The sequence below is a fragment of the Camelus ferus genome, chromosome 1 (assembly GCF_009834535.1).
Source record: "Camelus ferus isolate YT-003-E chromosome 1, BCGSAC_Cfer_1.0, whole genome shotgun sequence".
NCBI classification, from domain to species: Eukaryota; Metazoa; Chordata; class Mammalia; order Artiodactyla; family Camelidae; genus Camelus; species Camelus ferus.
This window is the reverse complement of record NC_045696.1, coordinates 109398496-109459304: the sequence shown is the minus strand read 5'-3', so window position 1 is coordinate 109459304 and position 60809 is coordinate 109398496. Positions and strand designations below refer to the sequence as shown.

The following is a 60809-nucleotide window of genomic DNA, read 5'->3' as shown; positions in this document are numbered from 1 at the left end:
CAAACTCACTGCTCTGGGGACCAGAGCATTTCCCTCCAGGGAAGGAAGGAGATATTTCCTCTGAGAAGAGCTGCACACCCGAATCAAGTTTGCGGGCACTCACTCGACTCGTCCTATTCGTGTGCCCGAGCTCCATCTTGTAACATTTATTTGCTGAACAGTCACTCCTCCCTGCAGTTGCTCTCACATGCCTGCTGTGGGCCAGGTGCTCTGTGAGGCCCCCCCATGTGTATTTTATTGCAAAATAAATCGTATTTTGGGAATGAGAAACTGGAGGCTTAAGGAGGTAAAACTAAGCAAAAAGTCAGCACCGGAGGGGTGCGCTGGACCCAGATAAGGACAACGCAGGAGCCATGTCTTCCCAGGGTACCCGCAACAAATGCGTTTATCCAATGAGTTGTTCATTAGGGTCCTGCTCTGTGTGGAGCACGGTTCAAGGTGTTTGGGATTCATCCGTTTACAAAGGAGTTTTCCAGAGGGAGACAGACAATGCAGATAATAAATAAGTAAATTGTGCTCGACATTGGAAAGTGGAAAAGAAAAAGAAATGCTGTGAGCTGGAAGGCGATCAGGAACACTGGGCTGGGCAGGGGCGCGTTGCAGTATTGAACCAAGTGCTCATGGAAGGCCCGCAGGAGCACAGACTCGAGAGGGAGAAGAAGTTAGACCATGAGGATGCCCGCAGAAGAGGGTTCCAGGCAGGAAGAACACGTACAAAGGCCCTGGGCCAGGAGGGCGCCTGCAGTGTTGTAGGGACAGCACGTTGGCCTGTGGTCAGGCTGGTGGGGAGGAGGATGGGGAGGGGAAATCGGAGTGCAACAAGGCCAGGCTGGGTCAGGCTCACAGGCCACTGCCAGGACCTGGGCTTGGCTCGCTGCTGCGAGGCCTCTGCAGGGCTCTGAGCCGAGGAAGGGGTATGGTTTGACCACACTCTCCTAGGCTCGCTGCTGCTGTGTTGAGAACAGATGGCCCAAGGAACAGAAAGGACGTAGACACCAGTTGAGAGGCTTCTGAAATCATCCAGACAGGGGCTGGGATTGGCGGTCCTGGTGCTGAAGGTGCCAGATTCTGTCTCTCTTGCTGCTGTTTCTCTCTCTCCCCATCCCCTCCTCCTCCTCCTTTTTTGGAAAGTCCGTGGAATGGGGCTAACTGCGTTCCAGTCCTGGTGTTCCCAGAGAAAGCTGCTCCAATGCTCACAGTATCAGTTTTCTCCTTTAGAAAACAGGGTAAAATGGGGTTACGATGCCAGCCTCATAGGGCAGTTGGAGAATCATCCGTGATTTAGCAGTTACAGATGCTCTGGCTCTGTCCAGGACCCTCTAACTCCAGGGCTTGAAACCTGCCTCAGATTAGGGGTCTGAGCCTTGTCCCTCCTGCCCCAAACGGAGGCAGGGACAGATCTTGCTGGGAAACTTCCAGATCAGATGTGCCTCAGGGCACAGGGACCTGAGCAGTCTTTCATTTCCAGGCGTGGGGCTCACCGATAGATGCAGGCCTCTGGGAGGACCCAAAGGCAGATCCCGTGGTCGCGGGGAACCAGATTAGAGAGGTCTGTAGACCCAGGGACAAGCTCCATATCTCAGTCCTCAGAGTTGGGGCCTGTCGGTGAGCACTAGATTAGGAGTCCAGCAACCTGCATTTCTCTATTTTAATTGAGATGTAATTGACATATGACAGTACATTAATTTCAAGAATACATCATAATATTTGTATATATTGCAAATGATCCCCACAATAAGTCTAGATTACAGCAACCTGCATTTCTGCATCAACTCTGCCATTTCCAACTCAGTGTACTTGAAAGTTGAATTCCCTCTGGGTCTCAGTTTCCCCATCCCATCTGTCAAATGTAAGTGTTGGCAACATCTGCGTGCTTCTCTCCAGATTTCCGGAGTTTTTCTGGGCTTGAGAGGAGTCCAGACAGTGTAGAGTCACGGAGTTACTCACTTCCTTATTTTCCTACATGACTTGGCCCTGTTCCCTGGCATCCACCTCTCCCAACCAATTTCTCTACTTGGTCTGAGCGACTCTTGCAAGGAGGGCTGGTGAGCTGAGCCAGGATCGGAAAGAGTGCAGGGACAAACCTGGGCCACACAGCCACAGCCCTTACCCTGGAGACTGGTGCTACCTTCAAGGGAGGTGCGTTCACAGCGGGAGGAGAGGGGCATGGTGGGCAGGAGGTTAGGTGGTCCAGCTGGAAGGACTCTTAGAGACGCCCATCTCATAGATGGGGAAGCTGAGGCTAAAAGAAGGGAAAGGGCTTGTCCAGGGTCTCACATGGGTCATGAGAAACATCTGTTTTTGTTTTTTTTTAAATAAACAACAAACTGCTTTATTAAAGTGTAAGTGACATCCATTAAACGCCACATGAAGTGTACAGTTGGACGAGCTCTGATGTGCATGTGCAGCCATCAACCCATCTCCACAATCAAGATCCTTAGCATTCTGCTGCCTCCAGAAGTTTCCTCGTGTCCCTTTGACCTGTCTCCCTCACTCCACACTCCAGGCCACCGCAGGTCTGCTTTCTGTCCGCTGTGGATTCGTTTGCCATCTATTTTAAGGTAGTGCTGGTGAGACTGGTTGGCAGATGGAGTGTGGGCTGTGGGGGTTGGGGTGGGGGACTTCAAGGTTTTGGCATGAGGACTAGAAGCCTGGAGCTGCTGTTGTTCGAGAGGGAGGGGAAAGCTTCCAGAGCGCAGCTTTGCACCTTGTGCGAGCTGCCCCATTGTCCCTGTGTGGGGAGGGGTTGGGGGCGGTCAGCCATAGGAGTCCAGACTTCCAGAGAGTCTGGGCTACAGAGCTGCCAAGAAGGGCAGGAAGCCAGGGACCAGCCAGACCTCCAAGGAGCAAGCGTAGGTGATGGCCGCCCCCAGCTCTCCCGCACTAAGAGATGGGTCAGGGCCGGCCCTCTAGAAAAGACCTGCTCCCCTCCAGGGGTCAGGCCTCCTGGAGCCCTGGAAGCAGCGGGGGTTCTCTGAGGGCTGAGCTGTATTGCTCCGTCTTTTGGTGCCTGCACAGTGCCTGGGGCCTGGGAAGAGCTTGGTACGTGTTTGTTGAACAATGGGGCTGGGAAGGCAAGGAAAACTCTCCTCACCTCTGCAACATCTGCAGGAACCTGTTTCTGCCTTCTTCCCAGAGCCGTGAGTCACAGGAGCAGGTCTGTGACCCTTTACTGTCCGCTGGAAGGCAAGTACCCAGACAGTGACGACCGCTCCCCGTGGGCCAGGAGGGCTCCCCACCCCCGGCTCTCACCTCTGGCCTGTGATTCGTGCAGAGAAGGAAAAAGCAAAATTACATTTGACTCACCTTTCATAAACATTCCTTCAGCTGACCTCCCAGTAACTCCATCAGTTAAGTCCTTCCTTTACAGATGAGGAACAAGGGACTCTGGGAGAAGATGGGACCAGATCTGAACCCACTGCCTCTGATTCCACTGCCACTTCCCCACAAGGAGAAAGTTCTCTTGCAAGGGTGGGACCCCTGGTGACCCTTCGTGGCCTGTAGGCTTGAGGGAATCTGCCTTTGGCTGTCCCCTGGCTGGGCACTGCCCCTTCCACAGGGCTGTCCTCTCTCTGTAAACCCATCACAAGCTATTTTGTACCATTTGGACCAGCTGCCTGGCCTCCCTGCCCAGCCCCACCCTTGGCAGGCCATCCTGGCCTGCCCTCAGAGTGAGCCCACACTCCCTTGCCCTGCCATGTCCTAACGGACCTTCTGTGGGCCAGGTGTGCTTCCTTGCACCTCAGGTGTGTGCAGAGCCTCAGAGCAGTACCTTCTGGAAACCCCGATCCTTCTAGAACATTCAGTAACACAATAAGCACAACTGGGCAGCCCCCACCGTGTCTTGCCTAGCACACAAGACATAGAACTGTCCCAGCCCTCCTGTGGCTGGAGCGGGGGGTCGGTGGGTCATCCTCAGTTCATTAACTCTGACCGTGCTCTGGAGGAAAAGGCCAGGGCATAGAACAGAGGAACCAGCCATCCCAGGGTCCATGAAGGCATTCCGGGGACAGGAGGGGAGGCCTGGGGCTGAAGGATGAGCAGGAGTCCTCAAGGGAAGATGGAGGAGAGATTGCTCCAGGCAGTGGAGGGAGCGAGCAGAGCTGTGAGGGCAGAGGGGGGGCCTGTGTGCCTCAAAGGGAGACACCGGCAGGGTGACTTGGGGTCCAGAGTGGGAGGCAGCACCAGAATTGGTGTGTCTTCTCCACCAATGGAGAAACGTGTCTTTCCCCCAGGCAGCTCAGTGGCTGGGGCCCAGGCCCTGGGAGGGAACAGGGCCTGGGGGCCTCATAGCATTCTCAGGGAGGGAGGCTCCGAGGTCAGCTCCTGCTCAGCAGAGGCCAAGGGGCTCCAAGAGCTTTGCCCTCCAGAGAGGGGGCTGCTGGAACCCACGCCCTGTGCACTGCTGGCTCCACGCAGCCCAGGAGGAGGCCCAGGCCTTCCGTCCGCTGTGAGTTTTCTGACTGAGGCGGAAAGGCCAAGCCCTGGAATGTGCTGACCTCTGCCTCCTGCAAGGTCCAGGGTCTAAGGCCCATTCTTTCCAGCACCAAAGCCCCTCTGAAGCCCAGGGTGGGCGTGGTGCAGCACAGGGAAGGGCCAGGCAGGAGCAACGCTTCCCCTAGGATGGTTCCCAGAAGGAGCTTGGCTCCCCAGAGCCTCCTTCACTCTCCCCAGCATCCTTCCCTAATGAGGAGAGGAAGGCCCCTGAGGTCAGGGTCAGTCCAGCACCCCGCCCGCCAGCGCCAGCTCAGTCCTTCCCAGGCAGGGTCTTGCCGGAGCCCTTGAAGCTGGCGGCCCGGGAGCGCCTTTCAGGAAATGTCACTCCTGCCGCACAGGAACAGAGTACACGCGGCCTGAGTTGGGAGGGAGGTTGCAGGGCAACTGGAAGGAGCGGGGAGGGCACCAAGCTCAGAGGAAGCCCACCCTGGCCCTCTCCAAGCCTCAGTGGCCTCACCTGAGAATGGAAACCGCAGCTGCTCTGCCAATGCCAGAGGAAGGGTCTGAGGTCACAGGAAGCTGCACGGCGCTTTCCAGATGTGAGGTGAGACTCTTATCAGGCTCCAGTCATCCTGGTGGAGGACCCTGAATTAAGCCAGTGGCAGCCTTCAATGCGGAGCAGAGAAGCTGCTAAGCTGGGGTTCTCTGCTGCCTGAGGGCACAGCGGGACCTAAAACAGAGAACAAACCTGACTCCATATTGAATCTGTCCCTTTGGCTCTAACCCTGGGCTCTGTTGCCTCTGCTTAGTCATGCTGGCTCTGCACCTTTCCCATAGCCTGAAATACACAGGACAGCCCATTCTCGAGGCTCTGACCTTTAAAGATATAACACTTGTCCATTCATAGAGCAGTAAAAAGTTGCAGGACAGAAAATAACAATTGTCTTATTGGAGGTTTGTAGGAACATTGTGACGAGACTTATGCGGACAGCTGCAGGATCAAAGGATTTCTGCACCAAGAAGTTTGCAACAACCAGCCAGACCTCCTCCTCTTTTAGTATAAAAGAAGCCTGAATTCTAACTTAGGCAAGATGATTCTTTGGGACACTAATCCACCATCTGCTTGGTCTGCTGGCTTTCCAAATAAAGTCGCTCTTCCTTGCCCCAACACCTTGTCTCTCAATTTATTGGCCTATCATGCAGTGAGCAGCATGAGCTTGGATTTGGTAACAGACCTACAGAAAGAAGAGTCAGGCAAGGTCTGAAGACTTTTTCAGCATCCTTGATTCTGAAATACAGTGCCCTGGGATTCTTCTCCCCCAGATAAACTCTGCTCTCAACGCCCCTGTCAGGCTAAGACTTGGGTTTGCATTTGGACTGGTGGTTCTTAATGGGAATCCTCTGAAAGTCTTCCACGGAAGGAGGGTGCACATGTGCATATTGTGGAAGTGCAGAGACTCCCTGGGGTGGGGGATGCACCAGGATCTGGAGTAAGGGTCTCTGGAGGCGGGCATGCAGGAGTTAGGATTAGGCTGGGAATTTAGAAGGAGGCAGGAGCCCTTCCCGGGCAGTTCCCACAGCCCTCGGCACTCATTTTATGTCTGCCTCTCAGCAGCCTTCCCGTGGTCAGTGAGTTCTTGAGGGCACGGACCATGCTTTATTCCCACCATGTGTGCTGCAGAGAAGGGCCTCTGTAAGTCTGTTGGGAAAGTTAACAGAACAAACTCTTGGTAACTCTCAATTCAAGTCTCCTCTGTCTTTGTCTGTAGCACCGTAGGCACCTGCATCCAACTGGTGCTCAATAAGTGTCTGCAGCCAACTGTTTGTTCCCCAAATAAACCCTGCCCCACAGTCAATATGGACTACTCAAACTTTCCCAAGCACACCTCCTGTTCTCCAGCTTCCCAGCCCTGTCTGCGGGGTCGTCTTCCCAGGCCCCTCTGCACCAGCTGACATTCTGAGCATCCTTTGTGGGCCTCCTTTCCTGGGACATCTTCTCTGACCAGCCTAACCCAAACCCAGCATAAACGCCAGTCAAAGACCTCCAAGGACTTTCCTCGGTTCCACATGAGACTGCCGGACTCTCAACACTCACCCACACCCCAGCCCCAACCTTCTTCGCAGCCCTTATCCTGATCCCAACACCAGACAGACTGTCTGTCCTGACAGGGGAACAGTCAGCCGTGTCCAAAGATGGTAGGTGTGTACCCGCCCTCCCGGCTGGGCCAGGGCGCACGCCTGCACGTGCTCCCTCACATGCTCGCCCTCTCTCAGGAGACACCACGCTGGATGGCTAAACAAGAAGCTGTGGACAAGCCACCCTCCCCCAACAGAAAGAAGTAGAGGTTTTAGAGAGCCCCGAGTGGGTGGTCAGGATGTCTGCACGGGTGACCTTGGAAAAGTCACCGCAGAGCCTCAGATTGCCCAGCTGTGAAATGAGGAGCAGGACCACACCATCTTTACCATCTCTCTCAGCGCCAGAGCCCTGACACATTGAAAGTGCCTGACTGGACCATAAGAACGAAATACTCCACAGTGTCTGGAGAAGGAGAAGGGGAGGAGATGCTTAGGGGGTCTGTGGCCCGCGCCTCTGCGCTCCAGGCCTGGGGCTCCCCTGTCCGCCCGGGCCAGCCTGCCTCCAAGAACTGCCCAGGAGCTGAGGACACGGCCAGCGGGTGGCTGTCGGGCCCCTGGTCGGGTTTGCCGCGCTGTGCTGTGTGGTGAGTCCTGGCCTGTGATCAGCTGTCCCGCTGCATTGGAGGCAGATTTCCCAGGAGTGAGCCCAGAAATTGGCTCCCAATTTCGGAGGAGGGAGAACAAATTGATTCCAGGGAAGGGTTATTTTTTCCAGAACATTAAAGCCAGCTGTTGTTTCTGCAGCCTGCGGGGCCCCCCACCCCGTCATCCCCAGGGTGGCCGGCAGCCCCCGTCCCCAAACCTGGGACCTGGGAAAGACGTTCTCCCCCGTCCTTTCATCCCCTTACCCGCCCCGGCTCCCTCTCACTTCCGACAAGCAGCACTTCCGCTGGGATTCTCCACCTTGGACTTGCTCCCGGGAAATTCTGGAAGCATCAAATAGTGCAGATTGTTATCATTATGATGATTCTGGGTTTAACCTCCTGGCCCTGCGTCACCAAGAATTGGGGGCTCTTTCTTAGAACCACATGGGGCGAGAGGCCTTTCTTCCGCTCACCCCCTAAATCGGTTTTACTTTTCTTCCCTCAACCTTGGATCCTCGTCCTCCGCCCGCCCTTCCCGCCTCCTGCAGGCTTTGTCTGAAGCCTTGGGTCTCAGGGAAGCACACAGGCCCAGGTGATCTTGCCCTCCCGCCTGACCTTCATGGTCATCAGATCCTGGCCTCTCTCTAGGGCTGCTTCCCAGCGTGAAGCCAGCGTCTTGGAACCTGCCTCCAAAAGGCTTAGGGGCTCTGCCAACGTTTGGTCTGAATGTTTTTAATACGAAGATTTCCCCTACTCTTCAAAATTGTAATGAAAACGACACGCCCACGTAAATGTGTTGCACACCAATCTTAGTACATCGACAGCTACTGACACATTAACTAAGGCCGCGGCAGGAACTTGCTTTTTGTGCAGACCTCAGAATAAAACTTTTATTGAATTCAAGGCGGACCCAGGAGCGTCAAGAGAGCTGACTTGAAAAAAAGAAGAATACTTTTAAACAACGGCAAGTACTTCTCTGTGTGAAACAGGATTTCTTGATCTCGTCCAATCAAAATAGATGGCAGTGGTTCTCAACAGGGGTGACTGACACCTGACAATGTCTGGAGACATTTTTGGTTTTCATACGTGAGGGGAGTGTTACTACCGACATCTAGTGGGTGGAGGCTAGGAATGCTGGTTAACATCCTGCAGTGCTCAGGACACCCCCAACAAAGAAGTCCCTGACCCCCAAATGTTAATGGTGCTGAGTGCAAGAACCTTGATATGTGGGAAGGCACTGGACGCCTAGGTTGGCTGTGAGAGTCTAACTGATTTCCATAACCCTGGATTTCAAGTGGTTATGTTGATCAAAACTGCCTGGTTGTTCTCACCAATCAGCTTAATAAGTAAACCTTACAGGGAGGAAGGCACCAAAAGAAAGTTATGCTTAATAAAACACTGTTTACATGGGGTTCCAGGTAAGAGTTTTTTAAAAACAAAAATCTGTAGCTATAAAAGTCCATGTCCAGCTGGGCCGGTGTCTGCTCATGGTGGTCCCGACACCCTGACTCTCTGGCTCCGGCCTGTCTCACTCAGCCACCCTCCTGGCTGCAGGAGAGACACAGCCCCTTCTGGGGTTCCCAGCCTGCAGGGAAGGGGGCTTATGGTGCTGGTGGAGTGTAGGCCCCACGGGAGCAGTGGTTGTGGTCCGCTTTGTGCCTGAGGCTAGTGAGTGCTCATTAAACACATTGAATGAAAGAGACACTTACGGCCAAGGTCTTCGGGGCCTGGAGGTTCTCCCCGACCCCTTCGGAGGGCAGGAAGGGGGGTTGGGCTGTGCCTGTCCTGCTGCTCTGGCCTAGCAGCCCACGTTGCTGCTGAGGGAGTCCTGAACACCCACTCCCAGAAGACTGGCTCCTTTGAAGGAGCCTCTGACATCACAGGCACACCTCCCTCCCCAAGTCCCGTGGTCGGAGTGTCTGTCTAGACACCACCCGGAGCAGCCCCAAGTCTTCCCTTTGATCTTTGAAGGCTCTTCCCAGCTTCCCATGCACTCCCTGGAGAGCCTCCCAGGGGGCGGAGGAGGCGGGGAACGGCTTTGGGCTGATGCTCAGGGCACGTTCATCTGCAGCTTCTACAGCTAAGAGGTATTTCCAAAGTGCCGTCCCTTCCCAGGGCACAGGAAAGGGCCCCGGGAGTCATGGACAGGGCCCACCTGTGCCTTCTGGAGCCTCACCTGGGTGAGCAGATGCCCCGGCCTGGGGTTCCAGTGCAGCAGCCTCTCCCTCTATGAGCCAAGCTCTTTTTTCACTGGAGCCTCCACCAGGCACCTGCCATGTGCCAGGCCCTCAATGGCACTCCCAGCTTGCCCCACTGAAGGTCACAATTCACCACTGTAGGGAAGAGCTTTGTAAGGTCCGAGTCCCAGAAGGCAGGTATCTCAGCCCAGAACTGTTAGCGTCCCAGCTGAGGTCACTTTACTCCTGTCCATGCAGGGGACACTATGGAATGACTTCTGGGCCAGGGTGGCGGTGTAACCCAGCAAGACCCTATTGTCATCGGTGACCATACGGTATTTGTAACTGCTTAACGTATGGTAGTGTATATGGCTTTTCTCACACTCCTGCCGACCAGGGTTGGGCTGGAGACGAGGGAGGCTTGGGTGGTCCACCCAGCCGCTGCGTGGTGCCGTGTGCAGGGATCACGCACAGCGCCCTGCTTTTGCTCCTGACACCACAGAAATGGCAGCTGGGTTTCTGCGCACATGCGCAGTTATTTTTAGTCCCTTGTGGTTTGTTTTTTTGTTGCTTGAGGTGCAGGTCCCAGCCTGTGCAAATACTGCAGCAAGAGGTCCCAGGCTTTAGCCTACCTAAAATGCTAGAAGCATTTATCAGTCTGACTTTTAAACTGCACAAAGTTTTCTCTAGAGCACTTTTCAGGCGCAAGAACATTAGGAGATTCCCAAGGCAGGAGGGAAACACCATATACCCAGCAGAGAAGGAAGGGGACCATTGCATATGCAAAAACAATATGCAACAATTTGTTACCCTGTACGTGATCTCTATGGAAACCAGCATCACCTCTTGAACTTTTCGTATAAAACCCCCTGCCTTCTTTCCCTGGGAGGCTCACAATCTTGGAGGCATTAGCCTATTGTGACCTCCTTTGCCTGGCAAAGAAATAAATCTGCCTTTTCTGCTTCATCCAAAACTCTGTCCTCAAGTCTCAGTTAGGTAATCGGGGTACAGAGGGCAAGTTTTGGCAACAGTGGGCTCAGCAGATGGTCTCAGCTCTGCTAGGTCACGAGTTCCCTGAGGGCAGGGACTTTGTCCTATTCATCCTTGAACCCCCAGAGCGGGCCTGTGAATGTTGGCAAGGCCCTGGGCTGTGGTGGCAGGATGGCAGATGCCCTACCCACCATGCCTGGACCGCCCTGCCCTGGCCAAGGGCCACCATCGCCAGGTGGGCTCTCTTGATGGGCCATGAAGGCTTCCACCCTGGCCCCACCACCTCCAGACTCTGTGACCTCAGGCAAATTGCCTAAGGTCACCAAAGTCTAGATCTCAGCTGTAAGATGGTACAGTAATACCACCTAGCTTGTTCGGCGGCTGTGAGCATGAGATGGTGTGATCCCTGCTGAGCGCTCGGACCCGTGTGGGCACGCAGTAAGCCCTCCATTCATGTTGGCCACCACCAGTATTATATCCCTGCAGAGACTGGCAGCCTGCAGGTCAGAACTGGCCGCTGGAGGACACCTGTTTTCCTCCTGACTCCTGGGTCCCTGTCTTGCTTCATAGTCCCGTCCTGATGTGGTTTCTTAAAGGAGGAGCAGGAAGCACCCCAACCACGCCTCCTGGAAGGCGCTGCTGTGTGGCCAGAACAAAGCCTCCAACAGGGTGTCCAGAGACTCAGACACCGGAGGATCTTTCTGGCCCCAGACTTACAGATGCAAAGACCTGCAAAGCAACCCCCTTCCCTGCCCCAACTTCCTCACTGAAAGCCTGGAGAATGGAGGGGCTCCAAGCTCAGCCTTGACCTCTAACTTCGGGGAAGGCGCTTCCTTGCAGAAGCTATTCAACTCGCAGAGACCTTGGGGGAGAGGAGGGGTGCGTGCCGGCCAGGACACCAAGGGAAAGGGCGTTGTTTACAGTTCTTCCGACTCTATTGTTTCCAAGGACACAGTGTGGCCATTTCCCACAACAATGGCGTGATGGGGTCAGAATTCCTCGCATCTGTTTGTTTATAACAGAAGTCACCATTTCACCAAAACTGTTTACTAAAAACTGTCTTCCGGTATCAAATTTGAAGATTTTGGTCTAAATGTGACTGGCGGGTTTACTTGCTACAGGGTTCCTGCAAAGCTGGGGCCAGGCTTGGCCAGGCTGCAGGAGTGGAAGGGGCGGCCCCGCAGACGCCCTGCCCCTGAAGAGCCTTGCAGGGCTGAGGAGCCTTGCAGAGCAGGCTGCCCTGCGCAGTGGGCCCAGAGGGAGCAAGACTTGGTCTTCCTCAAGCCTGCGTCTCTAAGCACTGCAAGTTATGGGCAGTGAGGAGAAGCTGAAGCCCATTGCGAGGTTTGTTTTGCTGAGTCGGATGGCGAGGTTGGGGGTATCCTGGGTCTTTCCTGGACAGCTCAGTGTCTGCTCCTCCCACCCCTTCCCCATCTCCACTCTCTGGGGTCTCAGGACAAAAAATGGCGCCTCTCCCTCCCACATCCCACTTCTCATCCATCAACAACCCCTGCTGGCCCTACCCTCAGTATCTGGACCACCTCCCATCACCTCCCCGGCGGCCGCCCCACCACAAGCACCATCTTCCACCTGGGTCATTGTCAGGACTTCCTTGCTGTTCTCCCTGCTTCTGCCTTCATGCCTCTACGGTCTGCTCTCTACATGGCTGCAGAGCAATCATTTCAAAGTTAGCCTGGTGTTTTCACTCTTCCAGAATATTTCAGAGTCCAGAGGACCCTTCCCAGCTCACATGGAGTCAAATCCAAAGTCCTTTCCAAGGCCGTACATCCATGTCCAGGTGGCCTGTGCCTTCCATGGCCTGTACAATCTACTCCCACCCACCCCACCCCCAGCACACTTACCTTGGGCCTCATCTCTTACCCCCGCCCCCTTGCTCACCCCTCCCAAGCACACACTGGGCCCTGGTTCTTCCCTGAACCCCCCAGCCCCCACAGCCCAGCTGTTCCCTCCTCTCCCACACAGCCTTCCTCGCTTCCTTGAGTCCCTGCTTGGGTACCTCTTCAACAGAGAGCCCTTCCCTGACCGTCCTGACAAACTGCCAGTGTCCACCCCACTGCACACCCTCGTCTTGTTCGCTACTTGCTTCACAGCATTGCTGACACCTTAGCTCTCTGTTTGTGGCTTCATTTATTCATCGTGAGCATCAACAGCTCCTCAAGGGCCAGATGTGGTGGTGTTCACAGCTCTATCCCCGCTGCCCAGCAGTCCACACCAGGACCTCCAATAAGACGTGTTGAGTAAGTGATGATTAGATGAGTAGATGCTGAGGGCAGCCCCAGACAGCCATGATTTCTCTCTTCCACTCACAGTTGATGGGGTCAGTTACCACCAACCCCCAGGCAGGCCAGCACCTAGCAGGTCAGGAGGAGAAAGCTCAGCCCTCATGCATGGTGGGAATTTGTGGGCCAACCCCACATCAGTCTCTAGTGCCCTCTTTCTCAGGAGTCTAGGGAGAAGATTAGCCAGGAGATAGCAAGAAAGAGAAGTTACCCACTGAGGGTCCCCAGCTGCAGAGACAGTGGCTTCCCACGGAAAGGCCACAGGTCCACAGATGAGGCCCCAGGCTGCCCCAGGCTGCCCCAGCCCTCTGCTTCCAGGTATTCAAGTGCCACTGGGAGCCATCAGGCCAGGAATGAAGAGCTGTTCCAGCCACACGTACAATATGGTGCTGCTAGTGTCGATGTTAGGATTGGGAGCAAGGTACGGGAGGGTTACTGTGCATGAGTAAGTCCTGTGTGGGACAGAGGACTGACTTCGGTGGCCTCTGGCTGGTCCAGCTGGTCGGGGAAAGCGCTCCAGAGAAGGAGGGCCAGAAAGCATGCTCACAACATCAACAGGCAATCATGAACTTGGGAGGGTATTCCAGGTAGAAGAAATTAAATACAATAAGAAACAACAAAATTGTTTACTGAGCAGGGGCTGAGAAACTGGAAAACAATCTTGCAGATTGGCTAAAGTGTAGGATTCACCCTGTGGAGACCAGAAAGAGATGATCAGATTTCTCCAGCACCTACTGTGCACCAGGCCCGGTGCTCAGTGCAGGAAGGTGAATCAGGCCTGATTTTCCCCACCCTATCACAGCCTGCACGGGGGAGTGATGCCAGAAATAGTGTGTAGCCAACACACATACACACACACACGGAGAAGACATACTTGGAATGAGAGCTTGCTTGATGGCCTTTGTCAAGCCTCTGAAACTATTTCTCCCAGAAGAAGACAGCAGCGATATAGGAAAATGAGGTCCAAGAGGATGGCCGTGTCTCAGGTCTCAGGCAAGTCCCTGGGACACGCCCTGCCAAGGGAGGCTTCACGCAGGAAAGAATTCAAGAGTGAGCCACAGTTGAGTAAAAGTTAATTTATTCAGAAATACACACTCCATATACGGGCCTTCTCAAAAGGCAAGAGAAAGGTCTAGGAGATACACGTTCCCTAGGCAGAGTGTAGGCCATCTTACTCAGAAGGGAGAGTGGTGGCCTCGGAGGATGGGGTTGGCTAGGAAAAGTGAGATTGACCACGAGGTAGTTAGTTTTTATGGGCTGGGTAACTTCATATGCTAACAAGTGGGAGGATTATTCCAACTCCTTTGGGGAAGAGGCTGGGATTCCCAGGACCTGGGCCATCATCCGCTTTTTGACCTTTCACGGTCAGCCTTGAAACTGTCCTGGCGCCTGTGGGAGTGTCATTCAGCAGCTATTGTATTTCAATAAGTGTACACTGAAGCGCAAGGTCCAGTGGGAGTTGAATCTTCCGTCATCTTGGTGCCAATTGTTGTGTCATTCTTTTCATGGCTGAGCCCTGCCCCCTTCCCTCTGGTCTCAGTAGCTCTGGAGGAGCCACAGGGCCACTCAGAGGCTGCCCCCAGCTCCTGTTCTGCAGGCCCCTGGAGACCAGCCTCCCACCTCGAAGCAAATTTCTTCAAGCCGCCCTTGTTCCTTCCAACAAAAGCACCAGTTAGGTCCTCCCATCAGAAACTAGCGACTCAATGGTGTCATTAGTGAGAAAAAGCAGAATGCAGAACAGCGTGTGAGTAGGTGAATTCCGTTTGTGATGTTAAAAGTCACCATACTAGTGGATATATATAGGTTAGCTTTCCGAGGGAACTAAGGATGCTGGCAGCATGGGGTGGGAAACAGGAGCGGGATAGAGATTTCGTTTTTACTGGGCTTTATTACACATTTTGCATTTTGCATCAGGTTTATGTATTACTTAATCAAAATAAGGAATTAATTTTTCACATTTTAAAAACTTCCTAAGCTCTAAGGAGCCAGACTGCTTCACAAGCAAGTCCCCAAGCAAGGTGGCCCCCAGGCCTTCCTCACCACTGGGTGCCAGCCAAGTGCTGTGGTCCCAGGCATGCCACGGGCTCCAGCCCACCCATCCTCAGAGCACCCACGCTGGAAGGCACGTGAGGGACTGTGGAGGCCCTGCAGGGCAGGGGTTCTGGAGCACCAGGCCAATTCTGAACCACTCCCGCAGCTGCAGTCTGAATCAAGGTCCCAGGAGAGGACACCCCATTGACCAGTCCTCAGTCTGGTGCCCACCCTTGGCAGCATCAGGGTGATAATGGGAGGCCTGAGGCTGGGAGGGGACATCCTGCCGGTGCCTGGGACCACCCCTGCCCGGGCTGCCCACAGCGGAGAAGCTTCACTTACTTCACTGGGTGCTGTTGGGTCCCAGACCACCCCACCTGACCGCACATCCTCCACGGGGAGCTGGAACGCAATGCACTTGAAAGGGCGGGGGGACAAGGCCTGGCGGATGGTGAGATCCAAGGAAGCAGGGGAGTGAGTAACCAGCCCGGAGACTGCGCGCGTTTCCCCCCACAGCGCCCTGCGAGAGAGACGAGGCTGGGTCTTGAAGAACTGATAAGCTCTTCTGAACACGAAGTTATAATTTCAGGGGCAATTAATGGGATTTGGTTGTATGACTCATGTTATAAACCCATCGGGACTAAACCTCCGAGCAGTCGGAGTGCCACACCCTGAGCCTGATTCTTGGCAGGAACTGGAGAGCTGAGCACCGGCATCGTCCCTGGGGATGCTCGGCCGCCCTAGGATGTCGGAGGTGGGTCTGGGGAGCCCAGCATGTCTCTGAACTCTCTGGCTGAGCGGCCTGCTTCTTGGCAATCTTGGGGTGCCCTGCAGTCTATGGAAGGACATTTTTCTTTTGCGAAAATATTGAAATAATTGGAGCTGAGTGACACAAGTCTGGCCTGAAAATCCCTGCCATGAGTCCTGAAGCTCAGGCTGCCAAACATCAGTGTTCTCACTAGCTTGGTCAATATTAAACAATGACTTCCGCTCGTGAGTAGCGCTGATTAAATACCGTTTTCTGAGATTGCTTTTTATTACATTAAAATGTGTAGTTTGGACTAGCTAATAGGGTAACCATACGCCTCACTATTGTTATCAATGTAATATCAACCATGCTGGGGCAGCCCAAGGGGTTTTCAGTTCTGGCTGATACCAAAAAGTCCAAGGCCTTAAGGAAAACTCTTCTCAGCTACAGACTCAGAGAAAGGATGGGGGCACCACACCCCCCGCCCCAGCCCCGATCTCCCTTGGCAGTCAGCCTTTCAAGATGGGGGCTCCGTTGTAACTTCAAAATATTTCTGGTCCCCTCTGTGAGAGCAGCTTGCTTTGTCCTGCTGTGTGACCATCTGAGAACGGGGCGGGGGTGGGGGTGCTGGGGGCTGGCAGGGGCTGTCTCCAACCTCTGGCAGAGGTCCCTGGGGCCCTCAACCCCAGCTTGTTTCCCCAAGAGGGGGACCAACTGTCTCAGTTTATGCAGGACTGAGGGGGTTCCTAGGGCATGGGACTTTCAGAGCTAAAGCCAGAAAAGTCCAGGGCAAACAGGGACAAGTTGCTCAACCTTCTCCCCTATCATTCACTCTGATTCACAGGGATGGGGAGGGGCAGTGTGGGCCTGGCAATAACAAGTCAAATTGTAATAATTTCTCCCGCAATGTGGTCCACCTGCTCCAGACTCTGTGCCAAGGGCTTTTCACGCATTATCTCATCACACACTTCCTACAAATGCTTTCCCCAGGTGTCCCAGAGGTTAAATGACTTGTCCAAGGTCACCCAGACAACAGATGGAGAGGCAGGAATGAGGACACAGGTCTACCTGGAGTCAAAGCCTCACCCTTCACCTTGGAACGACATGAATATAAACCAATCATTCTACAGTTTCCTATGCCACTTGTTTTTAAAGCTTTGCTTGGGAAACCCTAAAAGATTTTTGAAACCACTTTGGACTTTTAACTCTGAAGTATTTTATCATATGTCTAAATTGCTTGAAAATAATTTTTGACCTATTGTAAATATTAAATAAAACTGTCACGCCACTCTTTAAAATGTATGCAATGATGGAAATGCAAAATAGCACCATCTCTATGGAGGGGAATTTGGTAATATCTAGCAAAGTTACGTGAGTATTTCCCCCTTTTCTCAGCAGGCCTACTTCTAGGAACCTATCCCAAAGATACACTAGCAAAAAATACAAAACGACATGTTATAAGACCAAAGCGCAGTTTATAATAGCAAAAGTCTGGAAATCTGCATTTCCAGCAATCAGGGACTGGTATAATAAACCATAGCATGTCAATACAATGGTGCTCCATGCAGCTATGAAGCAGAATAAAGAAAATTATGAATACATTCTTGGTATTGCTGCCACAAAACCGGACTCTGTTCCCTAAAAACAGGTGGATGCTTGGAGGTAGAGTTTGGAAGCATGAGAAAAGAGCAGCTTTATTGCTTTGCCCGGCAAAGGGGAGTCACAGCAGGCTCGTGCCTCAGGGACTGTGGATCCATCTCGGGGTTGGGATCTTATGAGGTCTTACAGAAAACTGGATGGAACAGAAAAGGTGATAACAGTCAGGGCGTTTTACAAGGTGCTACATCCTTACATTCTTTTACGGAGGGGCTGTCCATTCTTCTGGGATTATTGGCCCATTACCTTCTTCCTGGTTAAAGCTATTGAATGTTTGTGGGTTGTTTAGCATAAAAAGTAGTAAGAGAGAGAAAGCAAATTGCAGGATTTCTTAGAAAAAAATCAGCAAACAGTTTTAGCACCAGGGAAGTTAGTTCATTTTCTACTCCTTCAGAATAATCTGCAGGGCATGTATTGTTCTATGGGGAAAAGGCAAGGTGTAGAATCATCTGGATAGTATACTAGTTTTTATATAAGTTCTGGGGGAATACATATAAATATATTTGTCTACATTTAAAGACAAAAACAACAACAGTTGAAGAGGAAATACAAATGGTTTCCTGTATGGAGAGGAAGTGTAAAGGGTGTAGGGGAAGAGAATGGAAGCCGAATTTCTCTAAATTTACTTTGACTTTGCAATCATGTAGATGTTTTAGAGAATAATTAAAGAAAATTAAATGAAATGAACCTAACTGGATATCAAGCTGATGGCTTAATCATGCAGAGAGTTACTATTACTGTATTTTATAACATTAAAATACAGTAATTTGGCTGAGTATTTCAAATAAGACATATGATAAAATAAACTGCAAGGAAATCTTAAATTGCTCAGTTGAATAATTATACTGTTGTGATAATATTAGTAATATTATTTTGAAATTATTATATATTAGGATAAAATAAATAATTATATTAGTGTTAGCAGGAATCAAAATTTTTGACATAAGAAAAAAGATACAGGGAGAGGGTGTTGCTCAGTGGTACAGTGTGTGCTTAGCATGCACAAGGTCTTCAATCTCTAGTACCTCCATTAAAAAATAATAAATAAATAAATAAACAGATGAATAAATAAATAAATAAATAAAATCTAATTGCCTCCCTCCCCAAAAAGAAATTTAAAAAAGAGAGAAAAGAGATATAAATACAAAAATTTTAAAGTTAAGTCAAATTCTGTAATCTTAAAGTTTAATTTGAAATATGAATATTGACTCAAGTTATTTTTATATTTAAAAACAAATACCTATTTCCTAGCTCTGTCCTCTGAAAAGACATAGAATTGATGACTTACCCAGTAGCAATGAGCACTCCAGCACCTAGATTATGGTCTCTAAATACCATATCCCAATAAAAGTCTTCTGGGAGAAATGTCCAGAGGCTGAAGCAAGAAATGTACAAGGTAAGCCTGCAAAACTTTGTTAAACTAGAAAGCAAGGATGCTACCTGAGACTACTGGGGTCATGTCAGAAGATCACAGGAGTCAAGTCCCACTTACCAGATACAGAATGATTTGAGCATCAAAATGAATAATGACTGCAATGAAATATTACATCAAATATACTTAAAAAACTGAATCCATGCATAATAATACAAAAACAAAAACACTGACTCAGGCCATGGGCACTGAGCACCCCTGCATGTCTTTTATGGATATGCAAAAGATGCAAGGCCCTGGCCACTCTTTGCTCAGGTCATTGATCAGGGTTATGTTAGCAGAGAGCAACCTTGGGGGATGATCAACATCTTCCTCCAGGACAAAGGTGACTCCTCATCCTCCAAGTTAAGTGTTTCTCACTGTGATGCAGGCCTATTACATGTATGACATCCATCTGGGCTGCTCCATGTCACCCCATGGGACCTGGGAGATAAGAGGACTGACACTAACACGAAGTGCATGTTGCTTGCTGTGATGCGAGAAAAAGGTCTCCGTCTCTGACCTAGGAGTTGCATGTCTTTGGCTGTGGTGGCTAACTTGGTAGCTCTTGGAAAGATAAGGTCCCAGACAGACAGACAGACAGACAGACACCCACATCACTGGTCACCTTTAGAAATTATTAGGACACAAAGATAAGGTCCCAGACAGACAGACAGACACCCACATCACTGGTCACCTTTAGAAATTATTAGGACACCAGCTTATTGTTTTGAAAATTGGTAAAAGGAAAGCATTTATTGCAATTCCTGCACAAACTATACATCAGGGTAACTAAATAGTTGATGTAGGAAAGTTCTTTGTAGATGAATGTTAGCTAATAAGTTCAAAAGGGGTGGACAGAATTTGAAAATCACCATTTTGCACAACCTAATGTAATAATTAATCTAGGAAATGTTCGTTAATGACTGTCCTTTAAAACCACTAGCTAGAATGTTGATGAAAAATTCTGCAGTGCATCACTCTACCATGAATAGCTCACAAAAACAGAGACAAGCATTTATGCAACTCTTGCTGCAAAAAATAAGAACCAAATTGCACCATCTATGAAATGTTCTTACAGAAAATTGCTCATGAATCTGATTAAACCTCCAGACCTAACTACCATTCACAGGAAAGCGGGAACAGAGAAACATGTGAATGACACCAAGAGGGTGCAGTCAACAAAGTCCAGAATATGGGAATCTCTGCAGGACAGATGACTTGGTTTCTTCAATAAATAAATGACTAGGGAACAAAATTAAAAAGAGAGAGGCAGAAATGCCGGATATTGCAGGAGACTTAAGTAATGCCCATCAAATTCAATCAATGTGTGAACTTTGTTTGGATGTTTTAAACAAACCATTTATTAAAAAGCCATTTCATGAAACAACTGAGGAATTTAAACATGATGGAATAAATATTCCATGATGGCATTAAGGAATAATTGTTAACTTTTAGGTGTCACAATAGCATGTGGTTATGTTTTTGAAGAAAGAGTCCTTACTTCTTAGGAACTAAAGTATGCACAGATGAAACGATCTGTCTGGAATTTACTTTGAATGAATCCAGTGCCTAGAGGCAGAGGAAGGAGTGGGAGTGGGGCTTGGAGATGAGACCAGATCCATCATATGCTAATTATTACAGCTGGTCCTGGACACATGGGGATTTGTTCTACTATTTTCTTTACTTTTATAATTGACGATTTCCATAATTTAAAAAAAAGTATTTCTAAGCAAAATGGTGCTATTCCTGGGCTTCTTAAATAATGCAACTAATGAAGTCCAAATATACACCAGTTGTGTATTTGATGGAATTAAAACAGTACACCAAATCTGAGAGGAAGGAATTAATCTATTGAAATGAAGCTGACTTTCTAAAAATGGTGAACATTCCATCCTAAAGAGCATTTGGGACCATTTTGTCCCACGCCCTTACCTAAGTAGACAGTTTGCTTTTAATTCACTTTCTGGAAATTACTAGCTTAAAGAGAAGGCAAAAACACTGTCAATCATGTGAAAGACATCAGGGTTTTGGTTACCAAAAGGGGATTGATATGCTTGAAAAGATTGGAACTCGCTGGGCTGGGGGTAAGTGGAGTGCACCCCTCGGGATGCTGCCCTGACTTCCTCTGCCCTGTCCCAGAATCCACTAGGCACCTTCTCTCTGTACTGGGAGCCTGCCATCGGGCCCTCCGGGGTCAAGCTCGCTCAGGCTGATCCTCCCCTCTTCCTTCTCTTTGCCCATCTCTCTCCAGCTCCTGTGTCTGGACCTGCAGCCACATGTGATACAGAATGGGAAGCAGCAGACGCCTGGCCCTGCCATAAATCTGCCCTCGGGGAGTGAGGCCCATCCTCTCTTTGACCCTCTCCTCCTCATAGACCCTTCCCTCCATCCTCACTATTCATCCCCTGGGTTTCCAGACAGGCCTTCCTTCACCATCCCCATCAGGGAAGGCAGCCTCCTGTGTGCTCCCCAGGGCCCAGTGGCAGACCCGCATCCTCTCCTGCGAAGTGCTGGCCTCCTGGGGAAGCTGGCCAGCCTGGAGCCTCTCGAGCCCTCCCAGTCCTTTGCAGGCCGCTACCCATGATGGGAAATGAATGAGGAGGTGCTCGTGGAATGAGAAGACAGAGTAGAGGCACAGGGCAGCGTGTGGTGAAAGGGAAAGGACGGGCTTAAATGCCCCCCAAGAGGGCACAGTGTGCAGTGCTCAAAGAAGGAAAAGGTGAGTGCAGGCAACGATGAGCAGATGGTCAGCAGACACTCCTGGGGTGGGTGGGGTGGAGTGTGGAATCCTGGGCTAATGAGGAGGAGGGACAGCCAGAGGGAAGTGGGCCAGTCAGTTACTGATTCATTCATTCTGAAAATGGATGTTGTGAGAGCCTCCGGCAGAGCTGCAGTGTCTGAAACCGGGTCCTACGGCAGAAGAATCCCTATTCAGAAGGTGTTACAGAGCTTACTGCCTGATGGACCACTGTCAGATCTCAGGTCCTGGGGGACCCTCATCAGGGCTCGGAGCCTGGGGGACCCGCATCAGAGCTCCAGGCTTCTCAGGGCTGGCCCTAATGCCTCATGGCTTGCAAGAAGCTACCTGGCAGTGTTTCAGGGTTTCTACACCTTCTTGATAACAGGGCTCTCTCCAAACACTCAGCTCCTATGGGGAAAGTTGGGCTGGAAGTACAGTGAGATTGGGTCAGGTGAGAAGAAAGGAAGGGGTTCCCGGGGACTCTGGCCTGTGGCAGGCGGCTGGGCCAGTGTGTCCCTGCAGGGAGGAGGAGTCATCAAACAGGAAGTCCCTCCAGACGAGGAGCTCTGCCTGGAGGGGCTCTGATGCCCCGACCCTCCTCAGTGCCCCACCAACACGCGGGGAGGCGGCGGCACAGGCAGGGAGGCTGCGGTCTGAGGAGCATCAGGTGCCCAAGAAGGAGCCCCCGTGAGTTCAGCTGCCCCAACGCCCCTTGCTCAGAGGCACTGTGAACCCCATGAGAACTCCTGCCACAGCTCAGACCCCTCACTTCTGGTTTCTCTAGGGCAGAGTGAGACGTAGGCCGGGAGTCAGCCCAGAAGATGGGCTGGCCAAAAGCAAGAACATATGATTGGACAGGCAAATGTGCACAGCCCTGTCCCACACTGGCCCTGCCAGAGCGCACCCACCCCGCTGCATCCTCCGCACCCTCTGTCATGGCCACTCAGCTGTCTGTCATCCATGAGGGTGTGTCGCCTGTGTCTCCTTATCAGCTCCCTGACTCAACAGCCGCGGGGGGCTTGCCCAAGAGGAGTGGCTGACAGAAGCTGAATGAACAGAGGAAGAAAGGAAGAGAAGATGCCTGTCGCCTTGGGAGCCCCCGGGGAGTGTCCCACTCATTTGGCCCTTGGCTCCGTGGCTGCAAAAGGGGATGGCACTCAGCCAAGCCCAGAGGACTATAAAGTCAGACTTCCAAGGAAAAAAGTTAGAGCACCGAAATCCTGAGGAAGAGGCGAGCCGGGAACTGGGATCCATCCTTCCAGGATATGCCCAGCCCTGTCCAGACGTGTGAAGAGTCTGGCTCTCCAAAGGGCCCAGCCAGCCCCATTGGGCATCGGGGGTCCACTCAGCAGAGGCCCCACAGCTCAGGCCCCTCCACCACCACTGGGTTCCAGTTCAGAACCTCCTATGGGGCCAGTAAGTCTGAACCGGAGGGCGGTGGGGAGGTGGTGGGGGCAGCATGAATTTGCACCATCCAAACCAGGGGTCCTGACCTGGGGCTGCAAACTAGGATCACCTGGGGTAAGGAAGATTTTTTAAAAACAGTAATATTTCTTTCCCAACCCAGACCAACTGAATCAGGATCTCTGGGGTGGGACCCAGGTCAGGGGATTACAACACACAGCCAGGACAGGGAGCCCCCAGCCCAGTTCTAATTGCTCACAACTTCTCCTGATGTGAAATGTGAAAAAGTGGTGTGAAGGCTGGGCTGGGAGGTGAGCCTTTGGCCACAAGACGTCTCGGCGACCTAACTTAAACTCTGCAGTCACCTCTCCTGAACCATGCATTGGTGTCCTGCTAACTGTCCTTGTCCCCAAGAGAAAACACAGGCTCCTTAGCCTGGCACCCGGCAGAGCGCCCACTGTTCAGAGAACCACCCTGAGCGATAAAGCGCGAGTCCCGGAGATGCAGCTGGGTCTGCGGCTCCTGATGGGGCCAGAGAAAGGGAGAGAGGGTGGGTTGGAGGAGAGAGGGCTGGGGTAAGAATATGGACTTGTGGTCAGTTGGGTTTCCAATCAGACACCGCGACCTTGAAAAAAAATAACCTCCCTGAGCCTCTTTTTCCTCTATAAAATGAGGATGGAAATTCTGACTCAGAGATTTGAGGTGAAGGATTCAGTGAAGAGCCCTGACGGGCCCCCAGGAAGGGCTTGATGCAGAACTGTCACAGCATCCACGTGGGCCTTAACGTGTTACCTGCTGCTAAGGGGAACCATCTTTGGGGAAGGGGTGTCGGTCAGTCTGTCTGTCTGTCTCCCTGAGACTGGCCAGCAAGAGTACTGGTTCCTGCTGGGCAGGCAGGCGGTGAGAGGGAGTAGGGCTCAGCCCCAGAGTTTAACTTGTCAAGGGAGTAGCCCTCCCCGAGACTACCACAGAGACTGAGTAAGAAGTTTGGGGGTGCTCTCGGAACACACTGAGTCACAGCCCTGGCCACTGCGACATTCGGATGCCTGCAGGCTGTGAGAGAGACACCACAAATGTCCCTCTCCCTTTGCTCAGGAGTGTCAGAGGGCGCAAAGGTGAGCCCTGAGTTCTGGGGGAAGGGCTAAGACTTGCAGGCTGACAGATCCATGTGCGAACCCAGGCTGGGCCTCTTCCCAGTTGCATGGCTGGGACAAAACGGAATCCCTCTGAACCTCGGCCTGCTCATCTCTAGAATGGAAATAGCGATCCTGACCTCACAGAGCCGTGCTGCAAACACGTAGAGGACACCCAGCACAGTGCAGGGCCCACAGTGGATGCTCAGTGCCCGTCAGAACCCACTCCACTTCCCTTGTGCCAGGAATGAGAGAACCACAACTCTGGGCTGGGCTTCCAGGTAAGGATACTGACTCACACAGGATGGCCAGGTGACATCAGTGCAGGTGTGTAAGAAGTGGGTGACAGTGCTCTGCTTATCAGAACTGTTGGAAAGAAAATCCTCCGAGTCTCCATCACTAAAGAAATCAGTGAAGATTGGTGCAACTTTCATTCCTGAGAAATTGGACTGTGGCCTTCCCAGAAGCCTTCCCCAGAAGCCTTCCCTGACTTCCTGCCACACCCCCAGGGTTCTGTGTTTACTGTCCTCTGAGTTCCTGCTACTCCCGTGCCTGCCCCACTGGCCGTTTGCTTGTCTGCCTCCCTGCTAGATGATAAACATCAAGAGGGCAGGCCTGTGACTCGTTCATCATGTATCTCTGGCACCCAGCACAAAGGTCCTTCCAGTACAGCCTCTGAGGCCCCAGGCGTGGAGTGAGAACATTCAACACAGGCTGGACCGTGTCCTCCCGATGGCACAGGCAGACACCCCTCCCCCTCCAAAGCCAAGGAGGCTGCTGCTTGAAATTCTCTCACCCCAGGATCACCTAGACATGACACACAGCTCATTAACAACTCAGGCACCTTGGCTGCTGGGTGGGCTGACCTCACTGGGGTCTCCCCAGCCTCTGCAGCTTGCCTGTCAAGCCTTTGAGAATGGGCTTTGTACCCAGTGCCACTTCGAGACTACCCTGTGTGCAGTGACAAGGCCCTGTTATCTCAGGGAGGGAATGGGAGTTGGGGCTGGGCAAGAACACACTTCCTGGAGGGTAGGGCTGCCTCACCACCCCCAACAACTCACACAACTTCCTGTGGTCCACTCCCTGCAGAGGGGAGTCTCTGAATTGTGAGGTGGGGGCTTTTGTAGACCCTCCTCAGCCTAGACTAGCAGGCTCTTGTGAGGGCTTTGACTTTGAAATGGGAGCCACTGGAAGGTTTTGAACTAGAGTATGATCTGCTCTGCCTTACCTTTTCACAGGATCCATCTAGCTGCTGTGTTGAGAACAGGCTGACAGGACAGGGCTGGAAGTGTGCGACCACCTAGGGATTTATTTGATACCGACATTCAGTGTGCACTTGCCACGAGCCAAGGCTTAGTTCTCACACAACAACAACAAAACCCCACTATGAAGTAGGTATCATTGTAATCGCACTCTTTATATAAATTAAAAAATTGAGTCAAAGAGGTTAGGTAACTGTCCTAGTATATACAGCCAGTAATTGGTAAAGTCCAGATCTGAACCCAGACATTCTGGCTCTAGAGTCCATGCATTGAACCAGCTCATTATATAGAGTGTATCAGAGGTCACTTGACTCCAGATGTATTTCAAAGGAAGAATCAATATGATCTAATCATGACATGGTGTGGGAATTCAAGAAGGAAACCGAGAATGCTCCAAGAATGAAACTAAGATGTTTGTCTCACCACTTCTAATCAACATAATAGTGGAGGTACGAGACAGGGCAATAAGATAAGAAAAAGAAGTAAATGAATAAAGGTTAGGAAGGAAGAAGTGAAACTGTCTTTATTTGCAGACAACATGCTCATATATGTTGAAAATCCTAAGGAATCTACCCCCAAAAAGTTACTAGAAACAACAAGAGAATTTAGAAAGATTACAGAATATAAGATCAATATATAAAAATCTATTTTATTTCTATTTACCAGCAAAGAATAACTGGAAATGAAATTTTTAAAAATACCAATCAAAAATATGAAATATTTAAAGATAAATTTAACACAATATTATAAGTCCTCTTCACTAAAAATTATAAAATATTATTAAGAGAGACCAAAGAAAACCTAAAGAAAAAAGAAATATATCATGTTCATCGGTTGGGAGATGCTACACAGTTAAGATGTCAGTTCTCCCCTACAGTGAACTATATATTCAATACCATCTCAATAAAAATTCCAGCAGGCTTTCCTTGTAGAAATAAAAAACTGATACTAAATTTACATGGAAATGCTAAGGATAAAAAATAGCCAAAATAATCTTGAAAGAGAAGGACAAATTTGGAGAACTTATACTATACTTAATTTTCAGATATACTGGAAATCCGAAGTAATCAAGAAAGTGTTACATAGGCATAGGATTGATGGAACAGATTAGAGTCCAGAAATAAACCCACATATATATGGTCAATTGATATTCAACAAAGATACCAAGATAATTCAATAGGAAAAAGGGAATCATCTTTTCAGCAAATAATGCTGAATATCTGTAAAGGGAAGAAACAAGGAACCTCAATTCTTACCTAATTTGAAATGTAGCATATACGTAAATGTTAAAGCCAAAACCATACAATTTATGGAAAAAAATATAGGAGTAAATTTTTGTGACCTTGGGACAGGCAAAGATTTCTTAGACAAGAACATAAAGCACTAAGCATAAAAGAATTCATCACTTAGATTTCATCAAAATTAAAAACTTCTGCTCTTCAAAAGATGCTGTTGAGCAAATGAAAAGACAAGCCACACACCAAGAGAAAAATATTCATAATACAAATATTATATGAAGAATTTGTATCTAGAATATACAAAGAACTCTTACCACTCAATAATCAGACAAACAACTCGATGTTTTAAAATGGGCAAAAGATTTAAACAGACTTTATAAAAGAAAATATGTGAATGATCGATAAGCCACATGAAAGGATGCTGAGATCATTAGTAACCAGGAAACTATGGATTAAAATCACAATGAGAAACCACTACACAGCCAGTGACCCACTAGAAAGGTCAAAATTTAGAAACTGACAATACCAAACGTCGGTGAGAATGTGGAACACCCAGAACTCTCATACGCTGTTCAGACACCGTGGGTGTGTAAAATGGTACAACAGTTTTGCAGTTTCTTATAAAGTAAAACTTTATACTTGCCATGTGACCTAGCAATTCCACTCTTAGGTTTTGAGAGAAATGAAAACACATGTTCATGAAAAGACTTGTACACAAATATTCATAACAGCTGTATTCACAATAAGCCCCAAACTGGAAACAGCCCAGCTATCCATCAATAGATGAATGGGTAAACAAATTGTAGTATATATATCCTCCATGGAATATTACCCAGCAATAAAAATGAACAAAATGTCAAAATATCATGCTGAGTAAAAGAAGCAAGACCCAAAAGAGTATGTAGTGTATGATTTCATTTATATGGACTCCTAGAAAAGACAAAACTAACCTCTAGTGACAGAAAGTTGATCAGCAGTTGTCTGGGGCTGGGGCTGGGGAGGGAGTGGAACTGACAGAAATTTCTAGGGGTGATGCACATGCTCTATATGTTGATTTAGGTTGTGATTGCTCAGGTGTACACATTAAAAAAATCCATTGGAGTGTACACTTAAAATGGGTGCATTTTATTATATGCAAATGTATAGTACCTAAAAATTACCCTAATAAAGTTGATTTTAAAACATTAAGAGAGAATAGGAAGAGAAGAAGAGATAGCGAGATAGGGTGCGGGGAGGTCTTTGTGGCTGGTGCAAAACCCAGTGGTTAGCATATAATAAATTGTCAACTGGGGAGGAGGATGTAGCTCAGTGGTAGAGCGCGTGCTTAGCATGCACAAGGTCCTGGGTTCAATCCCCCGTACCTCCATTAATACATACATACATTCATAACCTAATCCTCCCCAAAATTAATTAATTAAAAAAATAGGTCTTTGAAAAAAAAAACAACCTTCAACTCCTCACTCACCCAAGCACTGCCTACCTCCCACTCACTTACATCTTACCCCCCCACCTGCCTCCTTGCCACCTGTGTTATTCAGGACAGGCTCTCTGTTCTATAACAAACAGGGCCAAACCTCACCTGGCCTTTGATCTCATTTCCCTCTTTTCTTGGACTTCTTTTGGATCAACTTAGAATTTTTCTTTCAGAGTTTTTTTTCATCTCTTTTTCCTTTGTTGGCTGATAAGCGACAACTCCACGCTGTCTTAGTTGTTACTTTAGAGTTTACAGTATACCTTTAATATTTGTTATCATCTCCTTTCAAGCCATGTTTTACCACTTCATGTACAGATAAGACCTTGCAGTAATTTATTTACGTTTTCCCCCTCTAGGTCTTTGTGCTACTGTTGTCATAACATTTTATTTCTCCATATGTTACAAATGCCACACTGCATTGTTTTTATTTTTGCTTTAAACAATCATCTTTTAAAGATATTAAAACAAAAAGTGTCTTTATATTTACCCAACATAGTCATTATTTCTGGTACTCTGCATTCCTTCGTGTAGATCCAGATTTTCAACTGTTATATTCATTCTGCCTGCAAGACTTCTTTTAGTATTTCTTGCAGCACAGATCTGTTGGTGACTAATTCCTTTTGGATTTTTATACCTAGAGAAGCCTTTATTTCACCATTTTGAAAGGTATTTTCACTAGGTAAAAAAATTCTACAGTGACAGTTCTTACTTTTCAGTACTTTAAGGTTTTGTTAGATTATTTCTGACAACATTTATTCCAACGTGAAATCTATGGTCTTTTCCTCTAGCTACTTTTAAGATTTTCTCTTGTTTTGAACAATTTGATTATGTAACACCTCGGTATAGTTTTATTATTTCATGTGCATGGGATTCACTGAGTTTCTTGAAATATCTAGGTTTATAGTTTTTACTTAATTAAAAATTATGTGTCCATTAGTCCTTCAAAAAATTTTAAAAGAACTACCACATGATCCAGCAATCCTACTTCTGGGTGTGTATTCAAAGGAAATGAAATAGGATCTTGAAGAAATACATGCACTCCTATGTTCATTGCAGCATCATTCACAATAGGCAAGATGTGTAAACAACCTAAGTAAATGATAAAAAAGAATTCACACACACACACACACAAACACACACACTGAATATTATTCAGCCATGAGGAAGAAGGAAATTCTGCTACTTGCAACAAAATGGATGGACCTTGAGGCCATTATGCTAAGTGAAATAAGTCAGACAGAGAAAGACAAATAGTGTATGACCTCACTTATATGCAATATCCAAAGAAGCTGAACTCACTGAAACAGAAAGTAGAATGACAGGGACCAGGGGGGCAGGGGAAATGGGGAGATCTTGGTCAAAGAGTATGCACTTTCAGTTATAAGATGAGTAAGTTCTGGGCATCTGAAAATGTTTTGCAAATCCTCTCCTTCGGGGACTCCAGTTACAAGTATATTAGGGAGCTTAAAGTTGTCCCACAGTCCACTGATGCTTTTTTGTTTATTTGTAGTATTTTTCCTCTTTGTGCTTCATTTTGGATGGTTTCTATTTCTCTGTCTTCAAGTTCACTAGTCTTATCTTCCATAATATCTAATCTGCCATTTGTAACATCAGGTGTATTTTTTTTTAAATCTCAGACATTGTAGTTTTCATGCCTATAAATTCAATTTGAGTATTCTTTATATTTTGTCTCTACTTAACATGTTCAATCTTTCATCTATCTTCCTGAACATATGGATTATAGTTCTAATAAATGTTTTAAGGTCTCAACTTACTGAATCTATTGTATATATTATTTCTGGGTGAACTTTTATGATTTATTTTTCTTTTTATTATGGAACATATCCTTCTGTCTTTTGTATGTCTGGCAATCTTTGAGTGTATGCCAGACATTTAAATTTTTATCTTGCTGGGTGCTACATGTTTCTGTATTCCTATAAATATGCCTGACTTTTGTTATGGGACATGATTAAGTTACACAGAGCTGGTTTACTTCCTTCACACATCTTGCTTTTAAGCTTTTTTAGGTAGGACCAGAGTAGTGTTTAATTAAGTAGAGGGGCTGAAACTTCCCCACTACTAAGGTGAACTCTTCTGTATATTCTCCCCGATGCCTTGTGAATTATGTGATTTTTCCCTCTCGATGGTGAAAACAGGCATTATGACTGTCTTTGTGTGAGCTACAGGGATTTTCCTTCTGATCCTTTTTGGGTGACACTTTCTCCTGCCTTGTGAAACTTTCTCATATACATGCATTAGCCAATACTACAGGGACCTTCTACACATTTCTAGAGTTTTCTCTCTGCAACTCCTCCTCTCTGATGATTTGCCCTGCAAACTCAAGTCACCTGGGCCTCCCAAATCCAACTTCTTAACCTGAGGAGACTGCTAAGCTCTCCCTGGATTCCCTTCCAGGAATTAAGCTGGGGCCATCATAGGGTTCACTTCATTTGCTTCCCATTTTTCAGGGATCACTGTTCTTCATTGCCTAATATCTAATGTCTTAACAACACTGTTTCATTTATTTGTCCAGATTTTTAGTTACTTTGGGTGGAAATAAATCTGATCCATTAATCCATCTTGGTCAGGATTGGAAGCTGTAAATGTTCACCTTTTGACAAGGTAAGTTTGAAATCTCTATTAGTCATCCAAGTGGAGATGTAGAGCTTATGATTTCATGATTCAAAGACTTTGTGGGAAGCCAACATGTTTAATTCATTGTGCTTACTTCCTTGGAACCTGATGCAAATACCTTGGTTGCTGACAGATAAGAGATAATCCCAGGATGTTCTGTTCATGGAGGAATGTGGGGTCCAGGCTCACCTCCCACTGCATTGCCACTACCACTCTGATGATTGTCTTAAGTCTTGAACAGTCAGAGCTGGATTTTTGTCCAGGCTTGTGGTAGCTTACAAAATTTAATTCCTTCAAACACTAGGTTGTTAATCTACTTGCTTTTGGCTCCATTTATTAATCATAACCAAGATTTTTTCCTGGTCATGTTTCTCAAATCCTAAAGTTCTTTCTTAACCCTTTTCTTTGCCTCTCTGTCAATGTAAAGGCAGCTACCTTCAGCCTATCTAGCTTGAAAAACGAAAGTCCAAAATGTAAAATTTTCCCTGAGTGCTTTATTCAACATAAATTATACCAAGCCTTTATTATTCAAAGCTTTAAAAAGAAATCCTATCTCTTCTTAGTTGAGGCTTCAAAATACTTGTCTTTCTCTCCTTTTAAGGTGTCAAATTTCTGGAATCTCTCAACATCCTTTCATTTCTACATTTACACTGGCTAAGTCTTTCCTAAATGCATACTTCTCTTGCAGTATCTTGCCATCAAGGCCAATAAAATCCACACATACTAAGACTCTGATCCCATTTTTACCCTGGTACTGATGACTCATTAGGCATGTGATTGTCTTCTCACATTTCAAAAAATGATTATTTTATCAATTTTTTCTCTAACAATATGGATCTCTATTTCTCCAGTCCTCAACATAGCTTCCTCACTGCTTATCACCTACTGCTATGCCAATGTCCCATACTGTAGGATTTAATTTCAACAAGAATCCACTTCCCTTACCAATTTCTGTATCAGTTACAATGGACTAACAGCTATAACAAACCTAAATTTCAGTGGCTTAATACAACGGCTGTTCCTCCCTCAGGTAAACAAAGTGAATGTCCCTGGTTGGGTGTCCCTTCCATCTTATGGATCCCCCATCCTCTTGCAGTCCTCTTCTGGGTCCTCTGCATCCAGATAGCTGCCTTATAGATAATGAGAGAAGCCAAGAAGCTCATGGGTTATCTTAGAAGCTGGACCAAGAAATTGAATTCCATTGGCCATAACTAATCACATAGCCCTATCCAGAGGCAGGGGACACTGGAAAATGCAGTTTTCCTCTGTTTCTACAAGAAAAAGTAAATGGCTCAGTGACTTCACAGCATTGTGCAAGTGCTACCTTTATACCTACTCACCTATCTTGAGCCCACTATGAACAAAATGAGATGTCAACAAAGAGATAGAAATTGTGGGAAAATAAAAAACCAAAACCAAAACCAAAACCAAAAACAAACAAACAAAAAACAGAAATTCTAGAACTGAAAAATTCAATAAATGAACTGGAAACTAACACAGGGTTTAAGAGCAGACTTGACCAGTTAGAAAAAGAATCAGTGAGCTTGAAGAAAGGTCTTTAAAAATCAGCAAGACAGAGGAGCAAAAAAGAAAAAAAAATAAGTGAAGAAAAATGAAGAGGGCTTAAGGTGAACCAGCATACACATTGTGGAAATCCCAGAAAGAAAAGAAAGAAAGGGGGAGAGGGATTATTTAAAGAAATAATGAACTGAAACTTCCTCTGAGGAAAGAAATGGACGCACAAATTCAAGAAGCTCAAAGAACTCCAACTAGGATAAATCCAAAGAGAACTACAGTGAGATATCATAATCAAACTGCCCAAAGCCAAAGCCAAAGAGAGAATCTTAGAAACAGCAAAAGACAATAACAAGGGAGCCTCCCTAAGATTTTCAGTGAATTTCTCAACAGAAACTTTGCAGGTCAAAAGGAAGTGGGATGATATATTCAAACTGCTGAAAGAAACAAAAACTGTTGGCCAAAAAGACTATATCTGGCAAAACTGTCCTTCAAAAATGAAGGAGAAATTAAGAATTTCCCAGATGAACAGAAGCTGAGGGAGTTTATTAACATCAGAACTGCTCTACAAGAAATGCTGAAGTGAGTCCTTCAAGTTGGTACAAAAGGATATTAGCAACATGAATCTATGTTAAAAAATAATGATCTCACTTTTGCACAGCAAAGAAAACCATCAGCAAAATGAAAAGACAACCTACAGAATGGGAGAAATAGGAAGATGAGAGAAGAGACAAATCAAATAGAAAATAGAAAAGCACTAGAAAAAATAAACAAAATTGAATTAAATTTTTGAAAGATTAACAAAATTGACAAAATCTTAGCTAGATACTAAGAATAAAAGAGAATACTCAAATAACTAAAATCAGAAATAAAAGAGGGGATATTACAAATGATGGCATAGAAATTAAAAGGATTATAAAAGAATACTATGAATAATTGTATACATAACTTGGGTAACCTAAAAGAAATGGATTAATTTCTAGAAACACATAACATATCAAGTCTGAATTATGAAGAAACAGAAAACTTGAGCAGACTAATAATGAGTAAGAATATTGAATCAGTAATCAAAAACTTCCCCCAGAAGAAAAGGCCAGAGCCAGATGTCTCCCTGGAGAATTCTATCAAATATTTATGGAAAAATTAACACCAGTCCTCCTGAAACTCTTCCAAACAACTGAAGAGGAGGGAGCATTTCCAAACTCATTTTATGGGGTCAGCATTACTCTGATACCAAAGCCAGACACAGACACAATGAGGAAAGAAAAGTACAGACCAATATCCCTGATGACTATGATCAACAAAATACTTGCAAACCAAATTCAACAGCCCATTAAAGGGATTAGATACCATGACCAAATGGGATTCATTCCTTAAGTGCAAGGATGGTTCAACATACAGAAATCAATCACTGTAATACATTACATTGACAGAGTGAAGGACACAAGTGACATGATCATCTCAATTGATGGAGAAAAAAGCATTTGACAAGATTCAGCAAACTTTCATGATAAAAAGAAACACTCAACAAACTAGAAATAAAATTAAATTACTGCAACATAACAAAGGCCATTCATAAAAAGTCCACAGCAAACATCACACTCAATGGTGAAAAACTGAAATCATTCCCACCAAAATCAGGAATAAGGCAAGCATGCCTATTCTCACAAGAATTCAACATACTATTAGAAGTCCCAGCCAGAACAATTAGTCAATAAAAAGAAATAAAAGGCAGCCAAAATGGAAAGGAAGAAGTAAAATTATCTCTGTTGATAGATGACATGTTCTTATATGTAGAAACCCTAAAGATTCCTTGCCAAAAATACTAGAACAAATAAACTCAGCAAAGTTACAAAATAGAAAGTCAACACACAAAAATCAGTTGCATTTCTATACACTAAAAATGAACAATCCAAAAAGGAAATCAAGAGGAGGAAGATCAAATGGCAGAGTAAGAGGCTCACCTTTCTCAACAAACACATCAAGAATACATCTACATGTGGAGCAATCCTCACTGAAAATAAACTGGAGACTGGCAGAAAGATGCTTATACCACCACATGGAATTGCATAGGAAGGGAACAGAAGTGATCAGGTTGGGACTTGTGCCCTTAGGAAGGGACACAGAAGAAGAGAAAGATTACATAGGCTCAGAGCTTCTCCCTAGAGAATAAGTAGTTCAAGCCACATATTGGGTGCCCCAGCCCTGGGTCTGACACCAGGGCGGTGCATCCTGCTAGTTGGCTTGAAAAATCAGTGGGACTAACGGAGGGGGGAGTGGCTGTAAGAAATTGAGACTCTGCTCATGAGTAGCATGCACATGCTTGCTTACTCCCAGGAACAAAGCAGAGGAAGCAGATTGAAACTGCCAGGGACTATGGCTCGTTTCCTGAGACTGCTGCAGTTCAGGGCACAGCCCATGTCAAGTGCCTGCTCTGGCTCCTCTGGCTCCAGTGCAACTGCGCACTAGGGTGAAGGCTGCCATCACCAAGGAGAGTGTGCAGGTGTGGGGAACAGAGCCGCTCAGACCCGGCACGGCATCTAAATGGGGCAAGGGCGGCCATAACTGGTGCTCCCAGAGGTTACAGATCTGGAGCAGTCTGGAGCTCTGACTTGTGTGCTCAGACTACCCCAGCGCGTGCCCCAGCCTATGCCAAGTTCCTGTGCATGCGTGGATCTAATTCTAAACAGCGTACACAAAGGATTTGAGAACTAAACTAAGAGATAGATTGACTGCATTCCAGGACCCAGACTGATCACTAGGTGGCATACATGCAGAACAGATCTGAATAGCACTGCAAAGGTTTGAAAATGGAACTAACTCATTTAAAACCACAAATCGCGGAAGACTGGTTGGAATTTGTAGCCGGAACCCAAGTGAGTCGACTGCCTTTAAAGACAAAATATCCAAATTTTTATAGGATTTCGACAAGGCCCAGAATCCCATAACAATTATCACAATGGTTAGTACAAAATCCAGAATTACCTAGCATACAAAAAAAAAAAAAATAGGAAAATCTCAACTCTCACAGGAAAAGACAGGCAACAGTTGCCAACATCAACATGACATAAATATTGGGATTATCTGATAAAGACTTTAAAGTAGCTATTATAAAATAAGGATGAAACTGTTAAATGAAAAGACAGAAAGTCTCAACAAAGAAATAAAAGCTATAAAGAAGAACCCCATGGAAGTTTTAGAACTAATACAATAATTGAAACAAAAACCTCATTGGCTGGACTTAGTAACAGAATGGAGATGTCAGAGGAAAAGTTGTGAACTTGAAGATCAGCAGAAATTATCCAATCTAAACAACAGAGAGAAAAAGATGGGGGTGGGGGGAGGAAATGAATGGAGCCTTTGGGAAATACAAAATTGCAAACATTTTTGTCAACACAGCTGCAGAAGGAGAAGAGAAAAACAAGTAGTGTAGAAAAAAATACATGACAAAAAAAGCTTAAAAAACTTTCCAAAACTGGTGAAAAACATAAGCTTACAGATTCAAAAAGCTAACTTAACCCAGAAGATAATAAACCCAAAGAAATCCATGCTAGACACTTCTTAATCATACTGCTGAAAAATAAAGACAAGGAAAAAAATCTTGAAAACAGGAAGAATAAAAAAATTATGCATCTTTTCTTTGAAGAACAAAGCATCAAATAACTATGGATTTCTTGTCCGAAACCAAAGAGGCCTGATGGTGGTAGAACAACACTTTGAAAGTTCTCAAAGAAAAGTGTTCTGTCTCCTGATTATGGTGGTGGTTATACAAATCCATACTTGCATTAAAATTCATAGAACGATATACCAAAATTCAAATTTTCATATGTTAATTTAAACAACAGAAACAAACAGAAAATAAGTACAGTTCAAGAGGAGACTTCATCAATCAAACCTACTTTAACCGAGAAGAAATTTCTTTGCAACCTCTTCACTTGCACTCTTAGCTACCCAGAGAGCTTAAAGTTACATGTGTTAGAGGTTCTTAAAGCCACTAAAACCACCTCTGCTTGCACTAAAGTTAGGCATTTCTGCAGAATTTTTAGCTTTTTTTTTTTAAGGTCTTCATATCATTAAGGCTTAGTCTTTAATTATAAGAAAGCTTGCCTTTCACGGCTTCAAATCACTAACATGCAGAAGAAAATCACACGCAAGCTAGCAGAGTTTCTGAGCTATACTGACATCATTGTTTATCAATCATGTATGAGCTAATCCTCATTAAAGAAACATATTGTAGTGGAACAGAATGCATTTGATAACAATGGGGAAAGATTACACGAAGTTAAAGTGTTCTAAGGTCATTTTATTGTCCAGGGGGTAAGTAAAGGTATTGATTAACATTAATCTTTGGTAAATAAAAGAAGAATGTTGTAATTTTCTGGGTAAATACTAAAAGAATAAAAACAGAATATATACTTAGTACACTTAGAAGCTAGTTGAGGGGAAATGAAATTATTAAAAGATATACCTACTCAAAAATAATAAAAGAAAGTAGAGAGAAGGATGAGGACCCAGGAGACAAACAGTAAGCACATAGATTTGAGTTAAATTGAAATATATTAATAATTGTCAAAATATATAAACTCAAAACAAAACACAAGAGATGTTATTTACAAATTACATATAATAAAGAAACAGTAAGGTTTAAAGTATAAAGAAGGAAGGAAACATATCATGTAAATATTAACTAAAAGAAAAGCTGGCTTAGCCAATTTTAACATATCTCTATCTGTAACCGATAGAACAAGTACACTAAAATCAGCAATATTTCTGAGCCCATTTGAGCAGTAACAAACTTGACCTATGGACACATTTGTTGTACCTAACAACTTATAGATACACATTCTTTGCACATGTGGGACGTGTAGAAAAACCAATCATAAAGTTATAAAATAAATTTGAAAGGAATGAAAACATATAAAGCAAGTGATCACTCTAATTATTCTAGAAATTGACAACAAAAGATAACTAGAAAATATTTGTATATTTTGATATTAATGAATACATTTCTAAATAACCAACCGGTTAAAGAATCATAACGGAAATCAGAAACTACTTTGAACTGAATAGTAGTAAGAATGGTCAATAAAACTCATGTGGTCCAGCTGAAGCAGTATTTAGAAGAAAAGATAGTGACTGCAACACATATGTAAGAAAAGAAAAAACACTGAAAATAAACATTTGAATGTATAGAAAGTGCAAAGCAAATCCAAATAAATGCAAAGGAATAAAAGAATTTATGAAACAGAAAAAGAGAGACAACAGAGAGGACCAGCAAGGCTAGAAGTTTATTATTTTAAAAGATTTTGAAAATTGAACTTCATGAGACACATCATTAAAAGAAAGCACATGTATCCAAAGTCATGAATAAAAAGGTAAAAGAACTACCAATGCTATAGACATTAAAATATGATAAAATAATACACAAATTTTAAATACATTTGAAACTTTACATATTATAGAGAAGTTCCTAGGGAAAATATAACTGAAGGATGATAGAAACTAAACAGTCATAGGCTTCCAAAGAAATTCAGTCATCAAATATCTTGCCACAAAGAAAACTCTAGATCCAAATCACTTCAACAGTGTCCACAACTATTCAAGAAATAAATCATTGCAATCATATGTGAACTCTTCCAGAGAATAGAAAATAAGGAATACACCCAAACCATTTTTCCTTTTGGAAACTGGCATCAAAACCCTGATGACATAGTCTGACAAAGAAAGTATAAGGACAGAAAATTAGAAACTACTATCACTCGTGAACACAGACTAAAAAATCCTTCTAAAAATGCTATTATATCAAATACAGCAAGATATAAAAATAATAATACATCATCATCAAGTTGCATTCATTCAAGGAATACAAGATTGGTGTATTATTAGAAAATCAATCAATCAATCAATTTGTCACATAACAGATTAAATTGTGTGAGGTCCATCAATACATTTTATATTGTATTGTAGTGATGGCTGCACAACAATATAAAACGTTAGAATTAATAAGAGAGTTTAGTGAATTTGCTGGATACAAATTCAAGATAGAAATCAATTACATTTCTTCAGCAAGTTTGCTGGATACAATCTCAATATACAAAAATCAATTGTATTTCTATACAGTTGCAATAAACAAACTGAAAATGAAATTAAGAAAACGATTCAATTCAAAATGTAGAATAGATAAGCAAGATTGCACTGTGTAGCACAGGGAAATATATACAGGATCTTGTGGTGGCTCACAGTGAAAGAGAATGTGACAATGAATGTATGTATGTTGATGTATAACTGAAAAATTGTGCTATACACTGGAATTTGACACAACATTGTAAAATGACTATAACTCAATAAAAAAAAATTTTTAAAGTAAACAATTCAATTTACAATACCATCAGAAAGATTAAAATATTTAGGAATAAATTTAACAAAATAAGTGCAAGAATTGTACACAGAAATCCACAAAACATTGTTGAAAGAAATTAAAGAAGCTTTCAATAAATGGAAAATCATCTCATGTTCATGGATTCGAAGACTTAATGTTGTTCAGATGGCAATATTTCCCAAATTGACCAACAAATTCAATGTAATCCTAATAAAAAAATGTAGCTTTTTTTTTCAGAAATGACAAGCTGATCCTAAAATTCATGTGGATATACAAGGGACCCAGAATCTCCAAAATAATCTTGAAAAAGAAAAACAAAGCTGGAGGACTCACTTTTGATTTTAAAACTTACTACAAAGAACAATAATCAAGACAGTGTGGTGTTGGCATAAAAACAGGCATATGGATCCATGGAATAGAATTGAGAGTCCAGAAATAAACCCTAATGTTTATAGTCTCTACATATTTGCTTATTCTGGACATTTTATATAAATGAAATCATACAACATGTGGTCTTCTCTGACTAGCTTCTGTCACTTAGCACAATGTTTTCAAGGTTTATCCATGTTGTAGCATGTATCAGTATTGCATTCCTTTTCATAGCAGAATAATATTTTGTTGTATGGATATACACATTTTGTTTATCCAGTCATCACTGGATGGACATCTGGGTTATTTTCACTTTTGGATATTATGTAGAGGGTTTAGAAGTCATTACCCTCAAAGTCAACAACTCGTGTTAGATCCATAGAGAACGGAAGTCATAGAACAAACTACTGCCCTGAAAACTAGAGAAACAGATAGATACAGAGAACCACATCTTACCAGGAGAATCCCAGGAGCAGAAGCCTGCAGCTAGAGCCAGTACTGATAGAAACACAAACTATAATTGATGAATTGCTGGAAGCTTGAGAGCTAAAAACTCTGGAAGGGGCAGTCTTTAAGATTCCCAATACTTTCATGAGTTTTACTTCCAGGAGCCCACATAATGGGCTCTCATAATGATTGTAGAAGGGTCCCTTTGTGCTTCTGGTGGGGAGGGAAAAAGTAACATGTAAAGAGTACACTCAGAGCTCCCTGTTCTCCTTAACATGGCCTCCCCTCAAGAGAAACTATTTTACCACATCCTGACTGACTTGAGCTTTGCCTAAGCCTAACCAACCCGAGGAAAGGGAAATACTCGACTCCGATCCCCTCTAGCCTTTCTGTCTCACTTAAGGGGTAAGGGAGCTGAGAAGCACTTGTGATGCCAAGGGACACAGGTGTACTAAAATACTGATTTCCAATCATAGTGCCATAGAGTGAGTCCCCTCCCCCATACCTCACCACCACATCAACAGAACGCCTGTATTACAACAGGGGATTACAGTTAAAAGATTGCTCAGATCCTATTTGAGAAGAATCTCTAGGGAAACCCAATGACAACAACGCAGACAAAAACATGAACACTAGAAGAAATTTTAGCTTCTGACACCACAGCTACAGCAAGCAGTAAACACAGACTTGTTCCTAGCCAGATAAACATAAAACCTCACACTAATGCCCTATTGGTTTTCTTTGACACAATATATCATGTTTAGCTTTCAACAAAAAATTCCAAGTCATGCTAAAGGCAAAAGACAGTCCGAAGAGACAAGGATAGTATCAGAACCAGACTCCAATATGGAAGAGATTTTAGAATTATCAGACTGGGAATTTGAAATAACTACGATTAATATGCTGGGGGCTTTAATGGAAAAATGGACAACACATGGACACAAATGGGTAGTGTAAGTAGAGAGATGGAAACTCTAGGACAGGATCAAAAAGAAATGCTAGAAATGAAAAACACTCTTAAGAGAAATGAAAAATGCCTTTGATGGGTTCATCAGTAGGTTGGACATGACTGAGGAAAGAATCAGTGAGCTGGAAAAGAAGCGAATAGAAACTTCCTAAACAGAAAGAAAGGAAGGAAGGAAGGAAGGAAAGAAGGAAGGAAGGAAGGAATGGAGAAAAGAAGGAAAGGAAGAAGGAAGGAAGGAAGGAAAGAAAGAAAGAGAGAAAGAGAGAAAGAGAGAAAGAGAGAAAGAAGAAGAGAGAAAGAAAGAAAGAGAGAAAGAAAGAAAGAAAGAAAGAAAGAAAGAAAGAAAGAAAGAAAGAAAGAAAGAAAGAAGAAAGGAAAGGAGGGAGGAAGGAAAGGAGGGAGGGAGGAAGGAAGGAAAGAAAGAAGGAGAGAAGGAGAGAAAGAAAGAAAAAAGAAAGAAAGGAAGGAGGAAGGAAGGAAGGAAAGGAGGGAGGGAGGGAGGAAGGAAGGAAAGAAAGAAAAAGAAAGAAAAAAAGGAAGAAGGAAGGAAGGAAGGAAAGAAAGAAAGAAAGAGAGAAAGATCCAAGAATTGTGGAACAATTACAGAGTGTAATATATGTGTCATGGGAATACAAAAAGAAGAGAGAAAGAAACAACAAGCTAATTTTAAAATATATACAGAAATATAAAAGGCTAAAGTCAAAATCTCTTAGAAAAATATAATTCAAAAAGACACATGCACCCCAATGTTCACAGCAGCACTATATACAATAGCCAACACATGGAAACAACCCAAATGCCCATCAACAGATGACTGGATAAAGAAGATGTGGTATATACATGCAATGGAATATTACTCAGCCATAAAAAAGAATGCAATAATGCCATCTGCAGCAATGTGGACGGGCCTGGAGATCGCCATTCTAAGTGAAGTAAGCCAGAAAGAGAAAGAAAAATGCCATATGATATTGCTCATATGTGGAATCTAAAAAAAAAAAAAAAGAAGACACAAATGAACTACTTATTATTTATAACTTAGATGACTGATTTCTTGAATATGTGTAACCACATTTGACTGTTCTTTATGATTGAATCACCACATTTTATTGATTCTTATTTTGTGGTTGGCTTTATTCCTTTGATAACTATGTAAGTTTAAAAAGCTAAAGCTCTAATCTGTTCTCAGACACAATGAACAGTACCTCAGACACAATGAACAGAGAAGTATAATCTAAAAAAAAGTTGAAAACATCTCAGAAGAATGGATAAACATACTGTGATGTAGTCAGAAAGTAGAATACCACTGAGCAATGAAAAGGTGTAAACAATATAAATAAATCTCAAAAATATTATAAAGAGTGAAAAAAAAATAAAGTCAAGATGTCTTAAAGAAAAATGAGGTGGAAAAGCTTGCCCTATCAGATATTAAGACGCTACAAAGTAATTATAGTATAGACACTGTGAACACAGAGCCCAGAGACACACATCAGGAGGCCAGTTTCAAGACAACAGTAGCACCACAGAACAATGGAGAAAGAGTGGCCTTGTGACAAACTATTCTAGAACTATACAACACCCATATGAAACACAAACGAAACTTAACTCCTGTATCAAACCACACACAAAAGTCAATTCCAGGTGGACTATGGACCTAAATGTAAAATGCAAAACAGTGAAGGTTTTAGAAGATCATATAGAGGGATATCTTCTAAATGTAGGATGTTTTATTTTAGAATATGGCACAAAAACCACGACCACAAAGGCAAAGACTGATAAATCTGACTACATTAGGGAAAAGAATTTGGTTATGAAAAGTCATCAAGGCAGTGAAGAGGCAAGCACAGAGCAGGAGAGTGTTTGTACTGTATGTAACTGACAAAGAGCTATATATCTGATATATAAAGGATTCCTATGGTTCATAAAAAAGACAAATAATAGAAAAATGAGTGGAAGAGAGTTGAGTAAGTATTTAAAAATGACCAATAAAGAGACAGGAAACTGTTCACCCTCACTAGTGATCACCGCAATGAGACACCACTATACCCCCACCTGACTGGTCGAAATGTGAAAATCTCACAAGACCAGTGAGATGAAAAGAACGTGTAGCAGAATATGAAAAGATCAAGTTGCAGAAGAGAAGACGTACTGAACAGTGATAACCTACAATGGGAAATGTCAAGTCCATGCCAGTGTCACTCGCTGGCTTGCAGCACATTTACCCAACTGCAGAACCACATTACCCCATGTGAATGCAAATTCAAATGTAAACAGCACTTCAAGGAATTGGCCCAGTTCCTGGAAACATCTGAAGGCTAAGGTGGAGGGCCTGAAATTCCCTCCCTGAATTCCTCCCAGGGCCCTCGATTCAGCTCCGTCAGGAGAGTGGATGTTCCCCTGACATGGGCACCAGAGAAGGTTTCTTCAGTCTTCACCCCAGGCACTGAATGAGCTCTTCCCAGGGGGAGGCAAGTAGGACAAGGTAGTCTTTTATTAACTGATTACAACCAATTTATTCTCTGGGCAAGACGCTTCCTCAAAATGTGGGATAACTTAATGATTGTTTCTAATTGAAATATAGTAAGATAAGGGTTGGCTATGTTCCTCCAGATAGGCGGAGGCAATTTGTAAAGAAGCCAGTGGAAGCAGTTGGTTTGCATTTTAATCCAATCAAAAAAGCAAATTGGCATGTATTTGGAACATTTTTCCTAAAGGTGGGGGGGGCATAAACACTCTGATGGAGTTTTCCTACTTTTGGAGGCAAGGGTCAAATGTGGACTTCCTGGCAGGGATCTAGACCAATAGGAGGCAGAGAATTCTAGAATTGCCAAGAGAGCAGAGAAAAGCCAACTGAGGCACTGGTCAGAAAGGACTTCCCACAGCGTAGGATGTAGTGAGCCCTCAACGAATGGTAGTGATGATGGTGAGGGGGGTGGCGTTATGACGGTATGAATGGCCCTTAGGATGGCAGGGTGATGGGGGGTGGATGGTTCGTGGGGGTAGAACTGATAATGGTGATGGTTAACAGTGATAATGGAGGTGCCGACTTGATGATGACAAAGAAGGTGGGGGAGGAGCAGGTTACGGGAGCAGAGGCTGGAGAGGATGAGCGGCTGGTGGTGATGGTGATGGTAGTAGTAGCACTGATAGTGATGGAAAAGTCTTTGCTCCCTCATGGAAAGAATGCAGCTGGGCCCGTCGAGGCCACAACAGCTGGGACAAAGAAGCCCAGTTAGATCTATACCACCCTGCAGGAGCCAGGGAGCCAAGCACAGGACGGGAAGTTTTATTCCAGGTAAAGGGACAAGTTCTACACTGCAAAGTTACTTATTCTGATAGGGTCTTGGGAGAACATGAGAGTGACTAGGTACAGTGTTCTGAGGATTGCTATGAAAACCCTCTGGCCAGGAGTGGATGAGCAAGACAGGTCTTCCAGCACTTGCCCTCTCTCCTCCTTCATCCGATCAAACCCACGTCCTGAAGATGCTCCCTCCTCATGCCTTCCCTCTGACGCTGTCTCACTTCAGGCCCCATCACTGCTCACATCGGCACCTGTTTCCTAGGGCATCCTCCTACTTCCTGGTCCATGGCCTTCCAGTCTGCAATTTTCCACAGCCAGAAACACAACTCTTTTGGCCTGGAAGCTCGCAGAAAGATCTGGAGAGGGAAAGGGACTCCTCGAGCAGGGGTCATAACGCACTTGCCTGGGTGAAGGAGGATTAACCAAATGGCTGCATTTAGGCTAACAGTTTGCTTATTCTTATGCTTGCCCTTAAAATGGTCAGCTGATCTGACTGACCCACTGCTACTCCCAGCTCTAGGCCCGTTGTTAAAATAAAGCTATTAATTTTTACTGTTTCTGCTTTATTCCAGTAATCAAAAGCAATAATTATGCATCATTTCTGAGTTTTTCTCCAGGCATAAGGTCATGGAAATGCAACCTTACAAAATAGGCTAAATACCAAGAAGACCACGCCTTGGGCACTTACAAGATAAAGCGATCAAAACAGTGACAACCGCTGGCCTCTATAGAGTTAGTCTCCTGGAGACATCACGACGCCACTCTAAGTCTTCTGACAAGAAAATGATTCTGTTGATTGTTATCAATGATATTTTTGTCTGAGCTATGGCTATGTAATCACCCTGCCTCATCCCCAAGGGGGGCTCACAGTTTTGAAGGCACCAGCCTGCCGTGAGCGCCCTTTGCCCAGCAAAGTAATAAGTTGTCTCTTTTCTTCTAAGCTCCAAGACCCTGCCTCTGAGTTTCAATTTGGCTCATCAGGGACAGGGGCTGATCTTTTGGCAACATGGGGAAGAAACAAGAACACTTGGTGTCTCTTCTCTGTGCCCCCCATAAGTCACAGATCTCCCAGGTCTGGGAGGGTCTGGGCAGAAGCCTGCAGAGTTTAGGCTCTGCCTGGGCCCTGCCCTACAAAGCCCTCAGCCCTCTGCACAAGCATGCCTTCATGCTAACTGAAACCAGCCTCCTCCCACGGCTCCCACGAACCTAGCTGGGCCACACAGGGCCAGCAGCAGGGGTTCACTCCCAGGGCTTGGTGGCTGGCAGATGTGACGCATTGTCATCGCCAGGAACTGAGCTTGCCAGGTTGCTCGGCAGGCCCAGGACAGCGAGCCCGCGCCAGCTCTGGGGAGGGCTGGGGGTCCCAGGAAGGTGGGCACAGATGGAGATCAGCAGCCTCCCTTGAGGCCTAGCTATGCCTCCCCAGGAAGACTGACCCCCAGACATTCGGGCACTGACATGGGTGGGGTCGCTTCAGTTTTCTGTCCTCAGAGCATTGCATACTCTTCAGTGATATTTATTAACTGCTGTAATGAATTTACCCCTTACTTTGAACAAGTGGGACTGCAGAGAGAATAAGCAGAAAGCTTTATTCCTGCCCCTAGTAAAATCTCCCACAGGTCCCATGGCTTTCTGATCACTTCTAAATAATAAAAACTTTTAGTCTATTACATGTGGAATCTAAAAAACTGAGACAAATGAACTTATTTACAGAACAGAAACAGACTCACAAACATAGAAAACAAACTTGTGGTTACCAGTGGGGTAAGGTAGGGGTGGGTAGTGGAGGGATAAATTGGGAGTTTGGGATTTGCAGATATACACTACTATATATAAAATAGATAAACAGCAAGGTCCTACTGTAGAGCACAGGGAACTATATTCAATACCTTATAATAGCCTATAATGAAAAAGAATATGCAAAGGAATATATTTATGTATAACTGAATCACTAAGCTGTATACCAGAAATTAACACAACATTGTAAATCAACTAGATTTAAATTAAGAAAAAAAAACTTTTTAAAACTTCTAGTCTAAAGAATCCTATAATTAATATGATATAATAATAATATAATAATCCAGTATAATAATCAAATCCTCTCTCCACTGTCAGCTTCTTCCGCAGTGCCTGGCAAACAGTGGTGGGCTGGCAGTGCTTGTGGAATGGATTTTCTGAGCCCTGGTTTCCTGACCTGTAAAATAGAGGTATTTTACACTGCGCTGCTTGCCGCCTAGGGTTGAGATGTAAAGTAAGGGGACTCCAGTGCTCTCTCTGGCCAGGAAGACTCCTCCCACATCCCCTTCTCCTGGCCAACTCTACTCTTCCTCAAAACTTAGCTTCTGGGAAGCCTTCCTGACACCCCTTGCTGAACCTGGGGCCCCTCCCTCCCGCTCTCCGCTCTTGGAGTTTGATCCTACTGTTTGTGCTTGTGTGTACTTACCACCCTCTGAGATCCACCACCACATTCTGCAGTGGTGTTTGTTGAATAAACAAAGAGGAAGGGAGGAGGGTAACAGACTCTGATAAATGTTGATGAAAAGTTAATAATGTGAGGTTGGTACTTATTAGCAATAAATGAGAGAGGGGAGAGGTGAGGAATGAAAGCGGGAAGAGGGAAGAGGCAGGGAGGGAGGACCTGAGACAAAGCAGCTACCCAGACCCACAGGCTTCCATCTGGAGTGCAGAGGGCAAACGGGGTGGGGTCGGCTCTTCCTAGTCTCCTACCCGAGCAACAGGAGGAAAGAGGAGGGGGCAGGGCTAGGAGGCGGGGCAGCCTCTTTCTCTCCCTGCTCCTCACTCTCCCTCTTGATGACTGTGTCCCAGTCCTTCTAGGAATGGCCTGTAGGCAGGCAGATGGGGATTTAAAATAAGGCTGTCTCCGAAGAAATTCTCCCAATTTCTTCTTCCTTGCTCTTCACTCATATTCTTGAAATGGAACATCCCTTGGACATTTTCTTTGTAAATTCTGCATGTGGTGGTCCATCTCAGACTTGGTGGAATCTGATCATCTATCCCATCGGTGATTCACTCAAACTGAATAGGACAGGAAGCGTCCCATAAACATTGATTACACTAGTAAACACAACGGCAAAAGGAAATAAACATTATAGCACTAAGAATGGGAGAGGGGGCCACCAGCAGAGTTTGAAGACAATTGGATGGAACCATTTGATGGGCACATCAGAACAGAGGAGGCAGCCACAGAGGTAGATGCCTAGGAGGTGCTCATAGGGGGCCTGGGAAGACTCTGTGGTCAGAAGGTACAGGCACAGAGGAGACAACAGGGAGGAGAAATCAGGGCGAGTCCTAGATCTACCTGTAAAGAGTTGTGTCTAAGAGCACATCCACCCTATACTTGCCTTGTCTTGAGTAGGCAGAACAAGAAGCCAAGATGGTATCCACCCCAGGCCGCACCAGAGGGTGCTCTGTAAAAGAAACGAGACAGGATCTCTGGGGGATACTGGGGCTCCTGAGTCAATGTTGCCATTCCAAGAAAAGATGTCCCTATAGTTGGGGGGCCTGGGGGGGTGGTCCTGGCCATGGCCCCTAAATGGAATCCTGCCAGTCTACATGCCCAAGGCTCCCACTGGGAGAAGAGCTCTGTTGAAGAAATAGATCCACATGATGGTAGAGAAGACCAATACGAAGCACCTATATTAAAACACAAACCTCTCATCCACAGATATAAATGGATAGCTAAGGGTCTCCAGGTCGTTGAGTAACACCAACAGCCCACAAAGAAGAACCAAAATATGCAAACAAACAGAACTATGAATCCAGGAGAAACAGAGATAGAGTGGGAAATGGTAAATTACTTAAAAAAAATCTACTTAGTGTCCTCAGTGAGATCCTAGGAGGTTTTTCTTCCATAGACAGAGGGGAAAAAAGTCATTGAAAAAAAGAAAATAGAAAACAATAACATGTTCTTGAAAATTAGAAATGTAATTGTCAAACTGAAAAAAATGCCAAGAATTGAAAGAAATACCCGAGAACAAAAGTTCTGAAAATGTGATACCCCACCAGCAACAACAACATCGCTGGGAAAGCTTTTAACACGAGATTTTCTGTGTTCCAGTCTAGACTTACTAAATTAGAAACTGGGGGTGGAGCCCAGCAATCTATGTTTTTGGAAGCCCTCCAGGAGATTAGGAGGCACCTCAAGTTTGAGGACCACTGAGACCTAAAACAGAGAACAAAAAGACAAAGAGCTGAGAAGTGAGAAAAAAAATTAAAAGACATAGAGAATCAATGGGGGAAAAGTTACAGAAAAGGGAGACAGAGACTTAGGAGGAGCACACAATCAAATACATAACTACAGTGATCCAAATATAAGTACGTTTCAGAAAATGTCCTTGAACTGAAGGAAGATACTAATCTTTAGATGTCAGAGCCTCGAGAGTTTTATCCCCTCATCATTGCTGGGAAAATTAGAGCCAGTACATGCAAAGAATCTGTCACATCTCATAGCACAAAGCAACACCCAGTAACTGTTGCTACCCTCCTCGCTGCTTGGGTGCTTGGCACCCAAGACCCTCCAAGCCTTTCTCTACAGCTATTACAAAGAGTCTTGCTTGTAGTTTATGTATTTTTTTCATAGAGTTCATCATATTGTACATAGTGCTTTGCAACTGAGTTTTTTGTGTTTAGCAAACAGGAAGTTCTCCCTGGTCAGTTTCTCCATATTCACTTTATTACTACACAGTATCCACACTTTACCTGCTTCTTACTGATAAGCTGGCATCTATTTTTGTTACAGTTATAAGTAATGCTGTACTAAGTTTCAGGCTTACCAACCATTTGTGAGGGTAACAGTTTCCCTCATCAACACTTGACATTAAAGTGAGATTAATTCTTGATAAATGTTGTTAAAAAGAAAAGACCCCCTTGCTGCATTTCACTGCATCTCCCTGGCTTCAGACAGGGTGACCTCTTTCTTGTGTTTGTTGCACATTTGCATGTTCTCTTCTGCAAATTTTGCTCATATGCCTTGTCTAGTTATTTTCGTATCAAGTTGTTTGTCCTTTACTTATTGGTCTGCAGTGTTTTATATAGTCTGAAAATTATTTTTGTCTATTACACATGTAACACATATTTAAATTTTAGCAAAAGGATGTTTAATACTAATTTTTGAGAAGGTTGTAAGATAAAGCTTTCTAATTTTTTCCCCAAATAGATATTTTTTTCAACACCGATATTTAAATAGTTTTGTCACCTTAATAAAATCTCATTTAATCATTCGCCCATTTTCACATGTAAATGTGCCTATTTCTGGCCTCTCTATTCTGTTCCAGTGATATATTGTTTGAATTCTTAGTAAGTCATCACTACTGCTACTGCCATCCTTGTCATTTTTTTTTCTTTTTTTCAAAATGTTCTTGGCTATTCCTGCACATTTTTTTTCTTCCAGATAAATTTTAGAGTAAGCCTACCAAGTTCATTTTATTTGACATCCATTCATTCCTTTTTCAATGTTCTTGCTTTGTGTAGATCTGAGTTCCTGACTTCTATTATTTTCCTTCTCTAAAGAATTTTCTTGAACATTTCTTGCAAGGAATGTCTACCAGCAACAAATTCCCTGAATTTTTGTTGGTCAGAGAAGGTCTTTATTTCTTTATCATGCTTGAAGGAAAATTTTGCAAGGTAAGGAATTCTTGGTTGGTGAGATTTTTTTTCTCTTAACACTGTAATTTCACTCCACTATCTTCTTGTCTGCATGTTTTCTCTGAGGTGAAGTCGGATGCTAATTCTTATCTTTGTTCCTCCTTATTTTTTCCCCTCTGGCTTCCTTCGGAATTCTTTTATCTTTGATTCTCTGCAGTTTGAAAATGATATGCCTAGATCTGCCCACCCACCCGCCCGCCTGCCCGCCTGCCCGCCTGCCCGCCTGCCTCCCTCCCTTCTTCCTTTCTTTTTTGGCATTTATCTGGCTTGATGTTCTCTGGGCTCCTTCCTAGGTCTGTGGTTTGGTATCTGACACTAACTTGGGGAAATTTTCAGTAATTATTGCTCCAAGTATTTCTTCTGTTCCTTTCTCTCTTTCTTCTCCTCTGGTCCTCCCATTACACATAAACAACACCTTTTGTTTTGTCTCATAGACCTTAACTATTCTGTTCTTTTTTGATTGTTTTGTTTTTCAATCTTTGTTCTCTTTGCTTTTCAGCTTTGGAAGTTTCTATAGAGAGATCCTCTAGCTCAGAGCTTCTTCTTCCATTGTGTCCAGCCCACTAGTAAGCCCATCAGAGGAATTCTTCATTTCCTGTCAGTGTTCCTGATCTCTAGCATTTCTCCCTCTGCTTGCACTGTTCATGCGTTCTCACACACTGACTACTCTATCCATTAGTGCCCTGAGCATATTAATTGCAGCTGTTTTAATTTGTGGTCTGATAATTGCAATATCCCTCCCACATCTGGTTCTGATGTTTGCTGTCTTTTCAAATTGTTTTTGCCCTTTAGTATACTTGTAAATTTTCCCTTGATGGCTGGATATGACGTACTGGTAAATAGGCATTTAGTAATGTGGTAATGAGGTGGGGGGGAGGGGAAGGGTTTCTATAAGTAAGTCTCAGTCTTTTATCGAGCCTGTAGCTCTGCATTGTGAATTTCACAAGTGTTTCTTGGGTATTTTTTTCTCCCCTACTAGGTGGGACAGAGTAGCTAGAAGGAAGGGGGGCAGATCGGGGATTCTCCTTCTCCCACGTGGAAGGCTGGAGCCGCCTGGAGGTGGGCATTTCCTTTTCCCCAGGTCAATTAGGCTCTGAAAATACCCCAGTAGGTTCGGCTCCAGTTAACTAGTAACACCAGTAGGAGGGCCTTGATAAAAACAGAGTACTCTGATGTATTTCAGAATGGTTTCTTTTCTCCCTCTCCCTGCTGGAGGCACGAAGGGATTTTCCTCTGATATTTACTGTGAGAACCTGGCCATGCTCCTGGAGGTAAAACACACAAAAGTGTGGGGTAGTCCCATGACCGGGTCCCCCAGACTTTTCACCTGTCACACTTGTCCACAGTGAAGCTTGTGAATCAGAGTTCGTGTTTCCCTACCCCAGCGCTGACTCCTGCTCATGAGGCTCCCCAGGTGTGCCAGTGTGTCTCCCCAACCTTGGGGGCAGTGGTTTGCCCCATGCTCTCACCTCTCAGGGATCCAAGGAAAGATGCTGATTTGTCAGTCTGTTCCTGGTTGCTATGGAGTGGCAACTTCTAAGCTTCTTACATGCAGAGCCGGAAACTGGAAGTCCCCACCAAGTTTGTTTTAAAAGTGAACTATTTATAACCACGTTAAAAAAACAAACCATGTTGAACCTATTTTATATACATATATATATATATACACACACACACACACACACACACATATATATACATATACACACACACACACACACACACACATATATATATAATATATATTTATAAATATATTGAACCTATTAATTTGAAAAGAACTGACTTATAAACATTTTGCATCCCTGTATCCAGGAACATGTTTGACATCTCCATTTATTCAGGGTTGCTTTTTAGTAAATTCAATAACTTCAATAATGCTTGATAGGTTTTCATATTTCTTGCACATTTTTTGACAAGTTTATTCCCAAATATACTATATGGTTGTTTTTAAAACTATTTTTATAAAGTCCTTTTTTGGTTGGTTTGATTGGTTATTATTGGCTTCTTGGAATGCTAGTGGTTTTAGTAAGTTATTCTCTACTCGGTCTCTTTTTGTTTTTCGGTTGGTTTTGCTTTTTTATTAGTTTTAATAGTTTGTCTAATAGTTTTATTATTTCTATTTGTCAGCTGAGTTGCCTGCATTTGCTAGCTCGACCATGAAATCATCTGGAAAAAAAATAACAGTTTTGTCATCATCCCGGAACACCTCCCCCAAATTATTTCTTATTCATGTCTTACTGTTTCATGAGATTTTGAGAAAGTAGGCCACGCAGAAATGAGGTCGCAATCCAAATGTATGGACCACATGAGCAAAGAAGCCACCACGAATCAAAGTCAGCAAAGGCATGAACAGCTTGAAACTTCTGAGAACTTTGAGAAATGGAATCAATAGACCCAGATTATTAAAAAGGAATGTGTACAATGATTAAAGAAAGGAAAGATGTAATGAAACACATAAGCAGCTACTTAGGTTGTTATATATATAAATGAGAAGAGAGAGCTTTTAGAAATGAAAAATACAGACACTGAACTCTAAAACCCAAATCCATTCAACAGCAGAGGAACCACAACTAAAAAACAGAATTGGTGAATCAGAAGGTAGGTTACAAAAAGTTACCCAGAATGCAGTACAGAAAGTTAAAATGAGGAAAAATATTAAACAGAGGTTAAGAGATGTGGAAGATAGAATAGAAAAAGGCAACATTTGCCTTCAAAAATATTTTTTCTCTCTTATTGTTAGGGATTAATTAATCCAACAATATACTCTGGTCTTTGAGCCACCATTTGGCATTTTCTCCCAGACAACAGGAAGATAATCAAATGCTTACTGTAGTGAGTACACTTGCACAAAAATGTACTTTCCTTAGATACTCAAAAACAATTTCAAGGCCGCTTCCTGGTATCCTGTGCCTAGATGAGAAAGTATATTTGTAACAAAGGTACTGTGCACTTTCTAATTTCACTGCATAACATTTTTTAAAATAAAAAAATAAATCAAGGAACCTAATTCCTGGAGCAAGGAGTGAAGGAAGGGCCATTTGTCACAAAATCACCATGGCAGTTGCTGGTGCCTCCCTTCCATGGTCGGTCAGCCAACAGTGTCAACTCTTTAGAATGACATTCAAAGTGATGTTTATGCTAGTGAATTAGAGCAGGGAGCCGATGATGTCTGGGTCATGGGTCATTTCCTTAGTGGCTCACAGCCACAGGCCGCGGCCCAAGCCCAGAAGGCGCCTTGTGGTCTCAGGTCTGGGTCCAGAGGTTGGGGCCACTGGGCCGAAGTTGTTACCACTACTAGAAAAGCAACTCCAGGGACGCTAGCTGGATCATGTACTTGCTTAAATATAGGCTGAGTGAATGCAGGAACATAGAAGCCAGTGCTATGCAATGTCATGTGGACACAGATGAGGGGAAGTCTCATGTAAAAACTCCCTGCACGTGGCCATCTCACCCTGCAAGTCAATAGCTTTCTCTCTGTTTCTTTCAGGAGTGTGTGTCTTGGAAACCAACTTTGTCTCTGGCATACCTTTCTCCAAGGCTTTTGAATACACTGAATAGATTTTTTTCTTAGAATAATGAATTCCATATGTGTGCATTTCTCAGTGGGAAGTGGGAGGATTACTTTTATTTGGTCATTAAAATTACTCGTCGCTGTAAGAAATCATTATATTTAATAAACCCTGAGTGCTAGAAAAAGTTGCAGAGGAGAGGGTGGAGTGGGCCTTCATTGCTCAGGGAGCTTACAATGTAACAGACCCCAAAATACACCTCTCTGACATTCACATGATGCTAGGCATCCACACTTGTTTGCAGGAAAACATTTATCATACCAATTTTTCAGAATGCTTGAAATAAATGCTTGAGTGATTTTTTTTTTTTAAAGGAAAAAGAAGGTAACTTTGGCAGCCAGGGTGGCACTGGGAAGAAAACAGGGGCAAAAGGCCCAAACAAGATGTTTTTGCCAAAGACTAGGGGAGGGAGCAGAGGGGACAGGAGAGGTTGCCCCGTCGACCTACAGATAAGACACTCTCAGGAGGATGGGGTTGCTGGAGAGGGCATATCAGAGAGACCCCAAATTCTGCCCCTGGATGACTCAGTAAGAACTACAACAGAAGGAGTGAAGGTAGCTCCCTGGGAGACCCTGATGGAGGACTGAAAAAGGAGAGGATGAGTTTTGTGTTGTCTGTGTTGGGTTTGAGGTAGCTGTGTGACATCCAGGTGGGGATGCCAGGGGGAGATATTAAAAAAGGCCTGGACCAGAGACCAGGTGTGGGGGTGCTGGGCACAGAGCAGTTATCCGAGCAGGGACGGAATCACTGAGGGACAAGATGGAGAGAGAAGACTGGGATAAGAACCGCAGGATTCCCCCCCAGTTTGGGGAATGGGAGACAGAAGCTTATGTAGAAGGTAAGAGGAAGAAAAGGTCCAGGAGAGAAGCAGTGAGGGAAGAGAGGGTTTCATGCAGGGTGATGTGGCTGGGAGGGTCAGGAGGAGGAGGATTGAGAAAAGGCCACTGAATCTGGCAGCCTTGGGAGCCTTAGGACCTGCAGAGGGAGGTGTCCCAGAGAGTAAGGACACTCTGGTCCCCGGGCAGGGGTGCCGACACCTGAGTGAGCCAAGAGATGGCCCAGGGGTGGTTGAGCCCTCCTCTTCCAGGCAGCGTGATGGTACCAGGCAGGGGAGACACTGAACGGGGGGTGGAGGGAGGCCATGACAGGGGAGGAGGCCACCAAGACAGGAAAATCATAGGGAATGAAGACCGCCAGCAGGAAACTGCCTAGGGGACCCAGGGCGGGAGGGGACAGTAGTGATGACAAGAGGGAGAGGTGAGAAAGCTCTTCTGAAAGAGGGGATGGGTGTCCCAGGAACAGGACGTGGACTTTCTCAGGAAAGAAAGGGGAGCCGATGCCTGGGGCTGAATTAGGGGAGGGCGAAAGGGGAGGGAGGAGTCAGAACAGGAGGGAGAGGGGTAAGATGGGGATGATGGGGCCAGGCGGGGCCGGCATGAAGGAGAGGACAGTGCAGACAGTCCATGGGCAACCAACTGGACAGACCTCAGCGCAAAGTGACGCGGGTCAAGCAAAGAACAGCTGAGTTTCCGAGAGGGCCCCTGGCCTGGCCTGCTGCTTAGAGAATGAGCTTGAGGTTATGCTGGGTCGGCCTTCCTTTCTCCTGAGCCCCAGGGACCTCTCGGAGGGCTGAACACTCCCCAGCCCAAGAAGTCCTTTGTCTAGTATGGCCGCCTTGGCCTTGCTTTGTTTCCTGAGCTTTCCTCGCTTTACCCACCGCTTCCAGGAGATGGAAGGGATGCTTCCTGTGAATCCCCTTCTGGCATTCCCGCCCAGGCTCCTGGGGGTCCGCAGCTGTTCTGGAGAATCAAGCTGCGCCACAGTTGCCCACCATGACGATCCAGCCAGGCCTCTGGTCAGGAGGACCCCCATCACAGGATGGCTCAGACAGCTAAGAGCAGAATGGACTGCAGTGGGGGAGGCTGGAGGGCAGCATCACTGGGAAGGAGTTGTAGTTGTCCAGGCAGGAATGATGGAGGCCTGGACCAGAGCAGTGGAGATGCAGTGAAGAGAAGGGGGTCGGGGGGAGGTTGCAGGGACACACTTTAGAAGTAGTGGACTGAGTAAGGGGGTGAGAGAAAGAGAGGAACTACGCCTGGTCCCGCGTACCAAGTGGCACTCAGTGTTGTCATCTGAACAGCAGACTTCTTAGTGCGACATGTACTAGGTGAGCCTGACAGTCTGGAGTGTTTTCTCCGAGCCTGGGAAACCTCAGTGAAGACAGCAGATGTCTGTTTTCCCAAGAAGGGGCAAGGGTAGGCAGGGCCTTCGGATGACTGGACGGGAGCTTAAGAGGGGCCAGTTCTCCTGCCCAGCCTCTGCAGGGACTTCCCTGAAAGAGTCAGGGTCAAAGTCCCTGAGCCAGCTCTGGGGAGGATGTGAGAGGTCCAGTCCAGCCTTGTGGGACCACCTCAGGCCTGACCCCCCAGCTTCTCCCAGCTCCTGCCCGGGGTACAACCGTGGCAGTGGGGGACTGGAGGCCAGGCCAGACTCCTCTCAGCATCCTGAGAAGAGAAATCCCCCGTGACCTGATGTGATGCAGCTTTCCACAAATGGCATTTTTGGTTTTTACCCCTGGGAAATGGAGTATTTGTTTTCCAAGAAACAGATTCTTGGATAGAAAGAACTACATTTGCAAATAAAAATTTTAATGAAAGTGGGGGATGGTGGGGGTGAAAGGAAGGCAGCCAGACAGATTTCAGCTGATGCCGTAAGTGGTTTTCTCAACCCCAGGATGTGTGCAAAGCTGCAGTCATACCCTGGGACCAAAGTGGTCTGAGCCACTGGGTTTAGAGGGATGGGAGTTGGGGCGGTGGGGTGGGCAGAAGCTCACAGATGGAGGCTATCATCACACTATTGGGACCAATTAGAAAACCAAAGTCAAGGACAGAAGTGACGGCCACTCAGATGAACAAGGGTCATGCATGTCCGGGTGGTCCCACACAGACCCTAGGGCATTCCTATCCCACAGGCAGTGGCCTGAGCAGTTCCCCATTAGAACAGGGCCACTGCCCCTCCAGGGACTACCCCACATCTCTGGAGATGCTGGAGATGCCTTCCCCAAGGGTTCAGGCTTCGCAGGTTTTACTAGGCCCTCGAGGAAGGCTCTCTGGGGCTGGAACCCTGGGGGTGTCTACAGCTTCAGAGCCTTTCCTCCCCCACACACTGCACTGTAACTGGCTGGTTATACGATCTAACCCCCTCTACTGTCCTACCCCCGCCCCCCAGACTGTGAGAACAGGATGGACTTCTAGCCTTCTCTATTCCCAGGGCCTGCCTGGCAGAGCTTAACAGTGTTTTAGTTGAATAAACAGAAAAATGACCAAATCCTCAACCAGCTGATCAAATTCCTTTGGTACAGTATAAACTTACTGTTCCTGAGTGGTGAGGATAAACAGCCAACTTGTATCCCTAAAAACCCCTCCTATACCCACGGCCTGGCAGGGAGAAAAGGCAAGGATGGAGATGTATTCCTCCCCACGCCTTGTGCCCACAAGGCCCAGCACGGGAGGCAGCCGGGCTGGCATTGAGATCCGCTCGTTCTGTTCTCCTGAACATGATCTACAGGTGAGCTACGCTCTGCTGTGAAAAGATGAGATGAGCTGGGCCGATCAGATGGTCTGGCTCGGAAATCTGATTTGAAAATAAGCAAAGAAACTGCCTGTTAGTAGTAGTTAATGTAGTAAGTACACGGGAGGTTAGAAAGGCCACATGTTAGTTTTAGTTACAAACTATAAACAAGCAGAGTCAGAAGCCGGCTGGTACCCAGACAGAAGCCAAGAGGACACTTTAAAAGGCTGCAGATCGAGGACAGCCTCTTCAGCAAGCCTCTTAAGCAGATAAATGCAAAAATAAACAGGTGGGACTACACCAAACTAAGAAGCTTTTGCATAGCAAAGGAAACGAAAAGGCAGTCTATGAATGGGAGTGGATATTTGCAAACCATTTATCTGATAAGGGGCCAGTATCTAAAACACATAAAGAGCTCATACAACTCAACTGAAAGAAGACAAACAGCCCAATTACAAAACGGGCAGAGGACCTGAACAGATATTTTTCCAAAGACGTACAGGTGGCCAGCAAAGACATGAAAAGATGCTCAACATCACTAATGACCAGGGAAATGCAATTCAGAACCACAGTGTGACATCACCTCACACCTGTCAGAATGGCTATTTTCAGAACAAGTGTGGACGAGGATGTGGAGAAAAGGGAACCCACATGCACTGTTGGTGGGAATGTAAATTGGTGCAGCCACCATGGAAAAGAGTATGAAGGTTCCTCAAAAAATTAAAGCTAGAACTAGCATATGATCCAGCTATTCCACTTCTGAGCATTTCCCTGAAGAAAACGGAAACACCAATTTGGAAACACGTATGCATCCCTATGTTCACTGCAGCATTATTAACAAGAGCGAGGATACGGAAGCAACAGAAACGTCCATCCACAGATGAATAAAGATGTGGTGTTTACACACACACTCACAGAGGAATACCACTCAGCCATAAAAAAGAATGAAATCTTGCTATTGGCAACAACATGGATTATACTAAGTGAAATAAGTCAGAGAAAGATAAATACCATATGACTTCACTTATATATGGAATCTAAAGAACAAAACAAAATAAAACAGAAAGAGCCTATGGATACAGAGAACAAACAGGTAGTTGCCAGAGGGGAGGAGGATGGGGAGGGATGAAAAAAATGGTTAACTATGTGAGTTAATGAATGCTACTTAGCTTGACTGTGGTGATCATTTCACAATGTGTGTGTGTGTGTGTGTGTGTGTGTGTGTGTACACACACAAAACCATCATGTACACCTTAAATATATATAATTTTTGTCAACTACACTTCAAAAAAGCTGAAAAAAGATTTCAAAAGTTAAATTAGATGTTTAAAAGGACCGTCTCTTGGAAGAGACGACACGTGCGGTAGTTTTGCAGGTGAGGGGCCACCTAGACTGCCGGGAAGTGGGGCAGGAAGGGCAGAGAGTACAAGTGGAGGCACAAAAGGGACGTGTGTAAGACAACTGGTTTAGTCTGGTGAGTAGAGAGCCAGGGAGGGGAGAAGGTGTGTGTGAGGGAGAGAGCAGGGGCCAGGTGGTGGAGGTATGGTGTGCTAAGATGGGAAGTCTGGCCACTGTGCAGGGGAATCAGATCTGCCCCGGGGACCTCCATCTCACCACGTCGCCCTCTCAAACCCATGGCTTCAGCGTAGGTCTTGTCATCTCCCAGACTAAGCCACTTCTAAACCCAGTGCTGATCCCACTCCCCCCACAAACCACTAAGTCCTATTCCAACCACTGACTCCCTTAGCCTACATCTACCCTGCAACCTCCTAGACCCTCAACATCCTGCCCTGACTGCCCTGCCCAGCTGGAGCTCACAGCTGATCACTGGAACTCCATCTCATCAGTACCCTAAACCTTCTTGCACTGCTACCCTCACACCTATCCAGACTCCATCAGCCCCACATTCAGTCTTCCCTTCTGTGGCGGACTCCTGGCTGGCTCCCCTAAACTGTTTTCTTCTTCTATAATACAGAGTTTTAGCTGGGGACATGGCTGCCAGCTAGACCCATTTCCCAGACTTCTGTGCAGCCAGATGCCAAGTTCCCACCAACGGAATGTGAGCAGAAGTGATGTGTACAACTCCTTTCTCCTTGACCTAAAAGGAAATTACTTGCTTTCCACTTCTGCTCTCACCGCTTCCAGGAGCTGGAACACTGATGTGGCAGAGGCCCAGCTGTGGCCACGCAACCCCACCAGCACAGCCTACAGAACGGTGGAACAGGACAGAAGGGACCGAGGACCCTGAGAGGTTCTGGAAAAGGAGCCACTCTACCGGCCAGTGCCACCCTCTTCCCTTTGGACTATAATGTGAGAGAAATATTCATATGATTTAATCCACTCCTTGTTACAGCAGATTTTACTGCAGTCAAATCTGTGGAGAAAAATGCCGTAACCGATGAGAACAGTCCCACCATGCATTCCTCGTCTCCGCCTCAGCTGAGTTCCACCTTCACTTGGTCCTGATCAGCTCACTTGCAAATTTCCTCTCGAAAAAGCGCAAACTCTCATGTTTATCAGGACCCTGTCCAATGTCTAACTCTCAAACCACAATCCTGTCTCTTAGGGCACTACAAATGTTGAGGCCACCAAGGAGGGTCTCCCACCATGTCCCACACACCCGAGCAAGCCTCTCCTCTTACCCCAATGGCACTGGGGTCCTTGTCTCTGTGCTCTGATCGGACTCCCTGGAGTAAATTCACAGCTCCACTATGTACTACCTGTGCAACCCATCTCAGTCTTCCTTTCCTCATCTGCAAAATGGGGATGACAATACTGCTTAACAGGACCATGAGGGTTCATAAGATAACGCATGTAAAGCGACTAGCTCAATGCCTGGTATACAGTGAGCAATGGCCACTTGCTACTAACACTACTAACACAAATGCGGCCACATCGCTACCTGACGGAGGCCCTCACTGAATCTCCAGCACCTACCAAAGTCTAAACCTCTCAGTATGCTGGGCCCTTCACAACACATTTACCATTTACCCCCAGAATTTTCTCTCATGCCACTCTCTGCCTTAAACACTATGTTCCAATAATACCAAACTGCCCACAGATCTAAAAAGAGTAAAATACACATTCACTAACTTGACAAATGTATATTAAAATGCCTAATTTTGGAGTATTAGTGATTACTCCAATAAATTAATTCCTCTTCCTGGAAAAAAACACCCACCTCTCTAAAAGGCACCAACATGAGAAAGAGCCTATTTTGTATCTTGTGTCTGGGAAGTGATACTGAATTTAGTTTCCTAAAATAAAAGTTAGGTTACCCTTCTTTCTGCTCTAAAATATGACGCTATGCTAAGGAAGTTATGGGGGGGGGGAAGCAATCTTTATATCTACTTTTAAATCTTATTCTATTATTTAAGTGCACTGGAAATATTGTATCCCATGGAAGGGGAAGGAGGCTCCTTTAAGAGGGACATATGATACATAAGCCAGTCGGTGAGGCTGGCAACAAAGGGACGCGAAAGAGCCAGAAGACGTCCAAAGTGGCCAGCAAGGACGGTGGCGGCAGGGGAAGGCCCTGAGGGCAGAGCCAGCCCCAGGTTTCCACAAAGCCCAGCAACCTGGCTGCAGCCTCCTGTCTCTTCCTCTTCCTGCCTTCCCAGAAGAGTCAGGATGGACTCTAGAGAGTACTTACCACGAGACAAGAGTCTGCTTGGCTGACCAAGAACGCCTGTTAGGTCAAATACAGCTGCCCTCCTCTCAGCTAGGTCATCTGTGGGTCTTCCTAGGGGGAAACAGAGAACATAGGCCAGAGGGCTGCTGCCTAGAGACTCCAACACAGAACTTAAACACAGGTTTATCAAGACACTGCGCTTCCTGACAGAGAGATTACGGCCGTGTCAAGCCCATTCTGGCCTGAGCAGGGTACGAGTTAGAAGAACTTCATTCACAGTATGAACTCTGGTGCTTTTCTGGGGCTGTGACCAAGTCCTCCTCAAGACCACCAGGGTCTCCAGAACGTCCTGTTCTCTGGGTTGTACAGACAGCCTGGAAGGTGTTTTTTTAGATGTACATTAAGTAGTACTGTGACCAAACAGTTTCAATCCCAAAATTAACAAGCCTTATATGAATACAAATAGTCTTAATAAAGGCACAAAAAATATAACCCAATAAATTCATGTGATATTTCATTAAAGGAATAAATAAATGTTTAAGCTCTTTAAGTAAGAATTTTTATGGAGACAGCCAGCCAATCTCCAGCTTACTTCCAGAGGTCCTAGGTAGTCAGACCATGAAGCCAGAGGAAAGGCATCTGATGGCAGATACCAAGGGCAAACACTGAGAACATAAATACCCTTGCAAGGCCAGATCTATAAAGTGGTGGCAGAATTATGGACCAGCGGAAAATAGTAAGGCCAGAGGCCAAAGGAACAGCAATCCCGATGGAATAGTAAGGATTTCCGGACATAGACTAAGAGGCTAACGTGTTAGGTAGTAACCCCTGCCAGGCCTTCTCCTCCAGGAACGGCAGCACTCACCCACCTAGCAGCAAGCTGACGGCACTCCCTGTATTTGCTAAGATGTCACAATCGCTGTGCTTCCTCTCATAACTGACAAAACTCTGGAGCATTAAATACACTATGAAAGGAGGCCAGATGCCACTCCCTTACCCCATTTCTGCATGGGGCAGACATTGCTAGTTGCCCACCAAT

The 60809-nt window shown here is 45.4% G+C and overlaps 1 long non-coding RNA gene across 1 annotated transcript; it reads right to left on the bottom strand.

Moving 5' to 3' along the window:
- Positions 1 to 16795: 16795 nt before the first annotated feature.
- LOC116666093 lies at positions 16796 to 60388 on the bottom strand. Its single transcript, XR_004322959.1, has 5 exons — positions 60363 to 60388; positions 59792 to 59881; positions 24979 to 25050; positions 18348 to 18434; positions 16796 to 17195 (listed from the first exon to the last, which is right to left on the bottom strand). It is a non-coding gene; the product is annotated as an uncharacterized LOC116666093 (long non-coding RNA).
- Positions 60389 to 60809: the final 421 nt, after the last annotated feature.